The sequence below is a fragment of the Papilio xuthus genome, unplaced genomic scaffold, assembly GCF_000836235.2.
Source record: "Papilio xuthus unplaced genomic scaffold, Pxut_1.1 DF825783.1, whole genome shotgun sequence".
In the NCBI taxonomy this organism is placed as follows: Eukaryota; Metazoa; Arthropoda; class Insecta; order Lepidoptera; family Papilionidae; genus Papilio; species Papilio xuthus.
The window spans coordinates 3,800,480-3,864,692 of NW_013532866.1; the positions used below are offsets into that span (position 1 = coordinate 3,800,480).

General features: G+C 32.9%; 4 protein-coding genes and 1 long non-coding RNA gene across 10 annotated transcripts; 2 read left to right on the forward strand and 3 right to left on the reverse strand.

Annotated features, from left to right (window-relative positions):
* Window positions 1–4,053: 4,053 nt before the first annotated feature.
* icln (chloride nucleotide-sensitive channel icln) lies at window positions 4,054–7,929 on the forward strand. Of its 2 annotated transcripts, none has more exons than XM_013322971.1 (6): window positions 4,054–4,338; window positions 4,733–4,873; window positions 5,537–5,623; window positions 6,402–6,535; window positions 6,860–6,967; window positions 7,572–7,929. In XM_013322971.1, the coding sequence occupies exons 1-6, from the start codon at window positions 4,217–4,219 to the stop codon at window positions 7,601–7,603; spliced, it is 624 nt and encodes a 207-aa protein (XP_013178425.1). In that variant the 5' UTR covers window positions 4,054–4,216; the 3' UTR covers window positions 7,604–7,929. The 2 variants fall into 2 exon arrangements, with proteins under 2 accessions (XP_013178425.1, XP_013178426.1); XM_013322972.1 differs by having other exon boundaries at window positions 4,056–4,338; window positions 6,869–6,967.
* Window positions 7,930–11,833: 3,904 nt separating this feature from the next.
* Window positions 11,834–26,575, reverse strand: Rcc1 (Regulator of chromosome condensation 1). 3 transcript variants are annotated; one of them, XR_001228287.1, is made up of 15 exons: window positions 26,426–26,575; window positions 26,045–26,140; window positions 23,391–23,502; window positions 22,885–22,972; window positions 21,424–21,603; window positions 21,030–21,161; window positions 20,211–20,307; window positions 19,352–19,489; window positions 18,505–18,670; window positions 17,550–17,671; window positions 16,517–16,671; window positions 15,834–16,028; window positions 15,365–15,442; window positions 13,021–13,072; window positions 12,771–12,788 (listed from the first exon to the last, which is right to left on the reverse strand). XR_001228287.1 is itself a non-coding variant. In XM_013323176.1 (14 exons), the coding sequence occupies exons 2-14, from the start codon at window positions 26,133–26,135 to the stop codon at window positions 12,535–12,537; spliced, it is 1,782 nt and encodes a 593-aa protein (XP_013178630.1). In that variant the 5' UTR covers window positions 26,136–26,140; window positions 26,426–26,575; the 3' UTR covers window positions 11,834–12,534. The 3 variants fall into 3 exon arrangements, 2 of the variants coding, with proteins under 2 accessions (XP_013178630.1, XP_013178631.1); XM_013323176.1 differs by lacking the exon at window positions 15,365–15,442 and having other exon boundaries at window positions 11,834–12,788; XM_013323177.1 differs by lacking the exons at window positions 15,365–15,442; window positions 26,426–26,575 and adding an exon at window positions 26,234–26,402 and having other exon boundaries at window positions 11,834–12,788.
* Window positions 26,576–33,309: 6,734 nt separating this feature from the next.
* On the forward strand, window positions 33,310–54,588 carry LOC106125679 (homeobox protein SIX2). Of its 3 annotated transcripts, none has more exons than XM_013322963.1 (7): window positions 33,310–33,652; window positions 38,286–38,789; window positions 46,383–46,593; window positions 47,097–47,224; window positions 47,737–47,841; window positions 48,345–48,403; window positions 54,224–54,588. In XM_013322963.1, the coding sequence occupies exons 2-7, from the start codon at window positions 38,685–38,687 to the stop codon at window positions 54,357–54,359; spliced, it is 744 nt and encodes a 247-aa protein (XP_013178417.1). In that variant the 5' UTR covers window positions 33,310–33,652; window positions 38,286–38,684; the 3' UTR covers window positions 54,360–54,588. The 3 variants fall into 3 exon arrangements, with proteins under 3 accessions (XP_013178417.1, XP_013178419.1, XP_013178420.1); XM_013322965.1 differs by having other exon boundaries at window positions 33,310–33,624; XM_013322966.1 differs by having other exon boundaries at window positions 33,310–33,560.
* A 1,896-nt stretch (window positions 54,589–56,484) lies between these two features.
* Window positions 56,485–58,244, reverse strand: LOC106125713 (uncharacterized). Its single transcript, XR_001228278.1, has 2 exons — window positions 57,905–58,244; window positions 56,485–57,508 (listed from the first exon to the last, which is right to left on the reverse strand). It is a non-coding gene; the product is annotated as an uncharacterized LOC106125713 (long non-coding RNA).
* Window positions 58,245–58,795: 551 nt separating this feature from the next.
* Window positions 58,796–59,674, reverse strand: LOC106125670 (spherulin-2A). The gene has a single exon (XM_013322949.1). The coding sequence runs from the start codon at window positions 59,672–59,674 to the stop codon at window positions 58,796–58,798; it is 879 nt and encodes a 292-aa protein (XP_013178403.1).
* Window positions 59,675–64,213: the final 4,539 nt, after the last annotated feature.

The window sequence follows — 64,213 nt, forward strand, 5'->3', positions numbered from 1 at the left end:
TATAACTTCACAATAAATAAATTAATTATTGTGATCTATATGTGTATATTAACGGAGAATTGTAAACGAAACTTTTACTATAACCCGCAACTTGAGACCCGCAGCGCTCACAGGGGGGCGTTATCCCCCACTTTGGGAAAGAGTGGTCTATCTAACATAGTATCCTAATTTCTTTCTTACGTAGTTTAGTTAAAGTATTTACTTACTACTCTACCATAGATCTCTATCATTCGTAATAACTAATCTCATTCCTTTTAAAGCGCATCCTCTTTCATAAGCTGTATATGACAGTGGTAGAGCCCGCTTTAACATCTTCGCAAGAATTGGCCCGGCTCGCCCGGTGAAATACCACGACCACACAGAAGACAGGCGTGAAGTGTCTGATGAGTGTGCGTCCCGGAGGCTTAATTTAGTCCTCTTTCCCTTCCCACCTTTTTCTTATAAGGAAAGGATGGAAGTGGAAGTGGACTTTCCGGATGAGAGGATGCATGGAAAGGGAATATATTTTCTTTCTGTGCATCGTCCCTCCGTTGATTAAAGGTAGGCAACGCATATGCAATTGCGTATGTCTATGGGCAACGGTCACTTCGCTATATCAGCGATTTCAGGTGGCCGCTCGTTCGTTTGTCACGTTATGACATAAAAAAAAATACTTTGTGTCTCTTGACCTTTTGATGTTTTCTATTGGAAACTTAAATACAATCTATCTATACTTTCTCCAAAGTAGACGTCATATTTCTAATTTTAGTTTAAGTTATACCTTACATTGATTACCTATATTAATTATAAAGCTCTACAAAACGACCTTGAACTCAGTACCCGAGCTACGTTAACCGATGACTCATGGTATATTCTTTAATATACGTTCCACGTTCAACATTAGAAATTGTTACATATTTTACGTAATATTAATATAGAAATGTTTTTTTTGTTTGAAATTAAATTCTAAAAATATCAAATTAAATGATTAATCAAATTTTTTTTGGGCATCAATTTATTTTGTACAAAAAATACTTTACAGATGGGCAAACAGCTTTTGTTTTTGACAAGAAGCGTTTCAATTTTTAGGGTTCTGTACCTCATAGGAAATAAACGGAACCCTTATAGGATCACTTTGTTGTCCGTCCGTCTATCTATCAAGACACTTTTTCTAAAAAACGCGTGAAGGTATCAAGCTGGAATTTATATCAAATGTTCAGGTCTGTGGTTGCTAGGTGCTTTGAAAAAATAAAACTTCTAAACCAACCCAATCAAAAGATACAACCGTTTATGTCGCAAATTTACGCAATTTTTTTTTTATTAAATTTGGCTTTAACCCTGTATGATTCAAGTTTTGTTACCGATTTTTACTTAATTTTTTTGTAATATAAAATCTATATTAATATTATAAAGAAGAAATGACTGTTTATATTGAATAGGCTCCGAAACTATTGAATCGATTTGAATAGAATTTTTCAAATCGGCTCAATTGGGAAGCTACACTCTTCTAAGGGACATGGGCTATATTTATTACTTTTTTTTCATTTCGCGCGGACGAAGTCAGCAGTAAATAATAATATCTAAGAATAATTAATATTACTGTTATCCTTTTCTGTTTTTTTCCTTTTCATGAGTAATTTTAAAGTTTTTATTTTATTACAGTTATAGCGTCGTAGTTTTCACCTATACATTTACAAAAAATATGAAAAAACACCAGATAAAAAATGTGTCTGTAAAGATTTTTCGGCAGTGGAAACTCACGGTTAATTTAGAAAGCAAAAGTTTCACAAATATTGTCACTTTTCTGATGTTTGTAATCTGCCGTCTTTAAAAACACATAGACTTGAACCGTTGAGCTGCTCACCAACTAAATTGACAGCTCAACGCGATGTACTCATATCGTTTTCAATTGACGTAGAGTTATCTATATCCATGGTTATATTACTCTGGTGGATGCAAAGGAGTCAACTGAAAACCAGCGAAATGACTGTTTAGGCTGTCCCTGCATACGCTGAGCTGAAACTTGTAGCCACATTTTTTTTGTTATAAATCAGTGTATATATGAATTTTTCTCTTTTTTTCTGTGTGGTAATAAATGTTTCGATGAGACGCGAGCTGCCTGATGACTCACAGATCGCAGCTCGAAACAAAAATCATAACTCTATGCAAGTTCAAATTGAGCTGAATTGCGAACCGGTTCACTGATCTGTAGCTCATCAATTTTTAGTTGAGTTACAATGACTATTTCTTTAGTACTATCTCTCAGTAAAAGCACCATGCAGTAATCAAATATAACCACATGCAACATGTTATTTTTTATCTGTACACAAATATTGATAAGTAAATAGTCAACGCGTGTCACGGTATTGCAACATGGCGGTTATTGACGTATAGTGTTGCCAGATTTAGTAAGAAATGTCCTTATATTTTGGGAATATGTAGTTTCTCCGCTTTAAGCACTGTTTAATGTGTTATTGCTCACATGATGTTTTTTTTAAAACATTTTGGGATATACAGATTTTGAATATTGCCTATATTTTCTAATGTTGGTAACGTTGTAATTGATCCTAAGGATAACAACATGACACAAACTTTATATTATTACATTATGAAAGCTATGATTTTTTTTGAGCCAATAAAATTACTTTTATTTTTTTTTTATTAAAAATACGATTGAATTAACTAATTCTGGTTGAGAATGACGTATATATGAACGTAATAAAAACTTGATCTGTTTAAATTCGAAAACTTGAAAGTTAACGAAGCAAATATTTTAAGCATTTGTTAAAACCTTTTAAAACAATTGCTAGATGTCGCTGTTATAGTGAATTGAGTATCGGATAGATGGCGCTTTTTCACAAAACCATATGCTGCTGTATAAGTTGATAGTTGAAATTATTAATAACGTAATTTTTCTTAACAGTTTAGAAAAATATACTGAAATATATAAAAAGATTTGTTTTATGTTTCATATAAAAATCAGTTTAAATTTTTGTGGCGGCAAGTTCTATAGATTTATTTTATTTTGCATATCTCTCCAAATTATTATAGATAGTTCTTGTATGAGTAATAATGAAAATTCATGTTAAAAAAAATCTTCATTTTTTTCTACATCCCCTCTTCTGTCCATTTTAAAGTAGATAATGTATCAACATCTCGTTGCAGATATCTATGAGCAGAGGTCAGTTCACAATTTTGTATTATTTGTTCGTTTACAATCTTTTAATAGAGAAACAACTACAAGCACACTGGATATAATACAATATTCATAAAAAGAAAAAGATTTCTTTCTTGCCAAGATAGTCTTAATAACTACTTCACAGTTTAATGTTTTTAAATCTATAAAAGGATGGTTTTAACTATATATTTAAAATTTAGACCTCATTCAATTGTTATGGATGGATGGTTTCAATCAGATTTTAGATGTTACTTATAATTTCATAAGTAGAACATTTACTAAAAAGTTAATCATACTTAGTAAATTCGTAGATCATGTTGATAGTTAAGACATTAAAATATTTTTCGTGCCTACAAGTTGATAAAGCCTTTTGCACTAAAGTATGATTTATGAATGAATAAATATTTTCTTTAAAAGCTTTTCTAACTTTATGAAATGATTTAAATTCTCAAAAGTACCGGTGAATGAGTGCATTTGAAACCTTGCTTAAAAGTTTGTCTTTTAAGATACTATGACGTAATTTTACTGGAATTTCTTATAAAATACAATTTATAATTCATGAAGTAATCTCCTTATCAATTTTTAATGAAATGAAATTATTTACTTACCCAAATATACCGGCACAAAAGTTGTTTAATTTTTTTTTACAAATTTTCAGTTCAATGACATGACATTGACATTTGCGTTTAGTTACTTGCAATTTGACATAGTATAAAGTTGATACAATATTCATACTGAGTAAATTGAGAAAGTAAAATTATCTAATATTATGAAATTCCGTAAAGACAATTTTTTTTTAAATTTTAAAATTTAGAAATATACTTTATTGAAAATTTTGGAGCAATCCTAACTCAAACGCAGAAGTGCATTATTTACTCTGTGTTCCATCGATCAAAGAATTAAAAAGTCGAAAAGTAATGAACAAAACGTGTTTCAGGCGAATTTATTTTGTTTGTTCTTTTACCTTTAACCAGTGCTATTAATATATAAATACCCGACTAATTAATATCTGTAAGCCGCTTATTCTGAAAGTATTGTTTAGAAAGTAAATTTCTCAAAATGGTAGTAGTTTCGCCTTCATTTTCGGAACCGGTGGAGGGTATTATTATGCAAAGTCCTTCCACAAAATTGCTTGTAAACGATCAAGAATTAGGAACTGCAACTTTATATATCACCCAACAGTAAGTTAATTATAAATAGAGCTCTTTGACTACTTTCTACATTATATAAACCAATAAATTTAGGCTCTAGGCCGTCGCAATAGAATTGACATAAATAAAAGTTATATACGCGCAAGTAAACACATCCCTCTTGTGTCTGTTGGGTAAAAATATTATTTTTCATGCTTAATACACCTACATACGACCTGTATAACATATCAGCAAAACATTCGAACCTGGATAAGCCAGAAAACTATATTAGTCTTTGTCTAGTTCCAAAGGACTTTCATAAAAAAAAAAAATCTTTGGATTAGAGATGTCCCTTAAACTCTTGCTTATCCTGGTTCAACTAAATATTCATTGTTTTATTATTTTAAAGTATATTTTACTAAGATTTTGATAATTTTTGTTTTAGCAATGTTGTATGGGGAGGGGGTGTTGGTAATAATGGAGGTCCATCCCCAACAATCTCCTTATTGTACCCCAACATCTCACTGCATGCTATACAGAGGGAACCTTCCGCAGCATTGTATATGGTGCTTAATTATGAACTCAGGTGAGGTTTATAATTATTTTAATTGGAAATTCTTTCTACATAGATACTGAGAATTTTTTGACATGTTAATTAATGTAGAAAATTTAGTTAAAATAGCAATTTAGACATTTTTGGGTTAATCTTCTGCATGTTTTATTTATATAATAATTAAAATAACAAAATATTTGTTTTGTATAATGTTGTATGTGAAAAGTCCTAAAAGGTTTCATTCTGTAGATTAACTAAATTGAAAAAAAATTCAAAGTAAAAATATCTGACATTTTTTTTTAAATAATTTTTGAGGAGTGTGTAATAAATTATAGTGAATCTATCAACTATTATGTTGGTTAAAAAAGGTTAGATCAAACCAAGAATTGTTCGGGGGATGCTAAAATATTGATGATTTAAACTGATATATAAACACGGCTAAACACTGACGTATATCAGTGGCGGCACCAACTAGTTTTGAGCCTATCGGGGGCCATTCATCAGGATGAGTGGTAAATATAAAATAAAACCAGTCCCACTCATCCTGATGAAGGGCCCCCGATGGGCTCAAAACTAGTTGGTGCCGCCACCGGACGAATATACGTCAGTGTTTAGCCATGTTTATATAAGTTTAGTATAATGTCTCACAAAAGTTTGAATAATTTAATATGGATGATTTGTTAATATTATTTCTAGATTACCCGAGTTGACTACACAATCTGGTGATGCTGGTGATGATGATGATGACTTTGATGTTGATGATCAACCTATCACACAGTTACGGTAAGGATTGTATAAAGTATTCAGTGCAACCACAAACTATGATATTAACATTGTTGTTCATGACTTAATACAGTATAGTATTATTCATCTCGCTACTGACTGACTGGCCCACTAAACCTCTTCTTTGTTTTGGTGTTGCGGATGTCCATGGGTGTCGGTTCAAATAATTTTAGGCGATTCATTGCTTGTTTGCCTTCTCCTATAAAAAAAAAACCTTAAAATTTTGTTCCGCTCAGCAGTTCGTATAGATTCTTGTATGTATAAGTATGTATATTATTATATACATGCTTTTAATTGTGTTTCACAAGTCGTTTAAATACCTACTCATTATATACTGATTTTATATAATAGCTTATTGTTTGTAATTTACTCTATTTTCATACTCTTTTGTTCTATTTTTTATTGTTTATGCACCAATACTTTATACTTGTTGTGTTTGTTTGTAAGTGAAATTACATGTTTCCTGAAACCTCTTGTTGAATAGTGCCTAAAATGTATATAAGTACACATGTACTTTTGTTGACCAAATAAATAAATGAATTCTTAGGTGCCAAGATCTTTGAATAATACCGTTATGGATTTTTGTTTTTATTTTAATTTATTTTGTGTGTTAATATTGTTTTCAAGTGAATTGAATATTTTAAACTAGACAGAGTCGTATTCTAGTTTTGATGTCTCACTCAATTATTAATTAGTGACTAAACAACATTTAGTATATGACATGCTAAGTACTAAAGACTAAAGGAGAAAGTATTTTTAAACGTGTCTTGTATTCCAGGTTCATTCCACAAGATGAAGGTGACCTTCAGCAGATGTATTCGGCAATGAGTCAGGGTCAGTCTCTACATCCTGATCCTACAGATGAGGTGGATGATGATGACCCATACCTTGACGGAGAGGATTTCAATGAAGGTACTTGTGACTATTAATGAAACATACAAAGCTATTTTGATTCATTATTTTAGTGTTGGACTTAATAATAAATTCATATAATGGCAATTCTGCTATTTCTCTTTATCTTACTGATGAGATGTATGGATGGATGGATGTTTGTTATTAGGTATCTCCAAACAGCTAAAAGGATTTCATAGAAATTTGGCATAGATGTAGTACATAGTCTCGAAGAACAGGTGGTTAAAAGCTAGTATGGGTTATATTATGTGACAAAAATATTGTATAGTTTACAAATTTTAACGACAAATGTATTTTCTGTGTTTATAAATATAAAAAAAAAAGAAATCATAGGTGATGAAGAGTTTGAGGATGCAGAAGAGAGCGAGGAAGCACCAGCTGAACGTCTGAGACAACTTCGCCTTGAGAACTCTAATGGAGTACATTACCAAGGTAAAATTAACATTATAAAAATATTATTCAAGTTAAGAATTTTTTTTCTCCGATATAACAAAGCAACCGCTGCACTTAGACATCTGCAAAGGAATATGTGTAGTCTAATTTTAATTGATAGAGAAAGGGATTCGGGGAAAGAGAATTTTTCCCCTTTCTATGTGACCTCTCTGTCAAATCTAGTTCCCATCTTTACTTAATAAGAAAAAGGGAAGGAATGAATTAGGCCTCCGGTAAATTAGCCCGTAAGTTTATTTGATTTTTGTGGCAGGCAAATGAAACTGTTTAGTAATAGTGACAGAGACTTGTTTATAAAGATGACTTACTTTAAAATAAAAGGATGGATAGAGTATGATATTTCCTTTTCCTAAACCCCACTACCTCTACCCTATCAAATTCACTTTCCCTATCAATTTTTATAAGTGGAGAGGGAATAGGACTAGAATTGTCATCAGATGTATAATTGTATTATAGCAATATCAAACCGTAGGTTTCTGAGACCAACATCCTCTTTTAAAATATACCTTTGCCATGTTTATAATATGTTTTATATAGGAATTTTGATCTTAGAAACCCACAGTAAGAAAATAATTATTACTTTCAGACTGTGAAGACACTGAGATTGGGGAGGAATAATTCCAGTACTTTAACGTTTATTTTGTGTAATGAGTTATACATATTGATATATGTTAACTATACATATATGGTACAATTGTCAGATATATAACGTACTAAAATTATAGAAGTGTTTCATTTTTCGATTTTTTTTTAATAAGTAATGATTTTTATTATTCGATTTTGATAATTTGCTTCATAAGAAACTATGAAATGTGGATATGAGTCCAAGGGACCGCGATTATTTCTCACTAATGAAGGTTGTATATGACCAATGTGTCAATAGCCTAATGGTTAATGATACGGATTTCCGATCACGAGGTCGGGGGTTCGAATCCCGCCATTCGACTATTATCGTAAACCATATCCTAGCACAAGCATAGAGCTTAGTTGGAATGGTAAAAGAAATATTAGTAAATTTAAAAAAATCTACTAATATTTTATATAAAAAGACTCGATTTAGTAACGTCTAGATTTCAATTCTCGAATTTAATTTATCTCTTATAGTTTCTTGTCTATTTTGTGGACAGACAGACATTTTATATATTAAATTTAGTTTTCTTTTGTATTTGATTGTGAATTTAATTTGATTTTGTTGAGACATGTTTTTAATTTCTTTTAATTATAAATGTGAAATTCCACTGGTATGTTTTATACAAATGATTTGCCAGTGGAAATAGACTTTAAATTAGGCGTATTTTTTCTCAATTCAATTTATAAATGTGCTGTAGTTTTATAGATCTTTGCTGATTCAGCTTAAATTTATTAATACTAAAAATTATCAAAAAAAAATTAAAAGTCTGAAAATTAACATTTAAAAACGAAAGCTAGAGATGTAAATGAAAATAAATATAAAGTTATATACTTTATTTAGTAAATATATCTAATGAAATTGATTCAAATTATAAATCCATATTTCGGATGAATTGAGATTAAAATAAGAACACCATTTTGTCAATTTGACAGTTATAGATAGAGACAGTACTATTGAAACAATAATGAGTGTGAGCGAGACAGTCGACTAATAGAATTTTCTAGGTTATAGTTCGTTTTTTTTTTATTATAAAATATTTGCTTGAAATATTCCATGTATTTCCTGCCAAGAGCACAGATTACAAAGACAGCGCACACGCTATGTTTATGTGTATTTTGTAAGTCGTAGAGCGATGTCGCTTTGATATTAAGTACGTACAACCAGTAATTGTTATTCAGTAATAAAATATTGTATAAACACTTTTGTTTCTTTTCTATAACCCTTTTTGTTATAAGCATGCTTTGATTATTAATGACAGGACTTGTTAACGCACGATTTCCTTTTATAAAAAACAAATAGGTTCTACTTTTAAATTTTAGAATTATAAATCGACAAAGCTGTCTAAACTGGCATGTCAATCTAAATTTATGAGCTCACTAGCGCCCTCCTATCAACGTCCAAAAGTGTCAAATCTTTGTACTGTGGTGTGTTATATATTTTGCGAGAACCAACTGCGATATCTTCTCCGCGTAGTGGCTAAGACGCTTTGCCTAGTCCATTGCTTTATAGTCAAAGGTCCCTACGGTAGGAACAATTTCAAGAAATGAAGGAAAGAAGGATAAGGGCGGAAAGAGAAATAATAGTCAAATATAATCTACCGCTTTTATTAGGAAAACACAATACATTATAATTCATTTTATATTAACAATTAAGAAACATAGCGTCGCCAGAAAGAGAACGTACATTTGTACTTTTATAATCATGCACGAAAAAATTCTATATATAAAATAAAAAAAACAGATATTTTCTTGTCCAACGAAGTCGATCTATAATCTAGATTGTCTATGCTCCCGAATTTTGCAATTTGCAGCCATTCTCCGTCCGCGCTTTCAACTTAAAATTATTTTTTATTTATTTATTCTAGCAACCTCAGTTTTATTTATATTTTATATTTATAGCTACTAAAGTAGCCGGAAAGATACTATTGTACAGTTAGTAATCACATCGATTCCTTTAAGCGTTTTTAAACCGCTCGTTAGAATTTTCTGGCGTTTTAAAAACGCTCAGAAAACGCAACACTTTAACATCAAATTTTATGTAAATAAAACATTATTATGAACAGAATTAAACTATTTGTACTTCTTTTTTTATTATTCTATTGCATTTTTAACACCAAAAAAACAAACAATAAAATAAAAGGGAAAAAACATAGGTTCATTTTTTAATGTTAAGGCACCTTTGACTTTAAATGAGGGTATATTGTGAAAAATAATAAAATCTAGATTTTTTTAACATTATAGATCTTATTAGCATCGATTAGACTAAAATATAAAAATCTTTATATATAATGTTTTATTTACATAAAACTTAATATAATTAACAAAATGCCGTCAAAAATCCATAACATATCGAAATCGAGTGATTACTTTTCAAAGTTATTCGAAGTTTGTATTAACAATTGTAGTTTTTTAAAATACCCTCAAAATTTAAAAAAAAAAACTGAAAATACTTTTTTAAAAAGAATTTAAAAATATAAATTTTATATTTATTTATATTTGACAAAATATAAAAAAGATCATTGTAGCATTCGTTGCGTTATTTGACTCGTTCACGTACCGACACGTGTTACCGGTCCAAAGGTCCGACATCGACTGACCCCCCCCCTCTCCGGCATGTACGTATGACGTGTACGCTCGAGACAAACACTACGTTTATGCATATACTACAATGATGTATGCCAAAATATTTAAATACTCAGTCTCCGTTAACGCATTTTGCCCTACTATGGGCAAATTCAAAGGGTCAAAACGACCCTTAAACTTAAAATTGACCGAATTTACCAGATTTAATTTATAATTATTAAAAATACTCAATTAAAATTTCTCATATTAATAATAAAATCAAATAAAATAATAATTATTAAAAAAAATACGTAATTCTACCCAAAAACATTTAACTTATTAACATGTTTTTAATTAATATCAGTGGCTCAGTGGGTTAAGCAATTGCAATCGGCAGGTCCTGGGTTCGAATCCCGCCATGTACCAATGTGTTTTTCGATTTGCATGTACATTTATCCGATGTTCTTACGGTGAAGGAAACGTGATGCTGCACATATCTGAGAAGACCAAAGATATATGTGAAATCAACCTGCACTGAGCCAGTGTTGACTATGACCTAGTCACTAACTTAGGATAGGCTCCGAGACCCTCAGTATGGACATATAGTGAGCTGTTTTTAAACAAGTATTTAGACAATGGGAACGGAATTTTTCATACATTTGTGTTCACAAACTTCGAATAAGAAATATACTATTATGTATTAACAAATAATTTGATAGTCGGATTGTTACCGGATAGTTTGAAGCTATAACAGTTTAGGGGTGAGCAGTGTCTTAATGTTGAATTCCACTGCAGTGAATATTCCAAGTTAAATAATCTTACTAAAGCGAATGTTTGGAGATATGATAGAAGATATTTCCAGAACATCTCAACGGATCTCAATTAAATTTGGCATACATATAGAACATAGTCTCGAGTAACACATGATATACTTTTTACCCTTTTTTTTTTATAATACCAGACGAAGTCGCGGGCGGTTAGTAATTCATAATAAAATAATTATTTTATTGTTACTTATGATTAGTAATATCTTTATGTACTTCTTTAATTGTGTCAAATTATACTTTTACCAAAAAATATTATAGTTTCTAATCTTTTTCTTTTTTTTTTCGACAAAGAAGAGACAATTCACGGCAGTGGAATTCTACTGTTAAGTTTTTCTTATATATTTTTATATAACTATTTGTGCAATTAACAATAGATATGTTTTAAACATGCACTTTATAAGACACTTTAATTAAAAAAAAAACAATATAATCGTTTTAAAAAAATAAATATTCATATGTGCTATCAAAAAAGGGGTAGGCAGAATGATAATGAAAGTACAATTTGGCTTGTAAATTGTAAAGAAACTGAATCTTAGCTGAAATAAACTCCCAAAAAGTAATAACCAAATGAAAATAAACAATTATTTAATATATTTAAATGACATGATAATAATTTTATATGTGCCTACTTTTAGTCTACAGAGGAAGGGACACATAGACAGAGGATATTTCCCCTTCCTATACATCCCCTCCCCTGCTTTTAACTTTCAAGTGCCAAATTTTACAATTACCATCATGGAAAAAATCAAATAAATTCATTTTCACTTCAATCAAGTTTTTTTTTTAAATCTTATTTAATTTACATTTTAATTCAGTAGTACTTATATAAATACGACTAAGGCTTATATAAGTTTATATACATTTTCTATTATATATATTATAGAAAAAAATATACATTCTGCCTACACCCTTTTGTTGTATGACATTTGATAACATTTCTAACCCCATTATTATATATTTATGACTGTATTTAACAGATTAATGTCACAAAAAATCTTTTTAAATACAATAGAACCGGGATAACAGAGAGTTTAAGGAATCGCGATATTTTTCTCGTGGGAAAAGACTCCTTGCTTATATATGTTTCTCCTTTATCCAGGTTCCACTATATTGATGACAGACTCAGTCGTTGGTCATTAAGAAATCTAATACAGTTAATTTAGTATACACTAAGTGCCACCTTTAGGAATCAATTAACGATTTTTAATGTAGTAATATGATTTAATGTTTAATGGCTTCAGAAATCGGAGATGACAAAAATATATATAACAAGTATTAATTTTCTGATTTAGGATGTTAATTTAATAAATAAATTCATATTTAAAAAAAAATCAGGACTATAAAATGATTAGATAGGAAGAATTGCTTGTAAAAAACTTACTACATATCAGAGTGTGTCAAAAAGTTGCTTAAAAAAGCACATGATTAATATATGATCCCTAAGTGTGGCATTAATTGTATCGCAAATGACTGTGAGTGTAAAGTTACCTGTTACTATCCAGTTATCCGAACTATCAGATGAATATTCTATCACGCAGATGTAACCAAGGCATTGTCGGAAGGTATGTGGTCGATTTTGTCCGTCTGTCTGTCTGTGTTCATGTTCTGTGTGTCTGTCTGCACATCCGTATCCATAGGTTTGGATTCACTGTCCGTTGTCTCCTGACTGGATGTATCCATTGTGTCCGGTTGGTTTATTTCTGCCTTTTCTGTTTGTTCTGTCTCGTTCTCATCTTCTGGTTCGGGTTTTTTTTCTTCCGTTTCTTTTTTGTCATCTGGTTTGTCTGGAAAAGTTTAAATTGTGAATTTAAAGTAAGTAAAGAAAATCATCTAATTATAATTTTGTTCAACTCTTTATTTGAGTTAACGAAAAATCTTTTTTTTCTATTTTTAAATACAATTTTTTTTTAGTTTAGCCTACTGAAAAATTCGAAAATAGTTTTTTTTATTAATGTTATACGTATTATAGACTAAAAATGATTATTCTAAGAAAACATAAAAATGATATAAACTAACCAGTTTCGTCCACTTCCATAACATTTTCCTTTTGCTCATCTCCATTTACTTTCTGTAAAATGATAATAAAAAAAAATTTAACAAAATATAACTCATACTTTATATAACATGCACAAATATTTCCTAACACCAAAATTACAATATTTTTAACCAAATTCGATACAAAAGTTAATTTAAATATATATAAACCAATTACGAAACAATTATTCTATATCAATATTTCCACAAAGTTATTAATACCTATAAAAGTGGGTTTTCACTGCCAAAATATATGTATTCTTATACATTGTTAGCTAAATAGCATCGGTTAGGTGTTAAGCACTTGACTTGCAATCTGCAGGTCCTGGGTACGAATCCCGCCATGTACCAATGTGTTTTTCTATTTCCGATTTACATATGTGTACATTTATCCGACGTTCTTACGGTGAAGGAAAATATCGTGATGCTGCACATATCTGAGAAGAAATTCAAAGATATGTGTGAAGTCAACTCGCACTTGGCCAGCGTGGTTGACTATGGCCTAATCATCCTTAACTTAGGGTAGGCACCGAGACCCTCGGTGAGGACGTATAGTGAGCTGATGATGATGATTAGTTAGAATCCTTTGTCGCGAATGAAGCGCTTTCGTTACCAAGTCAAATGTCAGAATGATTAGTGAGGGGACATAAACGTTGACATTTTAGTAAGACTAGTGTTGCGCCAGTACACCGGCACTGTGTCGGATTTTCTTTCTTACATTTTGAAAACATGTTTTATCACCTATTTATACTAACCCTAGTTATTTGTCTAGTTTTATATAACAAAATATGGATTTCTATATTAAAAAAAAAACATTTAAAAGTATAATAATTTTTCGTATACAAATATTTTGGCAGACGAAAGTTTGTCAATAACCACTAAAATAAAGATATAGTAACATAACTTATAATACAGTAGAACCTGGACGAGCGAGAATCGATATTTTTTAACTTATATAATTTTTTTATAGAAGAAAACGGCAAATGGGTAACGGATCACTTAAAATGATTTCATCCGAAGCCCACGGATATACACAATGTCAGAAGAACTGTAGGTTTCTCGCTTACCCAGGTATGAATCTACTTATGTACCAACTTATCCAGTTCACCAAATTATACAGCGTGTCCCAAAATTCAAAGATAAAACTGTAATGGTGTATATATAGACAGATCAATAACTACACAGGGAAAAAGATTAAAAAAACCAACTCTTTTTGTTTAAAAGTTACATTAACTTTTGTTAGTTTCTTATAATTTGATACCCTCCACCATATGATCAGACACTGTGGCTACAAATATTAAGATATTCCTGCATTTTTTTTATTATTATTATTAACTACCTAAGTATAAGCTATTAATTGCAGTTAAAAATTGGATCAAAACATTAGTAATTTAAGTTATGTTACTTAGGTAGTTAATACAAAAAAAATGCAGGAATATCTTCATATTTGTAGCCAGTGTCTGATCATATGGTGGAGGGTATCAAATTATAAGAAACTAACAAAAGTTAATGTAACTTTTAAACAAAAAGAGATGGATGTTTTTTAGTATTTTACTCCGTGTAGTTATCGATCTGGCTATACAAAATTACAGTTTTATCTTTGAATTTTATGACACGCTGTATATAAACGGACATCACAAACATATAACTACGGAACCATTACCGTACTTATGTAAACTACCATTTCATACATTTTTCTTATAACTAAACAATCTACAAAACTTTTAATTAATGACACTTGTAAAAAAATCTTTTCAATCTTGGTATATTTATATCTGTATATTCTTACTTAATAAATGCGAATGTTTGGATGGATGGATGTTTATTTATCCAGAACAACTGAATGGAACTTGATGAAATTTGGTATAAATAGAACATAGTCTGGAAGAACACATAGACTACCAATTGTGTTGATGCGTTGCGAAGGGGTCTTTAGTAAGAATCTCAATAACCCCTGTCTTTCTCTTAAAAGGTAGGATATCTTAGCAAGATCCCCCCATCCCCTCCGATACAAAAAAGGGATAAAAACTATTTTTTTTAATTTCTCGCGGATGGAGTTAGGGAAGAAAACTAGTTTTTATTTAAAATTAAATTAAAAAAAAACAGTCATAATTTGATAAGCGAGATGCATTGGTCTGAACGGAGGTACTCAATAAGCGAGAAACCTAATCCATGTTCAAGTATACCTAAGTTAATATTACTTAATATTTACGAGTTTATACGTTTTTTTTTTCTCTAGATTGTTGTTAATTGAATAAGGAATTATAGTTATTTTTTCCCAAGTGTCATTATAATGTTATATAATATAATGAAATGAATCTAATACCGCAGCGCAGCGCTACTGTTGTCGCTTGCTGTTGGCGGAGGTGGCGCGCTTACTCGTCGCCACGCGTCTTTTCTTTTTCTACATTACATACATGTCATGTATTCCTTTTACATTATTTACTTTTTTTTCTCTTAATTATAAAAATAATTACATTAAAATTCAGTTTATGTGAGTTTAAATATAACCTATAAGCGGTAGTTTAGTTTAAACGATTGTTTCATTAAAAATATAGATATAAAAAGCCTGTTAAAGTCTAGATTCCGATAGAGAGAGATAAAATAGATCCGTTTTTTGTTTAATCTATAATCTATAAGCTTTTGTCACTGAAATACAGCGAACATCTGTACAGTTGAGGAGTTTTATTACCTACCCATCTATAAATGTCATTTGACGCATAATAAAGTAATTTGTTGTCTGTAAAGTGGGTAACAAATTAAATTCTTTAACTGGATGAAGTACAGAAAGTTACCTCTGGTTTAGTTTCCGCGGACTGCGCAGTCGATGTGGACGATATCTCTTCGTCTTGTTCTTGCTTCTTCTGTCTCTTCGCCGGCCGCTTCTTCTCCACCTTCTCCTCTTCAGGTTCCTGCTCCTCCGCCGTCTCTTCGACTGTTTCCATTTCTTCTTTATTCTCTGGAGGTGGTGATAATTCTTTTGTCTCCTCCTGTTGAATATTTGATTTTAACACTTTTTTTGTAGTGGAATGAATACACTTATCTTTAGAGTTCTTAATACCAAGTGGAATTGTGGTCAAATATTTGTTACTTGTTTCTAACTAACCCTTACTAACTCTACTAGGGCCCTGGGAAATTTTTTAGGGTGCAATTTTAACTTTGACTGTAATTCACCTCTTCCTGACTAGTGTCATAGACTAAAGCATTCGCCTTTATTAATACTTGCTGACTAGCTATCACCCGCGACTCCGTCCGTGCGGAATAAAAATAGTAGCTTATATGTTCTACATCTATACTACATTTCATCGAGATCCATACAGCCGTTATGGAGATATTTCCTAACAAACATCCACCCATCTAAACATTCGCATTTATAATATTAGTAAGATATGAAGTAAGTCACAATTACACAATAATATACAAAATGGTAAAAAAAAATCATCTTAAAATTCCGTTAGATAAAAAATAATAAACAGACCAGCAGTAAGACAGTATGCTGTCCTCCAGCGGAGACTCTGATGGGTTTGCGTGTGTCGAAGGGTGCGCTGGTGGGCGGTGTGGGCTCGCTGGCGTCTGCAGCCGCGCCCGTGCCCAGCTGACCCTCGCTGCCCATACCCCACGAAAACGCCTCGCCTACATTACACAAACAAAACATTTATACCATGTTCTTACGGTGAAGACAAGACCAAAGATATGTGTGAAGTCTACCCGCAGTGAGCCAGTGCTGACTTAGGATAGTCTCCGAGCCCCTTGCCGGCTGGGTCGCGGAAGATTGCGCAAGTGTTCCCCTGACCCAGCTGTAAGGCGAGGTGGAGAACCTGACGGGTTTTAGTGTTTATGGCCGAACGATTGTAGACGAGCCCCACACTCCCTGCGCCAGTGCACTATGGCCCGGCGCAGGTGTGCGGAACTGCATTTCCCCCCGTAAAAAAGGCTCTAAGCCCCTTGTTAGGGACATGTATTGAGCTGATGATGATGAATTATAAATTTACTTAAAAATAGTGTTTTTAAGCCTTTGATTACAAAGAAACGGACTAGGTAAAGTGTTGCTATTGTATCACTTTCAAAGAGTGAGGTAAAGATGACAATCATGATTGTTTTTTTTAAAGTCCCCTTTGTAGTCTTCTAGTCTAGTTTTCTAAGTTGTTGATTACAAAAAAATTGGACTAGACAAACCGTCACCAGAATTTTACCGGGAATGAAATAAATATGACAATCATATATGTGCAAATCAAATCGACTTAAAAATAAACAAGGAAGGAAATTAAAAACTTATTCGCTTTTATTGATAGAGGGAAAAGCGCATTTGATATATTCTCAATGGGTATAAGTCAAACTATATGACAGCACACTAGCGCCCTCATATCATAATAAAAACTATCACAAAATCCTTTTAGTACTGTAGTTATATTTTTCTTTCTTTATCAATGTATGTTTAATTTATTTTCTAGACAGGTAACTTAAATATCCTTGTTTCTTTATAATTAAGTTCGTTTTTTTATAATACTAACCGCTATCAGTAACCGCAAATGAATTAGAGATGCCGGTAGCTATACTGATGCATTTCTTATTCTGTAACTTGGGCACCGGCTCCAAGTACTCCGCGTCCTCCGTCCTCTCGCCCAAACCTAACCTGTGGGGAATTTTAAATAAATACTTATGTGTTGTTCTATATGTATGCCAAATTTCATCAGGATTCGTTCAGCCGTTCTGGAGATACCTTCAAAACATCCATCCATCCAAACATTCGCATTTATTATAATATTAGTAAGATTTTACATATAAAGAAAACATCTTTTTTTGGACCCTTATTACAGTAATCTTTTTTTTTTTTACTCTAAAACATATAATTAGCTAACAATTATTGTCTATTGATTTATTTCGGATACTATATAATATTGAAATTGATCAAATAAGACATTTTTCTAGTATATCTTACTAATATTATAAATGTGAAAGTTTTGATGAATATTTGTTAAAAGATATCTCCAGAAGTTGCATGGATCTCTATGAAATTTGACATAGATATAGAACAGTGGTAGAGCGAGCTTTAACATCTTCGCACGAATTGGTTCGCCCGGTGAAATACCACGACCACACAGAAGACAGGCGTGAAGTGGAAGCAATTCCAAGTACAGTCTGATGAGTGTGCGTCTCGGAGGACTAATTTAGTCCTCTTTCCCTTCCCACACATTTTCTTATAAGGAAAGGATGGGAAGTGGAAGTGGACTTTCCGGATGAGAGCAATTGCGTATGTCTATGGGCAACAGTCACTTCGCTATTTCAACGATTTCAGGTGGCCGCTCGCTCGTTTGCCATCTTATCATATAAAAAAAAAGTCTGAAAAACACAGACTACTATTTTATTCCAAAAAAAAAACTATAAAAAATTCTGTATTTATCTTATAAAGATGTGTTTTATAAATATAATTTATATTGATTTAAATGATATTAGAAATGTCCTCACCTGCCATAATCAGTCCGTCCGATGGCATACAGCTGACCATTCCCATCCACAGCGAGTGAGTGATGCTGTCCGCAGGCCACAGCACTCCACGTTGTGTTCAGTCTGGTGAACGCATCGCATTCCGTCGCTGAGAATATCGCAGTCTTACGTTTCTCACCTGTTATACCTGAAATATATATTTTAATATTATAAATGCCTAATACTGTAATACCTAGATTTGGGTCACGAGGTTACCGACATGTGGCGATATGAAATCGACTACCATTATTCTGATAGTCGTATCGGTGAATGCACTGATAGCGAAGAGTTTCGACCAACATCTCAAGAAGGTCTCGCTACACAGTTGGATTATGGTCCCGATACAAATGCAGTTATCCTATAAACCGCACGCATCGTGAGAAGGTTCCTGTATCTGCAGCCCTGACCACTTCTTTGAGTCATGGGACTCTGCAGTCGGTGGTGCTCTATTTTTAATTTCATATATTTTAAATAAATGTATACGTATTATAAATGCCAATGTTTGGATGGATCTATATTTATTAAAAGGTATCTCCAAAAGGGCTAAATGGATGACGATGGAATTCGTCATACACGTCAGGCATAGTGGAAGAACACTCAAGCTACTTTTTTTTAATTACATGGGGATAAAGTCGCGGGCGACAGCTAGTTATAATTATATTTAAGTACAACTATAAAAATGGATTATCACAGATTAATTTATCAGTGTTATATTACTAAACAATAGCGTCTATCAGAGTCGTTAAATAACAGTTTAGAGGGTCCTTAAGTGTAGAATCATTTTAAATCCACCCTAAGGGTTTCTTTAAGCAATAATCATATAACTCACCTAGTTGTCCATAATTATTTAAACCGAATGCGAATACTTTGTCTCCATTAGCGTCTAACACGAATGTGGCGTGACATCCTGCCCACACACGAGATGCTCCGAACTTTAGTGTCACCTTCGCCGGGGTCAGAAGTGCACCTGGAAATTATAATTATGTCTTTATAAGCCTTATTCTAACATTATAAGCTAACTGTAGACCGTGACCTCGTCTTTGCTGAATAAAAATGTATATAAGTACCGTAAAAGTCTCGTCAAAATCGAAGATTACACATACGCGGTCTCACGGACAGACAGACAAAAATTAAATAAATTGGATTTTCCTTACAAGCAACGTAAATATATAATGTTCACGAAATATATACGGATGTACCGATTTTGACGGGACTTTTACAGAAGTTTATTTTTAATATGATAAGGTGGCAAACGAGCGAGCGGCCACCTGAAATCGCTGAAATAGCGAAGTGACCGTTGCCCATAGACATACGCAATTGCATATGCGTTGCCTACCTTTAATCGACGGAGGAGAGGATGCACTTTTACTTCCCATCCTTACCTTATAAAGAAAAGGATGGGAAGGAAAAGAGGACTAAATTAGGCCTCCGGGACGCACACTCATCAGACTGTACGCGGAATAGCTTCCACTTGACGCCTGTCTTCTGTATGGTCGTGGTATTTCACCGGGCGAACCGGGACAATTAGTGCGAACATGTTAAAGCTCGCTCTACCATTGTTAGAGTAATTTATGAACGCGGCAGTAATAGCCTATTTTCTTGAATTCCATACTACCAAAGTTCAACAAACTATTAGTCTGTCATATCTTTGTTGGTATTAATTAATGAATAAAAGTAAAGAATCTTACTGAATCCCTGACGCGCGTCCCTGGAGGCTGAGCGCTGGCTGAGGCGGCCCAGCTGACCCTGCTCCCCGCAACCCATCGTGTACACCGCGCCTGATGTCTGCGGACATTTTTAAACAAAATATAGTAAATAACTACAACAAGTCTTATCTGTTAGCACATTTTTGTTAATTTACTAATATTTCTTGTATCATTCCAACTAAACTCTAGGCTTGTGCTAGGATATGGTTTACAATAGTCAAATGACGGGATTCGAACTCCCGACCTCATGATCGGAAATACGTATCCTTAAACATTAGGCTATTGACGCCTTAATCTATCTAATCTATATATATAAAGATCAATTGCTGTTCGTTAGTATCGATATAACTCGAGAACGACTGAACGGATTTATCTTATCTTGGTCTTGTAATGGATGGAGTCAAGGCGACAGCTAGTGCTTTATAAAAATATTACGCTCGTAACCCAGAGGTGTAGGCAGAGCACTTCCATTTGGCAATCTCTTATCACTTCCTAACCTCTTATATTATCATACTCTTAATATTGACATTCTTGAGTATTTTACCAATCTGAACGATAAAATCCGTTTGACATAATCAAAACCCATTTAACTTTGAAACGATCTCTTAGATAAAGTTGTAACCAGTATTTAATGTAGGTAAATTATTTCGATTATTTTTTGTAACTCCTGAATCTATTTAGCGGCATTTCCGCAGATTGATGATTGCTATTATAAAATAACAGGCGCGAGTATTTAAATACAATTAAATAGCAATAAATATATAAATACGTATTTTTTTAGTATAGTTGTTATATACTTACAGATAATATAACAAGATGGTCACCACCCGAGGCGATGCCGACAGCTGTCTCTCCGATGTCAACTCTGATAGGCTCCTGACAACCTTTGGTCTCTCTGCCGCGCACCACCAGACCCATACTGCCGTGAGAATCCTACAACAAATTATATAACAACTATATATTTATATGTATAATAAATTAAAGTGTCTGTATGTAATATCAATAAAAAATGCATTAAAAACAATAAAAAACTTATTTCTAGCATTCAATTTTTTGTCTAGTTCCAATTGTGATATTTTTAGTTTGATTCGAAGGAAATAAATGTCTCTATATTTGTTAAAAAATTGCATGATATGAAAGTCGTACATAAAATCGCACGACAAGTCGCGTTAGTGGAAACAAGCATTAAACATACCCTAAAAGCTCCCCACGCGTACACATCACCATTATCCAGTAAGGCAGCAGTATGGGAGTCACCGGCTGATATTGACACCGCCTTCTGTGGTAATGACACTGTCCTCGGTGTGCCCTCGTCCTTGTCACCCTTCGTGATGCGACCCAAAGCACCTTCATCATTACAACCGAATGTCCACACCTGAAAACATTTTTTTTAATTAGTAACTAACGAGCACACAATCAATTCGCTAAAATGGCGAAGCAACTACTACATAAAGAAGACGCAGAGAAAGAGACTATATCTCTTTTCTATGCGTCCCTTCCACCGTCAAATATAATTTCCTTTCCCATCCTTATAAGAACTAGATGGGAAGGGGACTAAAATTAGTTCTCCAATACCGCACTTATTAGACGAAACGCAGAATTTCTTCAATTTTGTCTTGTTTTGTACATTTTAGATTTCTACTAGCTGTCACCTGCGACTCCGTCAGAGCGGAATTAAAAAAAAAACTTAATAAGTAGCCTACGTGTTTTTCTAGACTACGTTCTACATCTATGTCAAATTTTAACAAGATCCGTTGAGGTGTTTTTGAGATACCTACTAAAAAACATCAATCCATCTAACATTCGCATTTATAATATTAGTAAAAAGTAAAACATAATAGCGGTTTCCATAGTACTTAAACAGTAATATATAACAATAATATAGAGAATTATTTAAAATCTAATAACAATATAGAGAATTATTTAGTAAACTATGTATTTTACGTAAGCATATGGAGGTCATTAACATCGTGACCCCATAGAGAGCGCGGCGTGGGGTCGCTGCACCCTGGGGGGGTGAAAAAAACGTAAACATACCCGCCCTTGAACTACATCCCTTGTTTCAAACATAACCTTAGTTTACTTTGTTATTCAGTCTTTAGGTCAATTTGTGGTAAGTCAGACAAATATCAAGATGAATTAAATAATACGAAAGACATGAAAACATCTGTTTTCTTTAAGACGTATAAAATAATTAAATATTAAAAAAAATTATTAGTTGCCTACGTGTTCCTCCAGACTATGTTCTACATCTATTTCAAATCAGTGCACTCTATGTAGCCATTCAGGGGATATCTTCTGACAGTCATCCATCCATACATCCAAACATTCACATCTCTATTTATATCTATGTAAAAAAGTCGTGTTAGTTACACTATTTATAACTCAAGAACGGCTTTACCGATATGCCTGAAAATTGGTGAGGAGGTACCTTAGAGCCAGGAGACGGACAGAGGATACTAATTAATAATCTTTTTTGCGAATGTATGCCTTCAAGAGTTACTTTTTATTTAACTTACTAATATTATAAATGCTAATCTTTAGATGGATGTGATGTGGATGGATGGGTAGGCTACACTAATTTAGTTTTTTTATACATCCACGCGTCCGGAGTCGCGGTCGACAGCTAGTTTATAATATTATTAAGAAGATTTACCTTTCCATCAGTATCAATAGCTACAGTGTGCATTCCTCCTGCACGTATATCTATTATTTTATCTCCCAACGCTGATACATATTTGAACCTGGAACCAAACTTTATCGTTTAAAGAACATAACGAAATAAAAGACTGAACATCATCATTATACAGAGAATTTTATAGAATAATTAAGTTAATACTGCAAACAAAATACCAATTAAATAAAAAAAACATTTACATATAAGCAAAGATTTCTTGTTTTAATTTGTAAGAAATGATTAAAATTACTGTGGCAAAGTCTAAATCAAAGAGTAATTGTTTCATAGTTAAGTATATAACAAAACTGTTAACAATATTGGATAGTATAGGGCTCCCAGAACTAGGGTGATGCAGCGGACTGAAGTTGGCATTGTCTCCGGGGAGGTTAGGTTAAGTAAAACAAGAAATTAGAAAAGTACTAAAGAAATCCTATTTTCATTTATATAATTCACAAAATAAAGTTTAAAATCAAAGATATACTAACTTTGTAGTCTCCACAACATCCTCTCCGAGGCCCAGTTGGCCGACATCTCCCTGCCCGCAAGTAAACACGCGGCCGCGCTTCTTTGCTGCACTAGGGATCTCTAACTGTACTGCTACAATTAAAAATATACAATAATTAATTTAAAAACAAAGAAAAAACACTAATTCACCTCTATGACAAATGGAGAAAAAATATTAATGTAATGGCTCGCCAAAATCAGTTAAATTTTTTGAGCTAAAGGTCCCAAAGGAATTGACATTCAAATGAATGAATTATTACTTTACAATCTCAAGTCAGTCACGAAAAAAAATTATAATACAAATATAAGATTTTTCTATTATTATATTAATAGTAGCAGTCCTGCGATTTCATCTGCACGGAATAAAAAAAATCTGATTTCTAAATATCCAGACTGCAATTTATCTATATTCCTAATTACAACCAGATTCAGCCATTAGCAAACCACCTTATCAATGTAAGAATTAAAAAAAAAATCTTCATACCATCTTAATCAATGTTTCAATACAAATTCATTCATAATAATATTAATAAATGTATGCAATGAATAGTAAACACATTTGACCTTGATCCTATAGAGATAAAGAAATTATGTCAAATTATATTACAGTCCAACAGACTTATCTGACCCAGTAGGCCAAGTGACACTAAACGCTGATTTCTGACTACAAGATGTACAAAATATATTGCTATATTGGATAGATAGTAACAACAATCCAAAACAGAGATAAGAATATGTTTTAAACGGGATTTTCGTCTTGGAAACCTACCGTAAATTACAATAGCTCATAAGTATCTATTTGATAATTTTAATGCAAATAAACCCTTGTCGGTCTTCGCCTGTCTTGTCTGTTAGATGTCTCAGTAGGTTGTAAAGATTTTTATTACTACACTGGCTTTTGCTCCGGACAATGCCAGCATGAAAATAAAATCTAATAAGCCTATGTGTTCTTCCAGACTATGTTCTTTATTTATACCAAATTTTATAATTGGTTGAGCTGTTCTAGAGATACTTTCCGTACATTAAAACATTCACATTTATAATGTTATAAGATTTCTTGCTTAGGTGTATTCTCTTTCAAAGAATCCATATTCCGTCTTCCTTTAAAAGTAAAAATCATCACCTATTGTTTTGTAAATTAATGTTTGTTAACCAATGACTTGCTATATTAAATATACTTAAAATTTATATAATTTTCCTTATATATTCATTAGGTACTCTGAATAAAAACAAGTTTTCAATACAAGGTCATTTATGTAGATATTTTTAATGACATAATTTTCTTATCTCTTAACTGAAGTAGCTAAGATAACTTGTATTATATAACGAACTGTCGCCTGTGACTCTCCTTGCACTGAGTTAAAAAAAATAGTAGCCTATGTGTTCTTCTAGACAATGTTCTATTTTTATGACATTTCATCGAGATCCAGCCAGCCGTTGTGGGGGACATTTGCATTTATAATATTAGTAAGATGTATGGATATTGCAATGGCTTGGCGTAGAATTAAGAGTAAAATTCAATGAAAATGAGTAACATCGTCTGTTAAATTGTTAAGGTAAAATTGTTTAAACAGGTTTGTTTTAATATTTGACATCTATTGAATTCAATTAGACATATTTTCAAACATCATCATATCCCTTTCTCTATGTGGTTAAGTCACAGTAAGTTTACTCTTTTATACTTTTCTATCAGTCATTATACTAGTATTAATTCTCTTTTTAGGCATATTCTTTGTCACATATCCATCTATATTTTATTTGGTTCGGAAATATTCTGATATTTCACTACAATTTTAAGGCAAGACTTAATACTTTTATTGCTGTAGCAATTTTACATAATATTGAGCAATGTCATCATGAGTTTATAAATTTTAAAACAATTAAACTACTTTTAAAAATTATAGATTTTGTTTCTTCCTGAAATCAACAACACAAACTTTGTTTCCAGTTTCTTTTAATATATCATTATCTAAAAATTGTGAGAGAAGAAAGATAAAAAATTTATAGATAAATTTTTTACTTTTTTGCTAAAGTCTAACTAGGCCGTGTGTTACAATAATTTAAGTGATAAACGCGCGATAAGTGTAAAGAGAAAGTATTTGCTACAGGCTTTGCAACATACAGTTAAACGCCGTTATACCTAACTTGCAATGCAAATTCACATTGTCTATAGCTGTTCTTAGAATGAAGCGCGCCAAAATTATACAGAACAGAAATATGGCGCCAAAACGCTAACTTGTGTTAATTTTTGTTTTATAAACTTAATAAGCCCCTTTGAATATATCTTAACAGTTTAGGATCTCTTTTCAACTTATATGTATCGTTTATACAGCCGAAATGTCGCCTTGTCCAAACTTAGCGATCCGTATCTGTTAACCTCAAAAAATTCCATTTAGACAACGCTTACGTAACTTTACAGCTAAATACGATAATTATAATAATAGAGAGACGTGCCACTATTTATAATGCAAATTACCTATGAATAACAAATTAGTTTATGTTAAAATATATTTTTAGCGCCAACTAAAACCTCAATATAAGAGACGCGTTTCCCGCCATCATGCTTTGACAGGTCATTGACGTTATAATGAAATGTAAAGAAAACAACTGTCCGAAGCATTGTTATAGCGCTTACCTCCACGTTTTTTCTTGTTTTTTGGTCCTGTTGTTGATGCAGGGGCTGAAGATTTGGACGCCGTCCGTTTTACTCCGCGCGCCGCCGGCATATTGCCTGCAAATTGCAATGGACGCGTCAATAAACAGTCCACGGAGCGCGGCAAACGCTTTTCTCTTTATAGCACTGAATTGATTACGTTTTCGTTACTTTTTTTAATAGTATGCGCTTCTCAAATCCACATCACTTGCATCTGCATCAATTACAAGGCTACGTCCCCATAGAATTATGCAAAGCGCAGATAGGTTATATTATGCATTTGTATAGCACTACACCATAAACCAAACAACGCACCCGTTACATACGGAAAAGTACTGTGTTGTAGTAGCCTAAATTACTTACTGTTTTAATGAAAAACGACTGTTGCAAAATTATAAACGAATATACGAAATCACTTTGGAGTAAAAGATGACGTATTATTTCAACAGAGTACTAATCCCGTGCATTTCCTCCACTCGCTTCGCTTGGTCTTTCTGCGACAGATAAGTTAACAATGACATAGATTATAGATGACTAATTTGACATGACGTCAGATTGACCACAGAGTCAATACGATGCGTTCAACATATTTTGTGAAACGAAATAAAACTGAAATTGAAATTTCTTATATTTATTTTATACTTTTAAACAAAGTAAACATATTTAAAAGGGGAATAGGTTTTTATAATTTCTTTGAATGTTTGATTTAATTTAACATTTATTTTATATACTCTTTGAACATGGCGTTAATAATAGAACAAATAAAATATTGCAAACTGAATGTGGCAAATTGTGTTTTTCTTAAAATATTATAGCTATTGCTAAATAAATTCAGAACTCAAAAGAATAAATGTACGTTTTAAGCGATATTTATAAGTATTTTTTTTATAACATAGCATTATTTCTTCTCAGAGTATTCTTGAGTGCGTTAGAGATTTACTATATTTTTACCTGGTATGTATGTAAATTGCATCGCGACCACCTAGAGTGTAAATAAATGAACCGATTTTAACGAGTAAGGTAGCCCTTGATTCTTTCATCATTCTGTCATAGGATATATTACATCGCCACTAAATAATAAACATACAGAGGACATAATAAATAAAACTTTTTTAAGTCTGAATCACACTACCAAAACTTTAACGTCAGCTGCATGTTCCCAAAAGTTATGTAAATTTAACTAAAAGTACTTTATTCTGTCTATATGTAAATGAGACATGATCCAATAAACAATTTCATGTAACAATTTCGGTGCCAGGCAGTGCAAGACATTTATTACGTCATATTTATATAATTCTTAATATGTTAATTCATATTTATATTTTTTTCAACACGTACTTTTCTATGTAAATCGTTTTATCGAGTATAAAAAAGCTTGTGGTTTAAACGACAGTTTTATTCGACACAATAATAGATGTCGCTGTGTAGCGTAAATTAACATAACTACGTTATCTATCTGAATTTTCTTAAAAATACTTCAAAATTTGATTTGATATTAATTTTGTTAGAGGAAATTGTAGTTTAACAGAGAATTTTGTGGCAAAAACTGTAAAAATAATTACTATTAAGAATATACACTCCAATTTCAACATGTTTAAAGGTTTAATGTAAAAAAAACTGTCACTATTGGTTTTGGTCGTTTTGAATCCACTAGTCATTTCTATGTTTTTTTTATAAATAACGTAAAAAGCCCTATTAAAAGTTATTTTGGGCATTAATAATATTGTCTTTGAATTTAAATTGTCTTATAAATGTAGCGTTCCACTGCTGAATTACATTATTCTATATTTTGTTTAGAAAATATTATAATTTAATGCATTAAAGTGTTTTCATTTGGCTGAGTAGATATCGTGGATCTATTTTAGTAAGGGATGTGAACTTTTTTTGTTTTTAATACCCTTGCATTTCAAACGAACCAAATTAAGTCAAAGGATTACGTGAATATCCGTTACCAAGAATCATTCGTTAGTCGTTATATGAAATACTATCAGTTACCCGTGACTTTGTCCGTGCGAAATTAAACAATATTTAGTGATAAATATACCTTGTCATCCGAGGATAGTGTAGCTTTTCAACAGTGAAAGATTTTTTTAAATCAGTTGAGTAATGTAGGAGCTTATTTAATGCAATCAAATCTTTCCTCTTCATAATATTATGGACGAAATAAATAATTTGGTATACAACCTTATTGGAAAATGTGCGAGCGAGAGGCAAAGGCTTTGAAGGAAGGCGGAGCTAACCGCGGTCTCGCCCACTCACCAATTTATTAACATCTCTCCTCCGACGGAGACAGAATCTCAGTTTCAATATGAGTTACTATGGTTCGTTTTGATGTTAGTTTTGTTGTGTTAAATTTCATAATATTACAATTTTGATGATCCTCTCAGTTTAAATGAATAAATTTTATTTTAATTTAGACGATCTTTTTTTCTAATTTGGTATTAGTTGAAAGTGAAATTGATATTGTTCAAAATCTTAAATTCATTGTTTAATCTTATTAGATACTTACTACGAAATAACGGAAACAATAAACAAAGATTTTTCTAAGTTAATCTAATAGTTGTACGAATATTTACCTAAATATAATTTACGATTGTCATGAAAAAGTTTTTTCCAAAACATGGTAGGATTCTATTTTTATTTTGTTTACCTTATACTTAAATATAAAAGTTATTTTTAAGAAAAAATATACATAAAAATAATTAATAACTTTACGAAACAAAAAACATAATTCCTGTACCGCGACCACCGCGAGACAAAGCCGGTTTACGACGTGAAGATTTTCAGAATGCATCGACTACTAGTCCACCGCGACTCCATTCGCACGAATTTAAAAAAAAACTTATTTAGTAGCCTATGTGTTCTTCCAGACTATGTTCTACATCTATGCCACATTTCATCGAGATCTCGTTAGCCGTTCTTTAGATATCCTCTTATAAACATACATACAACCTAATATTCGCATTTATAATATTAGTAAGATAAAAAATGTGTTTTAATTTTTTTATTATTTTTATTTATAAATTCTGGCTGTAAGATAAATAACTTTTGACATTATTGTGGAAAAAAAATTTTTTGACAGATTCCCACACGAATAAATATTCCCGCCAATTTCGCATAAAAATTATAACCAATGTTGTAATAGTTAGCCCATTTATAAATAACTATAGTGGTGATAAAACTTGAATGCAGCAATAACTACTTCAGTAGCACAATGACTTTGTTAGGGGAAAAGATTTTGGCGGTTCCGTAGAGTTTTTTTTAATTACTTAAAGTAAAATTTGAATTTTTCGTTCCGTATAGAATAAAAATAATTTATTTTACTAGTGACAATTAATTTACGTGTTAATTTCGTTATAAATAAGTTGAAGTTTTTTCGGATAATTGTTAAACAAACATTTCGGATGTGATTGTAGGAATGTATGAATTCGTATGACTTATAAAAAACATTAAAAAAGATATAATTAAAAAACTAATCCATCCATCTATGGTTGTTGGTGTTCAATCTTATATATAAAATTTTCGTGTCACAATTTTCGTTCCCATACTCCTCCTAAACGGCTTGACCGATTCTCATGAAATTTTGTGAGCATATTGAGTAGGCCTGAGAATCGGCCAACATCTATTTTTAATCCCACGCGGATGGAGTCGCGGGCGACAGCTATTAAATAAATAGATCTCATTGGACTTAATTGTATGATGTGTTTTCATCTTTTAAACTTGATAAATCTTACTATCTTATTAATATTATAAATGCGAATGTTTAGATGGATGGATGTTTGAACATCTCCAGAACGGCTCAACGGATTTCGATGAAATTTAGTATACATATAAAACATATTCTAGAAGAACACATAGGCTACTAATCAAGTTTTTTTTAAAACCGCGCGGACGGTGTCACGGTCGACAGCTTATACTTTAAAAAGGAAAATTTAAACAAAAGTTTTTATCTTAAATTCTCAGGGATCTCTAAAATAGTACAGGGGCAATATGTATTATGTCATTACTAAGCACATTGTTAACACCCCACAATAAAGATTGATGCGAGTAGAAACCCCAACGTCTCGACAACTTCACAATTACTTGTTAATTTATTCAACAACTAGATAGTGTTAAATATGATTAATTGTTATTTAATTATTTATATACTAGTTGTTTTTGTAACCGTTGGTTTGTGAGACCAAAGTCTCTGTATAAAATTATAACTGACGCCTATCAGCGCAGAATTAAAAAAATAAGTAATTAACAGTGGTAGAGCCCGCTTTAACATCTTCGCATGAATTGTCCCAGCTCGCCCGGTGAAATACCACGACCAAACAGACACGCGACAAGTGGAAGCAATTTCAAGTACAGTCTGATGAGTGTGCGTCCCGAAGGCCTAATTTAGTCCTCTTTCCCTTCTCACCTTTTTTCTTAAAAGGAAAGGATGGGAAGTGGAAGTGGACTGGAAGTGGGTGGAGAAGAATGAAAAATGGTCTAGATTAGTCACAGAATGGTACCCACGAGAGGGGAAGAGAAACAAAGAAAGGCAAATAAAGAGGTGGGAAGACGACCTCAAAAAAGTTGCATTTCATTGATAGACAGAAATGGAAATCTTTAGAGGAGGCCTTTGTCCTAGGACAAGCTGTAGATTAAGGATAACTATCGCCGGTTCCAAACTATTTTTTCGTTCCTCAAGATTAATTACTGTTAATGTAACTAAAAAGCAATGCAGGCTTTATTATTATTATACATTTATTTATCATATTTTAATATAGTACATGCATCCAAAAAATATGTATATACAAAACATATTATATTAAAAATAGAACACCACCGGCTGCGGAACCCCATGACTCAAACAACCAGTGGTCAGGGCCGCAGAGACAGGAACCTTCTCACGATGCGTGCGGTTTCTAGGATAACTGCCTTTTGTATCGGGCCCTTAATCCAACTGTTTAGCGAGAGCTTCTTGATATGTTGGTCGAAACTCTTCGCTTATTATTATTATTAATACAAAGTTTTTCATAGATGTGGAACATAGGCTACTAAGTTTTATTTTAACTCTGCGCAATCGGAGTCGGGGCGACAGGTACTGTGATATAGATTTATGTCGCACAATGCAATGTTTGTAATATTATTATAGAAATGCGGTGTAGTACTGTTGAGCTTAATTCTAAAAGAGTTCTCTTACAGCTGACCATGCAATAGAGAAAGGATGTTTAAGAATTGAGGAGTAACGTCTTAAAGATATTATCTCAATTGTTTCAAACAGAATAAATATGACAATTGTTCTTCTACCTACTTCTATTTTGACTGTAAAAATATTTAATTCAAACACAACACATCTTGTCTTCCACAACTCTACCTGATCTTACGTTGCTTAAGTTGACAATGTCCTTTACCTACGAAAAAATCTCTTAATACATATTTAATATACTTAAAGCCTATTCTAACATTATAAAGATATATTGTGCTATTTTATTTATTTCAAATCAATGTGGAAATGTCTTAGAAAAGAAACGATCAGGCGGAAAATGCGATTAGAAATTTAGAAGTCTTTGTGCTTAAGAGCCCATGTTTTATCGTGTTTGAGATCTCTTACTTCATTGTATAGTACTTGACTGCCGACTTTATTGTACGTTGAAAAAAAAAATATATTTTTAAAGGGTCCGTAGATTTTTTGACTTTTTATGTCATATCGCCTAAGGACATATTTGATGGATGAGATTCTAAACTTATTTGACTTTTTACGTTACTTAAATAACTAATAAGGTAGAATTTAAAAGAAAAAGCTATACTAAAGGTCTATTTTAGTGTTAAAACGAGTCGTGTGGCAGTAAGACTAACGTGCCGTGTACTTTGACAATTAAAAAAATATCGATGTTATTTTTACTTCGAAAAGCCTACTCATGATAGAAATCTAGTTTCATTTTAACTTTATTAAAACAATGATGAATATTATACATATAATGAAATAGTTAAATTAAATTAGGATATGTTTTATTTTATACGGGTCTCTAATATCAACGCCCCTATTTTTGACATCGAAAACAAGATGTCTACCGCTAAACGTCATCGAACAAAAGCGCGCGGACCCTTCAAAAGCCGTCCACAAAAGCACCAAATAAGCGTATAATGACCATATTCAATGCATTATGTTTTAAAACAACAATAATTTTACATATTGATTTACCTTATCACCATTAAAATAAAGTTCATAATCCTTTAAATGTAGTATAAGAACTATATGGTTGTTTTTAATGTGTTTTATAATTTGAAGAATGGATCGAAATGAGCAAACTTAAAGTCCCGCCTTTCATAAAGAATAAACGTTTTGAATCTACAAATATAACTGTAGTGTTTTATTTGAACATATGGATTTATTCCCAATAATATCTCAATCAATAAGTTTGTTTACGTAAGTATTAGTGTGAGTTGACAGTATTCCTTGTACTGCATATCGTTGTCTCTGATTTGTCGAATAGAGTAAAAGAGATGACAAGATATTTTTATACATATTGGTAACATTGTTTCTTTTCCACGTCAATTTGAAGTAAGGAGACATGGCAATGATATTTGTATGTAAAGCAAGTGAGGTATGTTACGATCGCTTGAAGTCTAGTCTCTGCCTACTCCTCATGTTAAAGGTTTGAGTTGTACTCTGTGTTCGTCATAAAGGAGATAATTAAACAAACCAAATCTATGATATTTTATCAAACTTAAACTTGTTTATCAACAAAAACTTGTAATTCTGCCTTAATAAAAAATGGACATTTTAATCACAAGCGTTACCTATGTGTTTTTTTTAAGATAAAAAATTAACTTTGCCCAACACTGGCTTTATGAACGCACGTACTTTATTCCAAAAACGGAGTCTAAAAAGTCGACTGTGTATTTTATGTTAAAAACTTAGTCAAATAGTAGAATTGTAAGATGTGAAACATATTGTTTGTAATTCTATTTGATTAACGACGCTCTATAAAAGCTTTTTTGAAATAATGCTTTTTATTCTTTCGTGTACTTTGCGTTTAATCCGTATTTTTTTTACAAGATTCTTTCAGGCAGACTATTGTGATTATGTCAGCTGTTCTGTGTGGGGCGGTAATGTATATTTTTATATCGTATTTTCCCAAATGGTTCCGAGCCGACGATAGTTAACCGCCTACTTTAATAATTACAATTGTTCAACAACGTCGAAAAATGGCGAACGGATATGAAAGCCAATGGAAGGCGTTGTCTTTGCACTACCAAAAACAACTTCATTGGTTCATACGACGTGCCGCGTGCATCTGACCAATCAGGGACGAGAACGGAAGTAATGTCAAACCAGTTCCATTTTAGTGTCCGGGCAGTGTGGACGTATTTGACGTTAAAAAGGATTCAACGTTTTTCTGTTTCAACGCGGCTTTTCGTATAACGTTTTTGGATTTAATTGTGCGTTAAAGTGAAGCTTGTTTATGAGTACTAATGTGTGACCTTATAAAGTGATTTATAAGACGATTTATTTGGTTTAAATGTAGGTTGGTTTTCGTCACTGGATGTAGTTATTTTTAGCAGTAGCTTGTTAAACTTCGTGCGATGTGAGTGTCTTAATTTAGAGCGTTGCATGTGAGTATGGGACAAGACGTCTCTTCCTTATTATTTTCTTAAATACCGGTAATAGAGTATGGCTTAATTTCCAAACAAAACATTTGCCGACGGAACGTGAAATTTAATTAATTTCAATTTGAAATAACTTCCTTATAGTAGTGAAGGCGAACGTAAAAAAAGGAATAGAGGAAGAAAAATTTAAAGCAAACCGGAAGCGGAATTCATAATAGAAACATATTATTTTTGTAAAATACACTTTTTACTTATTATCTTTTATAGTATCTGTAATTATTCAAATATTTTGATAATTTCAATAATATTAATTTATATCAAGAGCTAATCGTTTTTTTATGTGTGTTGTCTGGTGAAGCTTTGTTACGACTATAACCAAAGTATGAAAGTTACGGTTCAACTAGGGAATAACCACGACCTCCCGAAAGATAGGCTTGGAGATTTCTTCATATGTTAACTATCCACCCTGGCTTCACCCAGTGGATAAGTCTCGTCTCTTTTCTACAATACAAGTACCCTTCCCGATGATGGCCTGGGGTGAGAGCTGATTTTTCGATTATGTTTTAAGATTTTTTGTTCTAATGAAACATAAACACGGTAAATAGGTGACGGTTTAACTACTTTTTCGTAGTAGATATGTTAACCTCAACATATTTTTATTTGTCACCAAAAATGAAGATGTCGTTAGAAAAAGTTTTTTTTTTATAAATATAACAAATGTCGTTTGTTTTTTAGAGGTTTTATTAAATAACAATAAATTCTTCAAATTGTAGAATTGAACTCTTTTATAGACCGTCGGTGGCTCAGGAGTAAAGCACTTGACTTACAATCTGCAGGTCCTGGGTTCGAATCCCCAATGTACTGTTTTTTTTCCGACGTTCCTACGGCGAAGGAAAACATCGTGATGCTGCACATATCTGATAAGAAATCCAAAGATATGTGTGAAGTCAACCAACCCGCACTTGGTTAGCGTGGTTAACTATGGCCTAGTCACCCCTAGCTTAGGGTAGGCTTCGATCCCCTCGGTGAGGACGTATAGTGAGCGGATGATGATGTTATCTCTTTTCATTCTATTTGAATAAACGGATACAATAATATAAAGAAGCATTCTGGCAGTCAAGTAGTGAAAAGCGAAAAGAGAGATTGGAAAATGCGTCCATTTTATTCTCCACGGAGGTATAATATTGGTTTGAAAAAATTCATATAAGATTTTATTGCATTTGTAGTTCAGACCACCCAATTTCTCTGTTGTAAATAAACTATTCAATAAATATGATGATAAAACACTGACAACTTTACATTTGTAAGTAAAAATTGAAACGTTACTAAAAACGTAAACGAATCTCATATAAATTTAAATTAAATCACCGAAACTGTAGTGATATAAGTTAAAACACATGTCCGAAATGTAACCATGTTTATGTTATGTTCTTGGCTCGTAATTCCACTTGTAATACGAGACCATATGGTCATTAATTAAGCTCACAACGGGCATGTGACCATAAACGAATCGTTTTACGTATTACAGATAATATCGAGTCGCTTGTTTTAGGCCTATTTGAAACGGCGTTGGTAACTTTTTAATTTTTTTTTTAAATTTAGAATGTTTTATAAAATAAAAATTTATAATGTTACAGGCTGGAAAATTTTGTCTTGTTATTATTCTTTTTTCAAATAATAGGAACAAGAAAAGTATAACGTCAAAACATTCGATAATGTAAGAATTGATTTTTAGTAATAAAAATTTTTAGTAAAATTGGGTAAGAAATAAAAGAAATATAGCAATAAAAACCTTAAATTATATCAGAAATAATAAAATACAAATAATTGCAGTTATAAAATCATAAACATTTTTAATTAAATTAATAAAATAAATTTAAGATGGCGTATTATTTCAAGAATGTCCTATAAAATGTTATTACAAATAGTGCGGTGATTTGTGCGTTATCGCGCGCGGCAATCTGTCGATAAATCTTGTGTTTTACAGCTGGTGTTGTTAGATAAGGATCGCAACGCCACGTGGGGTGGATAGTGATGTGCTCGTTTTATCGATGTAATTTAAAAAATTATTACATTTTGCTTTATAAAACCTGTTTCTGTAATAAAGTATAAAACACTAGTTGTCGCCTGCGACTCCATCCGCGCGGTATTAAAAAAAGAACGTAATTAGTAGCCATTTACATTTATTATATTATAGTATGACTAGCTGTCGCCGGCGACTCTGTCCGCGCGGAATAAAAAAAAAACTATTGGTGTAAAGTTATATAGCCTAAAGCCTTCGTCTATAACTAACCTATCCAACAAAAAAAGATTTTTTTAAATTGGAGCAGTAGTTCCTGAGATTTGCGCGTTTAAATAAAACAAACTCTTCCGCTTTATAATATTAGTATAGATATTATTTTGTAAAGCGCACATAAGTTTGAAAGTCTTGCAAGGAATTTTAATTATTTAACCTTGTTAACTCAATTAAGCAATTTGTCTACACTAAGGCTAGAATTTTTAAGGGCAAACGAACCATCTGTTCATTTCCATGTTTTATCATAAGAGCTTTTTATGAAAAAATAGTAAACATCATCCCTATTAGAGGAAACGAAACGACATAAACGACGAATTTAAAATGGTAACTAATAAAATAATCTAGAACATAATCGTGGGATGAAATTCTGAGAACACTAAAATGTAAGTAGGTTGTTTTTTTTGAGTACTCGAAATACAAGAATCAAAATAAATAGTTATGACACAAATACCATAGACAAACTTTTTACAGAACACAAGTTGACAAATAATAGATATTTGGAGGCTCGCCAGAGTGGAAGGAAAAAATAACGTTCGAGAATAGATTTTAAAATTATGTATTTTTAGTTTTTTTTGTGTATTTTACCGTTGAATATTGATGTTAATTTTGCGAAAACGCTTTTATTAAGAGTATCGTAGCTCGAAAATTTTTGCGTAGTTTGGCACTTTACATAATTACAATCTGAAAAATTGATAGTAACCGATTCTCAGACCTACTGAGTGCATATAAAATTTCATAAAAATTGGTCATGCCGTTTCGGAGGAGTATGGTAACATTGTGACACAAGAATTTTATATATAAAATACAAATTATTTAAAGATACTTTACTATAGATTTAAATATAACGAGTCATACAAACAGACAAACACTGTATTTGTACTATTAAGTGCGCACACACATTGCTTGAATGTTATACAGGTTTTTTAATTGTTAGTTTAGCATTATACTGATAATATTGAGTGTTGAAGGGCTACATTAAGAAGCCCTTCAACTCTAAGCAAGAATTTAATTAGAACTAATTCCGAGTAAACGTGGGCGAAATTGGATGTTCCGGCTTACACGTTATAATGTTTAGTCAGACTATCAATACGTTTTCAGTTAATCTTGATAATATTATAAACGTGATAGTTTGGATACATGGATGGATGTATGAAGGTAGCATCAGAACGTTTTTAGGGGAATTGTTGAAAATTGGCACAGCTGTGAAACGTATTCTGGATGAATACATAAGCTATTTACTTGTTTTTTATACTGTTTGGATGAATGCGAACATAAGGAGACCTCGATTAATTGCAATATAGTATGTTACATGTCAACTTTTCGGTATCATCATAGTTTACCATTGTGAACTACGTACGGGAAAAAGAACAGTGTATCTCCTCTCCTGTATCATTCTAGAAACATCCTAAACCAATTAGGTCATTCAAAAAGTGCTTAAATTGATGTTGGCGACACAGAATATAGCGAACCTTTTGGAATTCCCGTTAAATGCAGTTTGGTGATTGTTACTGTACAACATTGCTGTTATATATAATATTCATCTCTAATTTAAAATAAGCTTAAAGTTCTCAATGGCGACGTAAATATGGCGACGACTAAGAAGAAATATATAGGACAGTTCAATTATTTTAATGCATTGAAATTAACAATGAGAAATTTATCGATATTTGCCTGTACATCACTATTAACCCGTCAGCTATACATCAGCGGCCTCCCCCGCGATCGTGTCGATGATAAAAATTACTTAAAACACCAAGCATTTAACATCTTGCCCCTTCACGATTTTCCATCTCATTCCTACACGTTCAACTAAATTATGTCCGAAAGAGATAGTGATATCAAAGATGTCGATCTGTTTCGAGAAATTTTTGTAAACAAAAAAAAGTAAGGTGCACTTTCGTTGTTTGTTTATTTAAAATATATAGTAAATCTTTTGTTGTCTTGATCTTGGTAATACTTTATAATACGTGATGGTATTTTTGTTATAAATATTGGATAATGGATTGCTAACGCAATCTCAATTAAGATTGTCGTATAAGAATGACAGATAGCAATTATTTGACAGATGCGATGATAAATTTAATTTGACATTTGATTTATCTTTCTGCAGTCTTTGTGTTGGAATAATGAATGAAGGGAAACAACGAATCGAACCGAAGATACCTTGTAACATACATCCTTCCATCTAAACTTTCGCATTTATAATATTAGTAAGGTATAGTAACTTAGATTTATAGATAGCTAGCTGTCGATGTTTATTAAGTTATTGTTAACTAAGTTTCTTGAATGATTTTTTTTGCATCGTATATAGAGTACGAAAGATTATTTTTCTTTTTTTTCTAGGTACAACATCTAAGTGCGCGTCAACTAAAATGAAAAAGAAGAGAAAATCAAGAGTAAAGTTCATCTAAAGATATAAAGACAGTGAAATTAATTTATTCTTAATCGTAATAAAACATATCAAATTAAATAGAGTCTAAAACCAGACAGGACTGGCCGGTTAAATAAAAGTGATTTAAAAAAAACTTTGAACATATATTCCTTTGTTTACTAAAAATAATAGTAAAGATTAAATCAATTAAGATTAGTGGACATATCAGGATTTATCTTGTGTCAAAAATCGCGCGCATCCGAACTGTCAAATCTGTTTCAAGGTTAGAAGTGGCCAGTGTGTGAAGTGCGCAAATAGTTTGGTTGGTGTTAAATAGTGGCGTCAAAGTGGCCGGGGACGAGCACTTGGACATGCTGGGGGGCCCCGAATGGGGGCAGCGGGAGGCGACGCCCCCCCGGGACGCCCCCCTGCCGAGCTTCGGCTTCACACAGGAGCAGGTCGCGTGCGTCTGCGAGGTTTGTGCTCTCTTTTTTTTTCTAATTAAAAAAAGGTAGTAGTGGCCAGTGTTATGAAAAAAGAGGAAATAGTTTTACTACTAATTAAGCGTTGCAAAAAGTAGTCGATCATTATTTTAAATCTTAGGTTTCAATTATATTTTAACTAAAACATATTTTTAAAACCTATTATCGATAGTTCTTTGTTGTGCACATAACGTCCCTAACACATGTCAAATAAGTACGACATTAACTGTCATACAAAATAATTATCATACTTCATAAGCATCCGTTGCCAAAGTCAATTTTATGATATAAAATAGACAAACTTCTGTTCAAATTTCCTATTTCACAATACTACATCATATTTTAGCAGAACAAGTTATATAAAATCAATTATATATTCATATTTATTTTTATTACAATAAAAAACAACGTAATTAATATTCAAAATCAATGTAAAACGGACAGAGTGCCTATTTTTATGACTAGACACACAACAACCTTATATGTCAAAATTCAAAACCTAACTCATTACCACGCTCAAGGTCGAAAAACTCTAGGATAGGAAAAATTGTGATAAAAATTTAATTATTCCAAAAGCTTAACAACATTTAGTACAATTTTTTATGAGTCGTAGTTTTTGCTGACCCGAGAGCGTCGGTGGCTCAGAGGTTTAAGCACTTGACTTGTAATCTGCAGGTCCTGGGTTCGAATCCCGCTATGTACCAATGTGTTTATCGATTTTTGATTGACATATGTACATTTATCCAACTTTCTTACGGTGAAGGAAAACAACGTGATGCAACCTAAGAAGAAATTCAAAGATATGTGTGAAGTCAACCCGCACTTGGCCATCGTGGTTGACTATGGCCTAGTCACCCGTGAGTAAGATTATCCTCCCAACCCCTCGTTGGGGGCGTATAGTGAGCTGATGATCTGATGTTTTTGAGATGTCCCCTTGCCGACGTCCATTATACAATTAGCATATTGAATTAAAACATTATTTTTAAACATTTTTGCATTCAAAATTAGCAGCCGTGTTAGTATAGGGCGTGGTGGGGTGATCCCCAAGGGCGCTTGCCTTATCTTTGGATGATTTCCCACAAAGAAGGATGCGCAGTAAACTCTCGGGTGCGGTATCTTTAAAACCGATATTGGATTGTGCAGCATTTCTATTGTTTTGTAAACAACTGGGGTATCAGAGCAATGTTTGTTTGAATTGAATTGTGCAATTGAATGTTTTACTGTTAAAAATTATATTAAGAACTATCAATAATCGTATTTATACATTAATATGTTTTTAAAGTAAACTGGTTTATATTTGAAATGTCATATATTTAAATATTAATAACATAATAAAGATATAAACGTATTATGATTATTTATACACAACAAATCATAGACATTTTGATTTACTTGTTTGTTACCGCGATGATGTCTACAAACGAGTAGATAATAAATATCATTTTGTTATCTTTGGTTAAATTTAAAAAAGCAACATCAATATCTGCCAGTATTTCGGGTGAAGGCAATAGATTTCGTCTTCAATATCGATCAAAAAAGTGGTTTTAATTCGAATATTTTTCATTACTATTCGTAGCTATTCTTACGTTACGTTCTTACGGTGAAGGAAAACATCGTGATGCAACCTGCACATATCTGAGAAGTAATTCAAAGATATGTGTGAAGTCAACCCGCACTTGGCCAGTATGGTTGACTATGGCCTAGTCACACTTAACTTAGGGTAGGCTCCGAGCAGATGATGATGGTATTTCATTATTACAATTAATTTTAACAGTGGATATCCATTGCCAAAACATTCCATTAATCCATGGGATGCCCAGTTACAGATCACTCTTTTCATCTCTACAAATAATAAAAGTGAACATGTTATAGTATTAGCGATGCTCATAACGAAAATATGTGTCTGTCTGTCTGTCTGCGAATCCGCTTTTGTTCCGGGTAAAATCAAAAACTGTTGGTGGCTGGAAGGAACGTATGTGTAGAGTTGTAATGTTTTTTTTAAATTCTGCTTTGAGAAAGTCACGGGTGACGGCTAGTTACTTCTTACCAATATTATAAATGCGAATGTTAACAGAATGTTTGTTTGATGGTATCTCCGAAACCGCTTAATATATCTCGCTGAAATTTGACATAGATGTAGAACATAGCCTGGAATAACACATAGGCTTGTTTATTACTTAATAAGTTATTTTTTAATTCTTAGTAAATCATAAAATCGTTAAATAGTTTGAAAACGATACAAACTGACAGAGATATTTTCATCTTTATATGATATAATCAATATCGTATCGATATTATAAATTGTTAAATAATTTAAATTTATGTAAATGGGAATAAGAAGGACATTAAAGTAGACGAAATAAACGACTAATAGATAAAATAGTATCGATTTATTAATATTCGTAGTCATATTTAATAATTCGTGTAAAATTTTGCTACCATATTCAGTTAAATATTGATCAACTTGCACAAAAACATATTAATTAATCTGTGCTTCTTTTTTTTTTTTAGGCAATTAAAAATATATTTACTAATCCTACTAATGTCCTTAAAGCGAAAGTTTCGTTGGATGTTTGATTGATGACGCCCATAAAGTATCGATTTTATTTTGTATGAGGATTAATATTGTACTTATTGGACGGTTGTCAGACGACTATGAACTATCGAGGATCGGTCTTGTAATAATATTAATTTAATAAAACGACTATAACTTATGTTTATTAAAAACAGTCCGTTTTGTTTCTCAATATCTCAACGGCAACGCAGCTGCGGTTCCTCTGGTATTGCTGATGTCCACTTCGTTGAATATCTCGGTGTTCCCGCTGCCCGTTTGCCCCCTTCTGTTATAAACAGGCTTAGATGGGCCGGCCACGTGGAACAGGCTTAGATTGCCCGGCCACGTGGAGCGGATGGATGAAGCCAGAGTCCCTAAGAGAGTTATGGCGATTAATCCCGAAGGTCGTCGAAGTCGAGGGAGACCAAAGCTCCGATGAATAGACGGCGTTAATAAGGACGCAAAAAAGTGGGCATAGCAAACTGGAAGTCCGTGGCCAGAGATAGACCGAGGTGGAAAAAGTTGCTGGACCAAGCCAAGGCCCACAAAGGGCTGTAGAGCTAGCAGAATAAGAAGTTATAAACATCTCAATTTTTTGGTTTAATATTTTATTTTCTACATACTTTTGATGAATAAAGTTATAAAAAGAAACAATTTAATTTATATTGTAAATCAAAAATAATAATCAAGGAAATTTACGATTGCAAGTTCTATAAGAACAATCGACATCGAAAATCGTAAATTTTCATAACCGTTTTTAATCAATCCATCTCTAGAGAATTGTCAAACTAATCTATCTTAAATAGACACACGATAAAAGGTATCTCCGGAAAGAATTACTTTTATTCTCCACTTTTTTCAGTTTTCCTTCAATCCAATTTCCTTAACAATTATCATCAGCTCACTATACGTCCCCACCGAGGGGCTCGGAGCCTACCCTAAGTTAAGGGTGATTAGGCCATAGTCAACCACACTGGCCAAGTGCGTGTTGACTTCACACATATCTTTGAATTTCTTCTCAGATATGTGCAGCATCACGATGTTTTCCTTCACCGTAAGAACGTCGGATAAATGTACATATGTAAATCGAAAAACACATTGGTACATGGCGGGATTCGAACCCTGGACCTGCAGATTGCAAGTCAAGTGCTTGACCCCTGAGCCACCGACGCTCCTTAACAATTATAAATATATATAAATAAAGCGTACGGTACCCTAAAAGCCACGTAAACTCATCAAGTTATACAAACAGTAACTATGACAACGAGGCTTCGCTAACCGGATATCAGGTTACGTGGGGGCGGAGTTTAGGGGCGGTTTCCATCGGTGGGTGTCATCCGGTAAACGAATGATATTTGCCTCACGAATTAATTCCACTTTCTATATAATAGAAATCATTTTATTCAACATTCTGATTCAATAAAAAGTGTATTGATTTGATTTTAGTTGAGTCATGAATTATTCTCTACTAGGAAAAATAACTTCATTAGTGTTCTTCCAGATATATTCCAAATGCTTCAAAATGCATTCTGCAAATATTAATCTAGCTTTCTACTTCTAATATTATAAATGGTAACTGGATGGATGGATGTTTGTAAGAACGTATCCCCACAACGGCTCAACGCATAGACTGGAACACATAGGTTACTAAGTTTAAAATTCCGTGCGGACGGAGTTACGGGCGATAGCTAGTTAAAACATAAATGTTATTAAACAACAGATACCAATTATATGTGAATATACGATTACAAATCTGCATATAATTACTTTAACAACCCTGAGGGTTGTAACAATCATATGGCAGCCCTAAGTCCATTATCTCACCCTTCCCCTGCACAAATAACGTGTAACTGATACTATCAAACCATTAGAGGGATGCTTTTCGCATAATATTAAGGGTGTGTATTGTAATTCTTCAATATGCAATTATAGTCTTATAATTTACTACTGTCCGCGCAGGATTAAAAAAACTTTGTAGCCTATGTGTTCCTCCAGACTATGTTCATGTATACCAAATTTCATCGAGATCCGTTCAGCCGTTTTGGAGATATCTTCTGTTAGGAATATTGTACCATGTATTGAATCAACACTAGCCTTACTAAAATGTCGACGTTTATGTCCTGTCACTATTCATTCTGACACTAGACTTTACAAAGTCTAGTCGTTACAACGAAAGCACGTCATTCGCGACAATGGATTGTAATTAATAATGTCTAAAACATCTAACAAACATTCGCATTTATGATATTAGTAAGATTTACTTGGTAGATATATAATATAAGTTTTCTATGTAGTTTGTTTGTTTGTTTGCATTGAATAAACTCCGAAACTATTGAACCGATTTGAAAAATTCTTACACTGTTGGAAAGCTACGCTATCCCCGGATGACATCATCATCATCAGCTCACTGTACCTCCCCACCGAAGGGCTTACACAGTCAACCACGATGACCAAGTGTGGATTTGGTTGACTTCACACATATCTTTGAATTTTTTCTCAGACATGTGCAGGTTGCATCACGATATTTTCCTTCATCTTAAGAACGTCAGATAAATGTACATATGTAAATAGGAATTCGAAAAACACATTGGTACAAGGCGGGATTCGAACCCAGAACCTGCAGATTGCAAGTTTAGCGCTTGACCCCTGAGCCACCGACGCTCGCCGACAAAGTCTGCAATCTTGCTTACTAATATTATAAGTGCGAATGCTTAGATGGAACTATGTTTGTTAGAAGGAAAGGCATATAGAACACAGTCTGAAAGAACACATATGCTACTTATTTTTTATTTATTTCAGCGCGGACAAAGTTGCGGGCGACCGCTAGTTAGCAAATAAAATAAAGCAGTAATAAATTGCATAAATATTGATGAAATATAACAGTTGAATTCCGTTGCACTGACTCTTGTATTAATTCCTATTGCCATCCCTTACATTCTCTTTGAAAAAATTGAGACAACTATATATAGTGTTGTGATAATTAATATATAAGTTTATTCGACTTTTGATGACGATTGTATTTTGGTGACCTGGTTTAGTTTATTTACAATTAAAATGACTCATTGTACACTTACGTAGAAATGTTTTTCATTATAAAATTTGTAAGAAAAAGCCATTTTTAACTGTTGATAAGTCACGTGATTTTCGTGCGTGAGACACATTTGAAGTTCGGTTTTTTTTTATATGATAAGGTGGCAAACGAGCGAGCGGTCACCTGAAATCGCTGAAATAGTGAAGTGACCGTTGCCCATAGACATACGCAATTGCATATGCGTTGCCTACCTTTAATCCACGGAGGAGAGGATACACAGAAAGAAAATATATTCCCTTTTTCATGCATCCTCTCATCCGAAAAGTCCACTTCTACTTCCCATCCTTTCCTTATAAGAAAAAAGGTGGGAAGGAAAAGAGGACTACATAAGGCCTCCGGGACGCACACTCGTCAGACGAAACGCGGAATTGCTTCCACTTGACGCCTGTCTTCTGTGTGGTCGTGGTATTTCACCGGGCGAGTCGGGCCAATTCGTGCGAAGATGTTAAAGCGGGCTCTACCACTGTTATGGAATCGCTACGGAGCGAATGCATTTTGTCTAGACCCGCAGATAGCCTTGTTTGACTATATCTAGGACCTAGACGTATTACCTAACCGTATTAGTTAAAAAAAACATCTATTCACATAGCTAGAGGTAACAAGACGTAGGTACTAGGGTATCATATGTCGTGCATATCGGATGTCGCAGAATCAACGGTTTCGCAGCCGCTGACGGACATTCGCACGCTTAGAAATTCCTATGAACAAGATAACTGTAACTGTGTTTTCACTGACGAAACAAAAACATATTGCCATCTCACTCTTGATAGAAAGTCTAAATAATACTATAAATACGAATGTTTGGATGGATAGATGTTTGTTTGTTTGAAAGTATCTCCAGAATAGTTAAATAGATCTCGCTAAAATTTGGCATAGATGTAGAACATCTGGAAGAACACATAGGCTGCTAATTAAATTTTCAAGCATGTAGAGTCATTTTTTTTATTCTTTTCCTGTTTCATAGTCAGTCAGATTTGAGAACCTGATACGCTTTGCCTAGATAGGTAGGCTATTATTTTTTTTATTGATTTATATTTGACGCGTTCACTCGTATCTAACCAACCCGCACTACGCCAGGATTGACTATGGCCTAGTCACCCTTAACATAGAGTAGGCACCGAGCCCATCCGAAGGGACATTTAGCTAATGATGACTTGCCTCTTCCTCGTAAATATATTTTCTTCCTTGTCTTTTTAGCCAGATTTACTGGCTTTAAAATAACTATACTATTTTGTTTAAACCGTAAAAAAACAATATCTAACACGTTCACGCATTACAGTAACACACTTATTAAATTAAACATCTTAAACAAAAACGTAGGGAAGTTTGTTTAGTGGATCCGTTCAGACTGCATTATTTGTTTAGGCTAAATAAAAAAAAACCGGATGTCTTAGGCATATGTTCGTGCCCTTGCAAATATTATTTGTGTGTGCGACCACCCTTGGGCTAAAAGTTAGTTATGGGAATAAGATTTTAGAGAATGACTTAATCGCCCCAGACTTCGTAAACGCAGGAATAAAAAAATAGCCTATAAGCTTGCGTGCATCAGCCTTACCATCTCAGTTCCGTCATAATAGGTCTAGACGTTCGGGAGAATACAAGGAACAAACGTGGACTTGCGCACAGACAAAAAATTTAAAAATTGTGTTTTCGTTGCCATCGACGCAAATGCATCTTCTAAACTATATTTTTTCTCGATATAACTGACAGATACTCCAATAATATTAATATGTATAGACTAGCTGTCGTCCACGACTTTGTCCGCGTCGATTGAGAAAAAAAAATAGTAGCCTATGTGTTGTTTCAGACTATGTTCTTCGTCTATGCTACATTTCAGCAAGCTCTATGCAACCATTCTAGACATAAAAACATCCATCCATCTCATCATAATATTAGTAAGATAAAGGTATACAATTTACAGTAATATTCTTTCTTTCTCCAGGTTCTTCAGCAAGCTGGTAACATCGAACGCCTAGGCAGGTTCCTCTGGTCTCTGCCAGCGTGTGAGAGACTGCACGCCCATGAGTCAGTTCTCAAAGCAAAGGCAATGGTAGCCTTTCATAGAGGCAATTTTAAAGAACTCTACAGATTGTTAGAGTCGCATACATTCAGTCCGCATAATCACACGAAGCTCCAGAATTTGTGGTTGAAAGGTGTGTTATTGATTAATTGTGAATTTCAACATTCTGTAATTTAACAAATTGTATGTAACATTCTCAATATGTTATACTAGCGGACGCTCGCGACTACGTCCGCGCGGAATTAAAAAAAAACATTATTAGTACCCACTGTGTTCTTCCAGACTATGTTCTATATGTAAGCCAAATTTCATAGAGATCCGTTCAGCCGTTCTGGAGATATCTTCAAACAAACGTCTATCCGTCCATCTATCTAAACCTTTATATACGGACTGGTTATACGATGGAGTATTTTGTGCCTATTTGATTTTCACAAAGCGCTGATGGTAGCGGTTTGTAGCTATGTTGTTGATTCGAAGTAATAATATAGATAGACCCGTCACGCAATCACCTATCTATTTATAGAGATCAGTGGTGAAATTGGATAATTTGTGGAATATAATTGTGACCGCTTTATGCAGTCGACTGCAGCTGCAAGTCCGTGTATGTCAGCCTTTAATAAATCTATGCTTTTTCAGCTCATTATATGGAGGCGGAACGCTTGCGAGGTCGGCCGCTGGGCGCGGTAGGCAAGTACCGCGTACGACGCAAGTTCCCCCTGCCCCGCACTATATGGGACGGCGAGGAGACTTCCTATTGTTTTAAGGTGTGTTACGTAACTCGTTTAAATAAATTTTATAGCTGTATTAATTTTGGTTGAGGTGTTTCATCGCGTGAGCGCAATTTTTGTGATAAAACGTAAGGTTTTTTATTCCATTCGCGAGTAAGGACCCTTGATTGCTGCATACCAATAGTGCAGTAACTAGTAGGGGTATTAGGGTATGATGAGGCGGGGTGACCGTTCAGGGCGCCGGGCATAAGGGGGCGCCGTAGGCGTTAGAATCGAATATAAAGGGGGCGCCTGCAGGGCGCCATAAGATACGCTATATATGGAAGATTTCCCACCGACATTAAAATGGCGCCGCAAAAATCTCGCCCAGGGCGCCTTAAATGCTACAACTGACGCTGGCTTGGCTACCGTTAGATTTCTATGCTTGCTAATATAATTTAATAAAAACAATGAATTACTTATTATTAGAATAGGTAATTCAATGATTCAAATATAAATACTTATTCTCGCTTTGAATCTGAATGTAATATTATATTGAATTTATTTAGGAAAAATCCCGATCAGTTCTACGAGATTGGTATCTCCACAATCCGTATCCGTCGCCTAAAGAGAAAAGAGAGTTGGCAGAGACCACAGGACTGACTACTGTACAGGTAATAATAATTTAATTGTTACTTTAATAACTATGGGTATCGAACACCAAAACTGTATGACATATTCTCATCTCTGTCTTTTATCTATGATAAAGCAGAGATGATATGTTTTAAACGGCGATTGATTTCAGAAACCCACGGTTATAAAACCTACAGACGATTCACTTTACCAATGTGTAATGATCATCATCAGTTCACTATACGTCTCCACTGAGGTTCTCGGAGCCTACCCTAAGTTATTGATTAGGCCATAGTCAATGCTGGCTCACTGCGGGTTGACTTCACACATATCTTTGGTCTTCTCAGATATGTGCAGCATCACGATGTTTTCCATCACCGTAAGAACGTCACATGAACCACTGTTATGCACTAGTATATGGGCTTAAATACTATTAATTTTATCGTATTACGAAAATTGCTATCTCTGTTACCTTTGAGAAAAACAGAGATGGATATAATGTTTAAAAGCAAAGAGTTATATTTGTTAATTTAATTTGTTTCAGGTGTCAAATTGGTTTAAAAATAGACGACAAAGGGACAGACAGGCAGAACATAAAGATAGGTAAGTTATTTTTTATTATTTATTTAATGTTGATTACTCGGTCAAAACACCAGGACTACAGTACTCTCACCGGGTCGAAGAACTTTTTGTTTTTTCAACTTGATTATTAGTTTTTTTTTTTAATCAAGACTTACATATAATCTTACTAATATTTTAAATGCGAATGTTTAGATGTACGTATCTCTATGAAATTTGGCATAGATGTAGAGCATGTGGAAGAACACATAGCTAATAATTATGTTTTTTTTTTAATTTCGTGCAGACGAAGTCGTGGGCGACGGCTAGTAATTAAATACGTACCTAAATATTGTTGTTGTACATGTTTGCCAATGGAAACGTATACAAAAATTTATATTTGAATACACATTTATTTTGAAAAGTACCAGGAGTCCATAAATCAATGGAGCATAATGTAAAATCATTAAGACTCGAACGCACATGCCTTTTTTTTAATAACTTCCACGTCAGAGCACAATGGAAGAGGGTCCTACAAATAGGATTAGACCCTTAGATCTATCCTGATAAACGATTAATACGGCTTCTTTTAATTATTTCCCTTTATACTTATTTGTTCTGTGTGTTTAAAAAAACTACAATATGTTTCGTGTTACGAAGATAAAACATTTTTATTGAGGTTTTGGAGTAGGTAATTGTTTTCAAAATATTCTCGGACCTACAATAATCAAAGCTAGAAGCTAGATGTCCGTTAAATACTTCACTTCCCAGAAGGGTTCTGTAGTCTAAAAGGATAGAGAAAAAATATGAAATAAATGGATAGGGAATTGCTTGGAAGTGACAGCTTTTACTTTGTTCCAATCTATACGCGTCTGTTAATGTTACGTGACAATTAATTGTGTCTATATTATTAGTTGGAATCAACACCACCGCTACAAATATCTACAATCAGCGTCAAAATGGCGAAAATCAAAAAGGCACAAAATACTTCGTCGTATAACCACTCCATTTATAGAGGTCAATGATCTTGAGTTACTATGTTATTACTAGCGATCGTCCGCGACTCTGAACAGAAAAAAACATAATTAGTAGTCTATGTGTTCTTCCAAAACATGTTCTATATGTATGCCAAATTTCATCGAGATCCGTTCAGCCGTTCTGGAGATACTTTCAAACAAACATCCATCTAAACATTCGTATTTATAATATTAGTAAGATTCACACATCAGGATGAACAATGGTAACGGAAAACATTGTTATTGTTAAACATCCTATAGCCTAATTATACTAGTTAGCTGTATGCCAAATGATTATTTAGTTTAAAATCTACAACATAACTGACGCACGTAACCTAGACGGGGTAGGCTTTATATCAGAAGGTGGCAAACGAGCGAGCGGCCACCTGAAATCGCTGATAATAGCGAAGTGACCGTTGCCCATAGACATACGCAATTGCATATGCGTTGCCTACCTTTAATCAACGGAGGAGAGGATGGACAGAAAGAAAATATATTCCCTTTCCATGCATCCTCTCATTTGGAAAGTCCAATTCCACTTCCCATCCTTTCCTTATAATTAAAAGGGTGGGAAGGGAAAGAGGACTAAATAAGGCCTCCGGGACGCACACTTATCAGACGAAACGCGGAATTGCTTCCACTTCACGCCTGTCTTCTGTGTGGTCGCGGTGTTTCACCGGACGAGCCGGGCCGATTCGTGCGAAGATGTTAAAGCTCGCTCTACCACTGTTACCACTGAACTCCTGACACACCTCTCTTGCTTCTACATTCATACATCTACGCATACAAGCACCTCTATTTCGGGTGCTTAACATCGCCTTTCTTGGGTAATTCATCAATTTGAACGATATAAGGAAACGTTGGAAAAGTCTTCACAGTTTTTGTTTTAAATATTTTTTCTTTTAATTATTGTGTGAATTATCCTCGACTAGCTGTCGCCCACGACTCCATTCGCGGGAAATTAAAAAAAAATGTGTTCTTCCAAACTTTGTTCTACATTTGTGCCAAATTTCAGCGAGAATCATACAGATCTGGAGATACCTTCTAACAGAAATCCTTTCAAAATTTTTTATATATAATATTAGTAAGATCTATCTGGGTTTCTAATGTATTGACAACATGTTTTGAGACATGTTTTAATATTTGTCATTATCGTTAGTGTATGTTGGTACAGACCGCTGGGGTCAGCAGAACACAAAATGCCAGCCGGCTATAGTTTCAAGCGACGTGCAGTTTATAAATAAACACGCACACATACACGCGACACGCAGACATAAGTAATGTAAACAGAGTAATCACTAATGACACCATATTATGACATTGTTTGCGGATAACAAGGATAGACAAATATTGCGTTCTTTTCAGCCAAATACGTTTCATAAAACATATTTTTCTTTTTTATTCAACTGTTACTTAAAATATATTTTATTTAAATCACCAGGTGTCGACAGCGCCTTTGTCGGCGTGGATTTAAAAACAAAACTCAAGAAGTAACTTATGTGTACTTCCAGACTGTGTTCTATGTTTATGTCAAAAATCAGTCAGATCCATGCAGCCATTCTGGAGATATCTTCTAACAAACATCCATCCAATCATACATCCAACGATTCGCATATATAATATTAGTTTTTACAACTTACATTTTTTTTTCATTAAAAGTGAAAATATATAATTTTTTACAATTATAAAGATTTGGGAACATGTTTAAATAATGAATAGGAAATACTTATATCATTGTTACCCTACAGTTTGCCTACCCATTTGGCTGGCTTCGTAAGTAACCCGATCCGTGGCGGAGTGCGTTCACGTTACGTTAATGTGTGTTACACAATTAACAACTTTATTGTCAAGTGTTAAGGAACATATTTAATTGTTTTTTATTTATACTATAAAATCAAACAGACGTAAGGATGTATTTTAGACTTTATGGCGTTTGAAATAGGAGACTTTGTTAGAGTTTTTATTATTATTCTAAAAAATAATTAATCTTATTTAGAAAATATATTTTGTTTCAAAGAAATTTCTTTAGACAGAAATAATTTGTTGCGAATCGACGTTGAGTCTTAATTTACGCGTGATCACGTTTCGTTACATGAGAGAGATGGAAGATATACCGACAGCAAAGAGCAAAAGAGAGAGACGTATACACTCAATGTTATTATTATTCTACCTAAAACCTTATTATTGCTTTTAAAAAACTTCGTCAGCATAAAGTATTTATGTCAAAGTTGATTAAGCAATTTTTAAGTTATGCAAACTTTATTTCGCTACTGATTTAAAACGTACAAAAATGTTTTTCAAAGAAACATATCTTTTTAGGCTACCAATATGTGTTTGTGAATGTTTGGGCAATGGGAACACACGCTTATTCAACTCTATAGTAATTTCCAAGAACTAGTATAAATTGTTGTCTGATAATTTACGAAAATCATTCTTATTTAATAGGAATAAAATTTAAATTTCAACAATTAAATTATACAAACAAATGATTCAATGCATAAACATTATGGGATCGTAATTTAAAATTGGAACAATTATTGAATTTATACGATTCCAAACTGTAAGTTAATAACAATAGAGTTCAAAATTGCTATACAAAATTATCGTATTTATGCTATTTCCATTTAAAAATAATTCTACAACATTACAGGATAATGGAACGTATCTGTAAGGGATAAGATTAAAAATTGCGTAACACATTTGTTGGTAATTATGTTATCGCAAATATGTATAAATAAAATTAACTGTATTCCAATAGAAATAAGTTTCAAAATTGTTCAACATTGTTAGTATTTATTGTTCCTTGAAACGGATGGTGAGTGAAAGAGACAGCATGACGTAACATGACACCGCCACATCTGTTCTGAAAGCAAACGCTTCACTGCATTATTTTATTGTAAATATATTTTGTATTATATTTATATTGTATTTGAAATATTATGGTGACCATCTCATTAAATCGATTTTATTAATTATAATATTTATTTTCAAAATCGTAACTTCGATGGCTCTCTTGGATAGGTTGTTGCTCGGAAATTACAGTTCCGACTTAAGCGCCCGTCGTTCTTTCTGTCAGTTGTCAACCGCTAACGTCAATATCAAAATGGCGAAAATCAAATAGGCACAAAATACAATTGCGTATAACCTGTCTATAAGTAAAGAGGTTAGTGATTGGAATATGTTGCTATTTCATTTTTTTCTAGTAAAATGATAGAGATAGGAATGTTTTTATATTCATGTTTGTGCAGAGGAGAACCAATACCTTTCGCTATTATTTTATAAATGCAATCTTACTAATATTATAAATGCTAATATTTAGATGGTTGGGGTATGTTTTAATGTATCTCCAGAAAGGCTGAACGGATCTCGATGGAATATGGCATACATATAAAACATACTCTGGATGAACACATAGGCTACTTATTAAGTTTTTAATACCGCGCGGACGGAGCCGCCGGTGACAGCTAGTTGTAAGATAAAACCAACCACTTTCAAAAGGTCCGTCCTAACAAAGGAAATCCGAAACACAAAAATCTTGTTTAGAATTAATCAGGCAGAATGAAACGCTTGACTTAGCACTTAAAGTTGACCGCTGTATCAAAAAAAAGTAAAAAATTGTCTATTACTTTGTTCCTTGTATTATAAACAAAAGACACTATAGAACGCGGTCAATTGCACTAGGCTAGGAACAGCTTATTCTATACCAGCTGTCCCCCGCGATTAAAAAAAAACATAATTAGTAGTCTATGTTTTCTTCCAGACATGTTCTATATGTATGCCAAATTATATCGAGATCCGTTCAGCCGTTCTTGAGATACATTCAAACAAACATACATGTAAACATTTGCATTTATAATAGTAGTATGATTTCTTAGAAAAGTAATCACCAGTTGATATTTTGGACCTCTACGTGTTTTTAAATGGATGGATATATAAAATAGTGTGTTTTTAAACGGATGGATGTTTGTTAGGATGTATCTGCAGAACGGCTGCATGTAGAACATAGTCTGGAACACATTAGCTACTTTATAATGTTTTTTTTCCACGCGGATGTAGTCGCGGGCGACAACTAGTTTTTAGCCGACTTCAAAAAGAAGGAGGTCATCAATTCGTCTGTATGTTTTACTCTCGTGCTCCGATTTTGTTATTTTTTTATAAGCGTGCTATAGTAGGTTGACATATTTAAGCTAAAATAATTGAAACACGATCTAATTTTTTATATTTATCGCCTGTATTGTTTCAGATAATTTATACATGTATCGGCAATGAAAACCCATTGTTGAGATAAATTTGAAGTTATTTAGGAATATCTTGACAATACAAAATATCGTATATCTCCGTTGTTCTGTTTTCTAGTCGATACGTCGGTTCGAATCAACCGCGCAGTGACGAAGGCTCCCCCTGAAACTCGATATACAAGATGGCCGACTGTTAGACTTAAGATCGTGTTTGTTTTTTATTCTAGTTTATTAAATAGGTTTTGTAGTTTATATTTATAACAGATAGTAGTAAGCTTGTGATGTTTGGACGTCTTTTTTTGAGGAAGGACAATAACTATCGATAAGTCACGTGATTGTCGCACGTCAGTCGCATACCATAGACAATATTATTTTTTAATTTTAAAAATCACCATTGACATTCTTATTTCTTACTTTAATAAATGCGAATGTTTGGATGAATGGATAGATGTTAAAAGGTATATTCAGCTCAAAAGATCTTACAGAAATTTGTCATAGATGTAGAACATAGTCTGGAAGAACATATACGCTACTAATTAAGTTTTTTTTTACTCCTCGCGGATAATCTCGACCAACAGCCAGTATTAATATATTTTTTTGTTACTTTCCAGTGGCGGTGCTGGCGACAAGCCGCTGGATTCGTCGACTGATGATGACAGTGATGCACCGCACCCTCCAGCGCTTCCGCCGCAGCCTCTCTACCCTCTGTACGAACATCCACTGGCACACCTTCAGTACCACACCTGACATACCTACTACACGCATTAATGCACATCTCAGTAAGACCCCTTTTCCACTAAACGACTGTCGCCATAAGTGGGTTTCTACTCCAGTGACATTTTATCTGCAACTGAGCCCGTAGTAAAATGTATTCGATTAGCGATATGTCAAAATGTATAGACCGATATCAGATATGTTGGGCATATATATTTTTTTTTTATTTCACAAGGTGGCAAACGAGCGAGCGGCAACCTGAAATCGCTGAAATAGCGAAGTGACCGTTGCCCATAGACATACGCAATTGCATATGCGTTGCCAACCTTTAATCGACGGAGGAGAGGATGCACAGAAAGAAAATATTTTCCCTTCCATGCATCCTCTCATCCGGAACGTCCACTTCCACTTTCCATCCTTTCCTTATAAGAAAAAGGGTGGGAAGGGAAAGAGGAATTAAATTATGATAGCTCACTAGCGCCCCTCACATGTACCAATACGACTTAGGGACCTTCAAGAAGCGAGCATACCATTTCCTTAAAGGCTGACAACGCATCCGCAGTTCCTCTGGTGTTGCTGATGTCCATGGGTGTCGTTGATCATCTCGGTGTTCCCGCTGCTCGTTTGAACCGTTCTCTTATAAAAAAATGTTTTTCAAACTAAGAAAATTATGGAATTCATGATATACGCGACTAGTGGAAATGGAGTCTAAGGTTTTAATCAAATTTATACTGTCATTTGAGTTTTAACTTAATTTTTTTTTTAATATTGTTATAATTTTAGTAAATGCTAAATTTCTATTAAATTGAACTTTGTATTTACGTATGAATTAGCGATTTCTTTTTGTTATATATAATATTTTTTAATCTCGAATATTCCCTATTTCCCTGTTAGAAGTTTTATATACTCTTCTATACGTTGTTTCAAATGAAAATAAAAACTTTGTAAATAAAAACATCAATACGTGGCCGCAATTAATACATTATTTTATTTTACCGAAAAAAAAATAGGGATATTAAAGAATAATTCATCATCATCATCATCAGCTCACTATACATCCCCACCGAGCGGCTCAGAGCCTACCCTAAGTTAAGGGTGATTAGGCCATAATCAACCACGCTGGCCAATTGCGGGTTGCTTGACTTCACACATATCTTTGAATTTCTTCTCAGATATGTGCAGGTTGCATCACGATGTTTTCCTTCACCGTAAGAACGTCGGATAAATGTACATATGTAAATCGGAAATCGTAAAACACATTGGTACATGGCGGGATTCGTACCCAGGACCTGCAGATTGCAAGTCAAGTGCTTGACCACTGAGCCACCGACGCTCTGCTTAAAGAATAATTGCTTATGGTTAATCATTGAAGACAATCCTATAAGATTCCCGTATGCATCAGCTTCCTTCCAGTTCAAGTCCCGTTAAAATCCAACCGTTCCGGAGATTATCCTGAACAAACGCAGCCTTGCGGAAATATAGACAGAATAAAAAAAATGCTTTTCATTATTAGCAACTTTACTCATGTGTACTAAAAATGTTTTTTTTTTATATAATAATGTTAGGAAGAAAATCCGATACAGTGCAGGTGTACTGATAACACTAGCCTTACTAAAATGTCAACGTTTATGTCCCCTCACTAATCATTCTGACACTTGACTTTGTAACGAAAGCGCGCCATTCGCGACAAACGATTCTAACTAATCTTATATATAAAATTTTCGTGTCACAATTTTCGTTCCCATACTCCTCCGAAACGGCTTGACCGATTCTCATGAAATTTTGTGATCATATTGAGTAGGTCTGAGAATCGGTCAACATCTATTTCTAATCCCGCGTGGATGGAGTCGCGGGCGATAGCTAGTACTGTCTAAAAATACATATATAAACTCCAATTTTGTTAATATATATAGATTATCCTTTTAACGAGAACATGAGAATCTTTTTTTACAAATTATAAACTAAAATTATGCAGTTTTAAAGTTTACGTTTCATTTGGAACATTGTATACTTGTGTAAATTATATATACGATATTAAAGTTCCTTTTTAAATGTATTTCAATACAATTGAATAAATTGTAACTAACTGTCTGTTACGATCATAGGGGGCGGTCAAAAATTACGTGAGGTGTTTAAGGGGAGGGGATCGAGTCAAATATCACGCAAACAGAAAAAAAAATTACTATTTTGATCCATTTAGTCGTATAATACGTAAGAAACTCACATTTTGATTAATCTCACATGAGATTGGGGGATGGGGGAGGGAGTTGGAATAAAATCTCACATCTCACACGTAAATGGACAGGCCCATATGATTTTTTTTTCTATAATTTATTGTAAAATTAACAGCAATTAGTATAGTAATAATTTAAAGTGGATTTCCACTGCAAATATACAAAAATTTACTTTTTCATTATCTTAGAAAAAATGAGATAACATTTATGTAAAATTTTTTCTTTGGCATATTTTTTTCTGCAGTGGAAATGCACTTTAAAATTCACATTTAAGGTTAAATTCAATTGTCATATCTATATAGGAATTAAAATCTAATAGTAATAAAGTACAATAGCCGTAAACTAGCCTTTTCCCTTGACTTCGTAGCTAAAAAACAAAATAATTTTGTACAAAAATTATCTATTGCCAAACCACCATTAAGTTGCCGTCGCCTTTGATTTTTAATAATAAATCTACACTAAGGGAAGACTTAAGTACTGATTTTAACAATTAAAATTAACATATTGTAGAAATTACACATTAATCATTTTTGTTTCGTATAAAGTTTAATTTGTGTTCTAATGTCTAGACGAACGTGTTTGAATTCAAACTATTAATGCACACAAAAATGCTTTTATTCGATGTTAAATAATTATATCAAAACTACATGTATTTACAAAATATAATAATAATATCCTTTACTTTATTTCGTTGGTAATTCGTAAAATTCCCGCGTTATTCTTTTTTCCACTGACCTCTATAAATGGATAGGCAATTGCTAGACATTGACAGCTTTTTATTCGTTCCGAATTGAACGAGCTTGTTGATGTTACGTCATCTATATTATTAGTTCCAATTTACACCACCGCTACAAAGTGCTACTATCAGCGCCAAAATGACCAAAATCAAATAGGCACAAAATGCTATTCTTATAGCCAGTCCATTTATAGATCAATATTTTCACTTACCTTTTTTTTATATCATAAGGTGGCAAACGAGCGAGCGGCCACCTAAAATAGCTGAAATAGCGAAGTGACTGTTGCCCATAGACATATGCAATTGCATATGCGTTGCCTACCTTTAATCAACGGAGAAGAGGATGCACAGAAAGAAAATATTTTCCCTTTCCATGCATCCTCTCATCCGGAAAGTCCAATTCCACTTCCCATCCTTTACTTATAAGAAAAAGAGTGGGAAGGGAAAGAGGACTAAATTAGGCCTCCGGGACGCACACTCATCAGACGAAACGCGGAATTGCTTCCACTTCACGTCTGTCTTCTGTGTGGTCGTGGTATTTCACCGGGCGAGCCGGGACAATTCGTGCGAAGATGTTAAAGCTCGCTCTACCACTGTTGAACCATCACCTTTTTCCATAATTAAAAAGTTAAAGGTTCTTAGTGGCCAGTACGCTACCTTTGGCAGAATGTTTAATTCTGTACTCAACGTATAGTGTAAAAGAGGTTATGAGTAACGGAGGGAATTCAAATATGACAGCTGATAGAAATGTATGAAAGAGGATGTAATATGTCGACTTATAAAAAAGGTAGGCAAATTAAATTAATGCATATAATTTGTATATTAATAATGTTTAATTTTTTAAAAATCTATGCTTTTTTATAACTATTTTACTCCACAATTTACGTGTAGGAACCAATTATTTATATTTTTTTTTAGTATTTGTTATGTTTATTTGTTAAATGTACACTGACGTGCATTACATTTTTTAACAATTATTAAATATTTTTCGAAGCGCACATTTAAAATACATATCGAAATTCCGTGTTTTTTTTTTTTTAATACAGATATTTTTAAGCATCCATATATATTGGAATAATACTTTTTTTTAATTTTACTTTTAATAATTTAGTAGATTTCTGCTTTTTTATACGTTTATAAGAAAGTTTTACATACAATTATTTTACTACATTAAATAGAATTGCTGTAATAAAAAAATAAACTTTGGTTAAGACTATAATATAATTTAGAAAATTTGTTAAAACTTTTGTACGTCAGTGTACTTTTTTTAGAAATTAAGATAAAAATAGATGTAACCAAATCACTCAATGGTTTTATTTATTTATGTGTATTACATAAGTATATAAGTGTATTTAATTATAAATGTCTCGTGTAAAAATAATTATAATAAAAACTCGTATGTTATAAGGCTTTTAAAAATAAGAAATGCGTGTTATATCAAATGTTGTTTTATTTAATCAAAGATACATTTTTAAATATTAATTTTAAATAGATAAACATTATAGAATTAAATCAGTCATTTTTTCACCTGTTTTCGTATCAAAAACTAAAAATTGAGGGTTTGTATAAATAGTCATTTCTATAGTTTCAGTTGACATAACCTCGTTCGAAAGATTATTGGTCGACATTAATTCGTCAACATCCAATGCCCAGTAATGATGGTCTTTGTAACCGTCCATATAATTCGTGGCAACGGATCCCGTTAAACTGGTCGTGTACTCCATTTCAATAGCCAAATTAAGCTCCATAGCTCGTAATTCAGTTGTCACAGATTGTCCGGGAAGTAATGTTAATTGCATATTATCAGAACCAAAAACAGTGGTAACGGATTTCTCTGTATTCAAGCCCCATAAAGAAGTGTAAGTTATGGTTTCGTTACCTAAATATATCGCGTAGTTTATCCCCTTGTTGATTGTTAGGTCGCCATCTTTTGTCCAAAAGGATGAAACAGTATTTTCTAGATGTTTCTTCAATCCGATATTAAATGTAGTCGGTTTTGTTTCTGTGTTAACGAAGTTTTTACTTATTATAGTTTTCATTTCGTTTGTTATGTTCAAAATTCTACCGTTTTTAGGTTTCATTGTTCGTTTAACTTCTTCCCAATTGTACGTTTTGTATAAATCGCCGAATGGCGTCGGACTACGTAAGAAGACATCGTTTGGTGTGTTTCCGAATAATTTTTGTGCACTCATTTTTAATGTATCTTCGTCTAAATGAAATGTTTTTTCTTCAATATCTGATATTACGTCTATATCGGATCCATTGAAATCGATTACAACAGTTTTCTCGATTCCGTCGTATAGGCCAAATATTTTGACATCTATTCTTGCGAGTGACAGCGCGGGAAAGAGCAACAGATAAGGTAGAAAGGACGCCATCTTGAATCTGAAAATTAGTCCCGTATTTAGTTTTAATTTTAGAAAGGCTATTTTATAAGGTTATAAATAAACTGATTGGAGATAAAAGTGACTGAAAATATGATGGAATAATTATTGTACTCTATTACAAAAAACTTCAAATAATTTTGGATTGATTTCCGAAGAACATTTTTTGAGGAAAGATTTTTAGCTGTTAATTAATACTATTTATTATATATAAAACATATATTTTGACGTTTATTTATACATATAAAGCGACAATCGTCTTAATCTTAATATCGATTAAGATCGATACGGACAAATAATCATGAGATCTTGTGTCCAGTTTCCAATAGTTATAACAAATATAAAATAGAAATATGATAATTAATTAAAAAAATTTAAATATCGGAAAATAAAATTAAAAAACACTTACATGCAACTGCCGTCAGAAGAAAAGAATATAATTTTCTAAGAAATACGACGATTTAAATATAATAATATTATGTCGAGTTTGCAATATTCTTGAACGTCGTGATTCTATGTTGCAGTAAATTTGAAATTAAGACTTTTACTAATTTATCACCATATCTATTTCTTTGTTAATATATTGTAGATTTTTTTTCTGTTACTCAAAAGTGTAATTTTTTTTAAATAAAAAAAAATATCTTTACGGTTTTTTTGTTTTGTTGAAGATTTTTTAGATCTAAATAAATTAATACTTGCAAAAAAAAATTTTATAACTTATACTTCATAATTCGCAGAAGAAGGGGTTAATTCACGTTTGATAAAGTTATAAATAAAAGCAATTTACTTTCTTAATATGTACACCATTTTGTTATTTTATTTTCATGAAAAATAATTATAATTTTTTATTCAAATTTATCGGTCAATTTCACGATCGTCTATTATATTTTTGTCTCAATCTAACGGGAACATACATAAATGCATTCTCAGCTAGAAACAACGAGGAAATAGAAACTAGGCAAAATACCTAAATAGATTTAAATCACATATTGTTTATATTAAAATCGTTCATGAATATGTATTTGTCGAATTAGACAAAAGTATAAGCAAATACTCGAATATTCCCTTTCCAGATTATTCTATTTATTCGGTAAAGGTTTTGAAAAATAAATTCAATAGTTTGCGTGTTTATTGTATTCGAAAATAGAGTCTTAATTTTATATTACTAACTGTTACCCGGGACGAGATGAAAAACTTAATTAGTACCTTAAGTTCTTCCAAGCTATGTTCTACATCTATGTTAAATTTCAGCGAGATTCGTTCTATAGATACCTTCTAACAAACATCCATTCATCTTAACTTTCGCATAAAACTGTCGACCGCGACTCCGTCCGCGCTGAGATACTATGTTCTACATATATCCCAAATTTCATCGAAATACATACAGCTGTTTTGGAAAATCTTTCTAACATTCGCATTTATAATATTATAGTAAGATTAGAAAAATATCAAAGATCGCTAAAATCAGCAAACAACTAACCAAGGCCATCTATTAAAAACATCAGTTTTCTTATCGTGAACAAAAGGGAATAAATAACAAAAAGAACGACAAGAAAAGACATAATAATTAACTTGACAACAAAATAATATAATTATTTTTATAAGCCTACATCTGAAGGCACCTGTAATGCAAACCAGGTCACACTCGTCAGCGTGTTGCCTCGTGCGTTTAATTTCTTACGCAATAGTGCAAAGATTAAAATATGACGTATCCTATGACCTGGAAATCTAGAATTGTGCGTGACTTAAGACCTTCGGAAGTATTTCTTTTAAAATTTTAAAAGCCTTTAAAGAATTGTAGTTTGCAGATCTTCGGTTCGAATCCCGCCATGTAACAATGAGTTTGTCTTTTTTTTTTTAATATTAATAGCAGATTTTTGTTAATTTACTAATATTTCTTGTACCATTCCAAGTATGCTTGTGCTTGTGTTTACGACAATAATCGAATGGCGGGTTTAGAACCCATGACCTCGTGATTGAATCCGTACCCTTAACCAATAAGCTGTTGACGCTTTCCGATTTCCAATTTACGTACATTTATCCGAGTTTCTTACGGTGAAGGAAAACATCGTGATGCTACACATATCTGAGAAAGTCAAAGATATGTGTGAAGTCAACTCGCACTGAAAATATACAAAATATAAAAATAAACAAGTTTCATTTCGACGTATTTATTCAAGTATCTTATGTATCTTATCTTAAGTATATTATGCTGCCAGTATCTTCGGGACCTTGCCTAAAGGGACTCCTTTTATTAACATATTTTAGTTAATTATTCGTTTTTTTTTTTTTTTTAATTTTATTTTATATCATAGGTTTAAGAGTTTATGTATTAATAGAAATATGCAAAATTATATTCAGAAAGTTTATTCAAGCATTTCGAGCCTTAAATATTAAATACATCTCGTTGGCAATTGTTCATATAAAATAAATAATACGTACTAAAAATACGTGATGTTGAAACATACTAAGACAATCCATTGGACTTAAAAGCTTTAAACTGAGTTTCCACTGCCGAAACATGAACATATTGCTTCAGTTCAAACAGAATGAACAAGTATTTCGTTAGTGGAAACGGATACAAGAAACATTTATTTTATAATGTTCAAATATTAACTTGAAAAATTAACAAATTGTTTTTGCGATATATACGAGTTTTCACAAAAGTGAACTTACGTGACACGTAATCCTTTACATATAAAAAAACATATCGATTGAAGAACCTCCTTATTGAAGTCGGTTGAAAATTAAAAAAAAAATTATCAAACATTTCCAGTGAAAATTGAATCTCTAGATTTTAAGTTAGAACGAAATTTATTTTTTTATAATTAACCAGCTGTCGCCCGCGACTCCGTCTGCGCGGGATTAAATATAGATGTTGGCCGATTCTCAGACCTACTCAATATGCTCACAAAATTTCATGAGAATCGGTCAAGCTGTTTCGGAGGAGTATGGGAACAAAAATTGTGACACGAGAATTTTATATATTATATAAGATTTTTTCGAAACAATGTTACATTGAGTTATAAACACTAATTTATTTCTAAAAATAATTATTGCTAAACGAATACTTAAATATATATATTTTTTCCATCGATTGTTAATTTTTTTGTAATTTTTTAAACTCGTAGCAAATTGTGATGTATTCACAAAATATTCATATTAAAATCAAAGTGCCAATATTAATGTGTCAACAGTCATGATTTGTCAAAAGGCTACATGGGGTGTTACAGTCACGGTATAAAAAGGTTGAGGAATTTAATTTTTTTTTATATCATAAGGTGGCAAAGAAGCGAGCGGCCTCCAGAAATCGCTGAAATAGCAAAGTGAACGTTGCCCATAGACATACGCAATTGCATATGCGTTGCCTAACTTTAATCGACGGAGGAGAGGATGCATAGAAAGAAAATATTTTACCTTTCCATGCATCCTCTCATCCGGAAAGTCCACTTCCACTTCCAAAATGTATTTGAAACATTGTATAATTAAAAAAAAAACTTTGTGAAAAGCCTTTGAAATACTTTAGCGTCTTATTTAAATAACTTATATTATTATGTCCAATTAAAAGGAAATTAAAAATTATTTTTATTAGTAAAAATTTTACAAACTATAAGATATTTTGCAAATTATTTTTGATTTAGAAAATTTTTATTTTATAAAACTAATTTAAATTACATCGTTGGTTTATTAAGTCGTCTTAGCTTGAAATTCAACTATTAAAAATAATTTTTTTCATTATTTTTTATGAAAAAAAAATAGTTTTTTTGTACTAACAAATTTTATGTTATTTTCGGGTAATTTCTTCAAAAAGAAACTAAGATTTCTCTTAATTAGTGTTAATTAACTTTAATACAATGTTCCTTGAAAAAAAACACGGAACCCTTATATATATATACATGTATTAAAAATATTACATACAGACAATTATATATATATATATATATATATGAGCCTCTATGAGCGAGAAACTCGTATTAGAAAGAAACCTCTATGAGCGAGAAACTCGTATTAGAGAGAAACCTCTATGAGCGAGAAACTCGCCTTAGAGAGAAATCTCTATGAGCGAGAAACTCGTATTAGAGAGAAACCTCTATGAGTGAGAAACCTCTATGAGCGAGAAACTCGTATTAGAGAGAAACCTCTATGAGCGAGAAACTCGTATTAGAGAGAAACCTCTATGAGCGAGAAACTCGTATTAGNCTATGAGCGAGAAACTCGTATTAGAGAGAAACATCTATGAGCGAGAAACTCGTATTAGAGAGAAACCGCCATGAGCGAGAAACTCGTATTAGATAGAAACCTCTATGAGCGAGAAACTCGTATTAGAGAGAAACCTCTATGAGCGAGAAACTCGTATTAGAGAGAAACCTCTATAAACGAGAAACTCGTGTTAGAGAGAAACCTTTATGAGCGAGAAACTCGTATTAGAGAGAAACCTCTATGAGCGAGAAACTCGTATTAGCGAGAAACCTCTATGAGCGAGAAACCTCTATGAGCGAGAAACCTCTATGAGCGAGAAACTCGTATTAGCGA

Bases quoted from the DNA above. Each gene is read 5' to 3' on its own strand.
- icln (XM_013322971.1), top strand. From the start codon at position 4,217: ATGGTAGTAGTTTCGCCTTCATTTTCGGAACCGGTGGAGGGTATTATT. The intron at 5,624-6,401 runs GTAAGGATTGTA...CTTGTATTCCAG, and splicing joins CAACCTATCACACAGTTACG to GTTCATTCCACAAGATGAAG. The intron at 6,536-6,859 runs GTACTTGTGACT...TAAAAAAAAAAG, and splicing joins CGGAGAGGATTTCAATGAAG to AAATCATAGGTGATGAAGAG.
- Rcc1 (XM_013323176.1), bottom strand. From the start codon at position 26,135: ATGCCGGCGGCGCGCGGAGTAAAACGGACGGCGTCCAAATCTTCAGCC. The intron at 23,503-26,044 runs GTAAGCGCTATA...TTTTAATTGTAG, and splicing joins AAACAAGAAAAAACGTGGAG to CAGTACAGTTAGAGATCCCT. The intron at 19,490-20,210 runs GTAAGATTCTTT...TATAATTTCCAG, and splicing joins GGACGCGCGTCAGGGATTCA to GTGCACTTCTGACCCCGGCG.
- LOC106125679 (XM_013322963.1), top strand. From the start codon at position 38,685: ATGCTGGGGGGCCCCGAATGGGGGCAGCGGGAGGCGACGCCCCCCCGG. The intron at 46,594-47,096 runs GTGTGTTATTGA...ATGCTTTTTCAG, and splicing joins CCAGAATTTGTGGTTGAAAG to CTCATTATATGGAGGCGGAA. The intron at 47,842-48,344 runs GTAATAATAATT...AATTTGTTTCAG, and splicing joins CAGGACTGACTACTGTACAG to GTGTCAAATTGGTTTAAAAA.
- LOC106125670 (XM_013322949.1), bottom strand. From the start codon at position 59,674: ATGGCGTCCTTTCTACCTTATCTGTTGCTCTTTCCCGCGCTGTCACTC.